We start from the raw sequence: 72,089 nt of genomic DNA, 5'->3' as shown, positions 1-72,089 counted from the left end.
CATTCTATTATCTTTGGGCCTTGGCACCTGAGCTATTGGGAACTGTCGTGAAGAGCAGAATGTTCTGACATAAATAAAGCAGACTATTCCAGATGAGACAGCTTAGTAAGGCACAGTGAGCAACACAGAAAATGTTGACATAGGATTTTCTTAAAAATTAACCCAAATAGTAACATAAGTCACTCCCGGAAGGTGACTGCATGGTTTTCATTGGCTTCCATTGCACTCCCAGGGTACCATGGGTCTGTTTCATTACAATGGAACTATAATGGCAAAACCCAAACACATTTCCTTCTAAACAAAGCCTCCATTTTACTGTGTATGAGAACTTCCTAGGAGAATCACAATGTCATTTCCTTTAAGTTCTACATTTTTACAACCTGTATAATATGAATTGAGTCACATTCTGCTGTCATATATAACAAATTAGAATATTTTTTTAAAAGCATCATTGTAGCTACTGCCTCATTTTAGGTTGAAGAAGTTGAATTTACCTGTCTAGGAAGTGCAAAAGCTAGAATTAGCAATCCATCTTCCACCTGTTGCAGTCCACCTGATTATTTAGTATACTTGCAGATGCTGGTAGAATATTGCAGTAGACCAGGCTGGTAGAACATCCAGGTGGAGATATCTAGGACTTGAATTTGGAAAGGAGGTAGAGTTTACAGGTTCCCAATTTAGAATTATTCATATTGACACAAGAATGGAATTCATGTTGGTAGATTAAATGGCCAAAGATGGAGAGAAAAGAGTTATGAGCAACAGAAGTCTGATTACAATTCCAAGCAAACACCTCACAACAAATTATAATCAAGTCACCAAAAAAAATTACTTCAGAAAAGATTAACTGAGGTAAAGCAGAATAGAATTACAGGACAAGAAAATATTTCCATCAGTTTTGTATTTATTGAATTTATTCAATCACCATTTATCTAGAGTCTACCAGCACAAAGTTATGCCCTTGGAATATGAAGATGATTAAAAACTTTTGACATCAAGATAATCACCACCCACTGAGAAAACAAATGCACAATAAATTCTTAGGTCACAATAGCACTATGTTTAAAGTGTTACAGAAGCACAAAAGATAATACTCAACTCTGCCTGGGGTAAAGTTCCCATTAGGATAGATTTTGAAAATGAAACTCAGTCACAGTTTTTTAGTGTGTAACGCAGCAGTAATTTGGCAAGCACTTAGTCCAATCTTTTACAGCAGGTCCCTAGGTAGACTAGAAAAATTCTCTAAATAGCACAGGAGTAGCACTGTTTCCTTCCCTTTTTTGTTCTTCACGTTGTTTTATTCTGTCTCTGCACAGAAGCAAATTTCTAGATGGAAACATCTCATCTAGAGCTGTCAAAATGGAAAATGGGATCGATCACTCTTATATGACACCTAAATGACAGTCTCTTCAAGAGAGAAAAAAAGTTAAATTGATTCCTAATCCACGGAATAAATGGAGCCATAGCAATGAAAAGAGAAAGGTATTTGTTTGAAATTGCATTCAATATCTATTTAGTCAAATCAGTTTTTCGAATAATGTCTGGCTATGACCTTTCCTTTTAGCTACACCAAATTTTGTGCTAGTATTTCTTCCTGGCTCTGCACCCAGAAATAAAGACTAGAAACAACAGGGATCAGTGGGAGCAGAGTATAAACAAGGAACCCCCAGGATGGTACTGACAGCAGACCAAACCCTGTCTCCACTCCACCTGTGCATGTCTACCAGCTTCCCACCCTCAGTATGCCAGCTAGCCCCATACAATCCAGGGCAGCAGGTGAGTACTATTAAATTCACTGGTACATATAAAAATTAATCTAATTCAGGATTACAAAACAAATTAGTAATTACCCAGGCATAAAACTCAGAGATTTTTTTCATACTAGTTCAGAAATCTTTCCTCCATGTTGGCAACTATCTGGCTAGAGGGGGGCAGGTGATAAATATTTTAGGTTTTGTGCCTATAGTTTATTCCTAGAGTTGCTAGATTTATCAAAGAAAAACAGAGAAGACAGTTTAATATCAACTTTAAATAAATAATGGATGATTTTTTTAAGAATAAGTATGCACCATGCACATTTGTTGTTTACCTGAAACTTAGATTTAACTGGGATCCTATATTTCATCTGCCAGCCCTATCTCCATTACAACCACTCAACCCTGCCTTTGTGTGCAAGGCACCCACCGGCAACATGTAAATGAACAATGTTTCTGTGTGCCAATAACGCAGGGCTGATTTGGTCAGGGAGGCCATGGTTGGCCAACATCTATTCCACATCATTGGCTTTGTCTTCACTAAGAAATTTATTTCCCTGGATAAAGGGGGAAATAAGCTGATATCATTGTTTTACTTGATTAATAGATCACTTAAGAAGACTAAATGTCATATCTTTCACTGACAGAACAAATTACTCAATTTATCAAACTTACAATAAAAAAAATACTTTAGAGTTCCTTGAGTCCCTCCTTTTACACATTCTTGAACAGACATTCAGAGTCATGGATGACTTACTCAAAGTCACACTCTAAACAGCAGCAAAAACAAGTCTGTTGTTTGGAGATAGACAATCATTTAAATGTTATTTGAAGATTGCTATTATTATTGTTATTTGATTGTTAAAATACTGAAATCTGCATGGCCATAATAGCCTAGGCTTGATAGAACCAACATTCCCCTCCCCAATAAGTTTGGGGCATAAAAAAAAATAAGAGGCATGTAGGAAAAATTAGGAAGTAGTTTTTTCAGTCAAAATTGCAACTATCCAGGGGTGACAAAATCAACAGGACCTCTACAAAATTACAAACCTGGTTTCTGATTGAATAAATACACAGGAACACACCTTCACTTGAATGTGCTTGATATTGCAAATAGAATGTTACTATAAAATGCTCAATATATATCATGGATTGGAAGTGTCATTTTGCATTTGCATTTTAATTTCCCTTCTTCCTGTGCAATAGATACTTTCAATTTGTCTGTCAGCATCTAAGTACTTTTCAAATTTGGAAAGAATTTCAAGATGGATGGGAAGCATCTCCCCCTGTAAAAGCAAAGGGGGGAATATTACCTGCTGCCTAACTTCTAAAGAATTGATCTCTGGCCATCCAACCAGATCCTGTCAGGATATTTCATGTTAAGGATGAGATGCAAAAGTTCCGGGGACCAATGACTTAAGTATTCCAGTGGTTTGCACAGAACTGAGAAGCCCATAGTGTTGGTGAGAGCCCAGCCACAGTGCTATCCAAAGTAGCTAACAAAGCCCCTAACAAACAGGGTATTACCACAGTCCTTGGGTTGGTTTTTACCTTCTGTGGTTCAGGTCTGATACAGATTTATAAAACTCCTCATTAATTCTTTGAGTCATCCTAAATTTTTCAATTAATACCTTATTCTACTTAACCAAATTGGGTTCCAATTTTCATAATCCAAAATCTCAACTGACACAGCTTAGATCAAATAATACTAATGATCATACTAGCTTCAAGAAATGAATGTACATATACACACTTATGGCAATATATATATATATATATATATATATAGTAATTGGACACACTGTCTTTATCTATTTTTTTATTTTTGTGTGGTGCTGAGGATCAAACCCAGCACCTTGCATGTGCTAGACGAGCACTCTACCATAGAGCCACAACCCCAGCCCTGAGACTTCTTTTCTTGGCATTATTCCCTAAACAATACAGCACCATTACTACTTACACAGCATAAGCATTGAATTAGAAAGTGTAAGTAATATAAGTATATGAAACGATGTGCATAGGTCATATGCATATACCATACCATTTTATATACAGGATTTGAGCATCCACAGATTTTGGTCCCTGTTGGCAGAATGGTGGGTATGAACTGAGATTAAAGGGAGCAGTTAACACCTAATTTCAAAGTCAGAATTAATATCAGAAATTACTATACCTTCTAAAGATAAGCCTTCTTCCTATATTTGCCATTTGTGTTTAAACCTATAACCCACCTCACAATTAATAAGAATTGTTATTAACACTAAGCAAGAAATTTTGTGTGAGATATATATGATGTCAAAACAACTTGTAGGTGCAACCAATATGAAAAGCAGTATGGAGATTCCTTGGAAAACTTGGAATGGAAACACCATTTGACCCAGCTATCCCACTCCTCAATCTATACCCAAAGGACTTAAAAACAGTGTACTACAGGGACACAGCCACATCAATGTTTATAGGAGCACAATTCACAATGGCTAAATTGTGGAACCAACCTAGATGTCCTTCAGTAGATGAATGGATAAAGAGAATGTGGCATATATACATACAATGAAATACGATTCAGCATTAAAAGAGAATAAAATCATAGCATTTTCAGGTAAATGGATGGAGCTGAAGAATACTGTGCTATGTGAAGTAAGCCAATCCCAAAAAAACAAATGCCGAATCTTTCCTCTGATATGTGGATGCTGATCCATAATGGAGATGGGGGCGAGCATGGAAGGAATGGAGGAACCTTAGATAGGGCAAAGGAGAGGGAGGAGAAGGGAGGGGACATGCGGATAGGAAACATGGTGGAATAAGATGGACATCATAAGACCCTAAGTACATATATGAAGACACAAATGATGTGACTCTACTTTGTGTACAACCAGAGACATTAAAAATTGTGCTTTATATGTGTACCATGAATTGAAATGCATTCTGCTGCCATGCATAACAAATTAGAATAAATAAATAAATTTTAAAATAATTTTTAAAAGGTAGCCTGATGTTAAAAAAAATAAAACTTGTAATACAAATGAGAAAACAAACAAAAAAAACCACAAGACAAAACAAAAAAACAAATCAAGTAGAGATGAAGTTTTTAAAAAAAAAAAAAAAAAGATGGACTATGATTATGTTCTAAATAATGGGATAAAGAATATAGAATTCAAAGAAGAGTCATTTGAGAAGCTTTCATGAAGGAAGTGAGTCTAAACTAGAGTATAATAAGTCTAAATTTTAGGAAGATAGAGGAAAAAATGAAGATTAAGTCTAAGGTGAGGTTGGAAGGGAGGCACTGTCTTTTCCCTTCTGATTGGGAAGGCTGGCACTTCACCTCTGCTCTGGCTCCTGCCAATTAGAGACAACCACCTGAAACACCAGAGAGCAGGTGGCCTGCCTCCTGGCCCTTTCATCTCTTATACCACTCTCTGCCCTACTCAAGTCTTCAGTCTGTCCTCTTCTAAGTCTTCCTTTAGGGGAGTGCACACCATCGGTTCTTTTCCGGTTGCTTATTGTACACACATCTGTATGCATACATTCTTAGTCAGCTGTCACACTGAGCCTTGGAGATCTGATTTCTGCCTTTAATTGTAAACTTGTGAGAAGTCTGTGATAGACAAAAATCCTCACTAACTTTATCTGTAGAGCAGGTTCTTATCTGGACCACCTATTTCTGCTAGGACCCCTACCTTTATATAAGGATCTTTTACAACTTTGCACTTTCTGTGGGTCCAATCTTTGCTTCTTAAGTCCTCTGTAGCTTATTAAGACCCAAACTCTTCACTGTGTAGCCTATTGATGCCCAAGAGGAAAAGCCTATGTTCAGTTTTGCCAATTCTCTCTGTTCAGCTCATTCAGTTTTTACAGTACCCAAGGATTTACTCTACTTCCCAGTCATCTCAATAGTATATTTTGAACTATTTTTAATTTGTGGTCGTAGTGCTCTGTACTGGAATAATTTCTCTGTACATTTACTAGTCACTTGGGAAGAAGACAAAAAGCATACTCAAAAATACTCCCTTTTTTCTTTTTAATGCATTTTCACTTTAAAATATTTCAAACACAGATAAATGTGAACAAAAAATATAATACCCAAGTTTAGTGGATATTATATCTCATCATATTTAGGTCAGATTGTTTATATACAGACAAACATACTCTACTCTCTCTTTCCTTCAATCCAGAGATAAATATTATGATTGGTGTGGGTGATTCCCACTCTTTGGTTGTTGTTTTTTTTTTTTTTTTGGTGTCTTACCAAATACATATGTATACATAAGCAATATATGGTATTATTTGAGATAGATTTACAACTTAATAAATAACATATCCTGAGCATGCAAATGATATTTTTTCAACCAATATTATACTTTCAAGATATATAAAATCCAACACATGTAGATCTAGTGCATAACTTAAAGGCTCTATTTCATTATATTATATGAATTAATTATAATTTATTCATCTACTTCTTTAACCTCCTTATTCACATCCACTTTTACAGGTGATGATGCTACAGTGAATATTCTTCAAGTCTTCTCAAGTACATGCATGAGATAAGTTCAGTGGTATCTACTTAAAAGTAGAATTGCCAGAAGTGATAGGGAATGCATATCTTGATCTTTATGGACAATGGGCAAAGGGCAATACAGAGTGTTTTAAATAATCATGCTTCAGTCCATATGTGTTTTTGAAGTTTCTGTTTGCCATACATCTCCACCAACATTTGGAGTTGTCAAATATTTTCATTTTTTCCAACATGGTAAGACTATAATAGAAACTTGTAACTTTAATTTGCATTTATCTGTTTATTAGTGAGAGTGAGTGTCTCTTCAAATATTATTTGGCTATTTCAATTAATGCCTGTATGAGCTGCCTGGTTTTTGTTTTTGTTTTTGTTGTTGTTGTTGTTTGGTTTGGTTTGGTTTGGGGTTTGTTTTTTGTTTGTTTGTTTGTTTGTTTGTTTGTTTTGCATTTGTTCATTTTACACTTAAGTTGACTGTCTTTTCCACAATGACTTTAAAGGTCCTTTGTATATCCTAAAATCCAATTTTTAACTAATTCTATGCTTTCCAATGAATTCTTCCATCTATACCTTGCAAGTGAACTTCGTGGTGTCCACTGTTTACTCTGCGATGTCTACTGTGGCACAGAAGCTTATAACTTGAATCTAGTTTACCAACATTTTCTTTTATAATTTAGTTTCTGTGACTTCTTTAAAAAATGTTTTCCTGCCCAAGGATCATCCAGAGGCTCTCTTATGTTTCTTTTCAAGTTTCACAGTTTGGCCTGTCATAAGTAGTCTTTAAACGACCTGGAATTTATTTTTCCATGTGGTAAGAGATAGGAAACTAATTGTAAATTTCTCCATATCCAGAAAACTGTTCCAGCACTCTGAGTGTATAGTCTTTCTCTTCCCGCTCTGAAATGCAATGCCTTCTATCATATACTCTTTCCATACATCTGTGGGGCAGGGGGGGGGGGGTTTCTATGTGTCTATGTTTCTGTGTGTCCTGCTCTGTTTTTAATTGATTAGCTTGTTTGATCATTTGTTCATCTCTTCATTTCTTTCTGTGTCAATGCTACACAAGTTTATTTATTTAGTTCATTTGGTTATTTAGCTCCACTAGTAGTCTATGCATCCTATACTACAAGGCCCCACTTATAAAACATAATAGTTTTAATTTGTCACTGTTACTCTCAGACTTTGCCTATTCATTTCTTATTCCCATGCCCTTGCTTATATTGTTCTTCTGCTTAGAATCTCTTTCCCATAATTCTCCTTATTTCCAAATTGCCTCATTCTCTCAGGTCAAATGCCAGCCTCTCCAATATTGTCTCTCTGGTTGTCCCATGTTGAAGCTCTCTCCCTTCTCTGACTCCCCTCCCACTTAATCCCACTTTACTTTCACTTTTCACCTAATAACTGCAGCATAAGTTCCTTGGCAATGCCTTTTATACAGAAATTATAATTATTGATTTATGTTTACTACTCAACAGTGTTTTGTCATTAAATTTTTATTATGTATTAATGCAATAATTTCAACAGAGTTACTTGAACATATATGAATCATTTTCTATCTGCATGCAGTGGATAATCTTTCCTAGATGTTTTCCCAGCTTCAAAGAAGAAATCCCAACTATTCTAGAACAACCAGTGTATGGCTTTCTTTAATAGTCCGATAGTCCAGAAGTGGGAGGAAGAACAAGTTGGCTCAATTAGACAGAAGAGAAAGGTTATGATTCAATCCTGGCGGATGGATTCCCTTACATTCACATGTGCACACACACATATACACACATGTGCATAAATGATACATATAAACATTGAAACATATAGTAATAATTAACTATTGTTGCATAACAAATTAAGTCAAAATTTCGTGATCTAAAACAACAATTATCTATCATCAATAGAGTTTCTGTGGATTGGAAATTCAATATAGCATAGTAGGGATGGTTTTTTTCTTCTTTACTATGCTGGGGCCTCAAAGGCTCATTTGTTCTAGTTGCTGATGCTAGCTGTCAACTACTGCTTAACTGAGGTTGTGGGTTAGAACACCTACATGTGGCCTCTCCGTGCAGCCTGGGTTTCCTCATACCCGTAAGGTAGTTTTTCCCATTCATATGGTGAGGGGATTCCAAAGGCAAGAATATCAAAAGATAGCAATCTCACTTCAATAATAAGAGACAGAGTAGACTCTGAGAAAAGCAAGACAAAAAGATATTGATAACTTGGTCTCAATCACACAGGTAACCTGTGACTCAACCAACCATAATGCCTCTCCTTCCACTGAGCTTTCCACGTAGAATAACACATTTACATCAGGTTGACTTGTGCTTTCTGTTATCTATATTCCAAACTACCTGAATTAATGCACTGCACTTCAACTATCAATAATAGGCTAGCCGAAGCAATTGTTAGGAATGGGGACTGCAAGTGATGCTACATTTGATATTATATAAAACCTGGTGCTGCATGCTGCATTCTGAGGGCCCTCAATTCTGTATATACCTACACATCTTGTTACTTTTTATCTTATTTTTCAGTGAAACACACCTACCTGGTGTATATATAAACACCTATATGGTATAATTAAATTTCCACTGCAACAAGCCATGTGCTATCTGAAAGCTTTTATGATGTTATCACTGAGCTTCCTTCCCATCCTGAAACAATTTAGAGCTATTGTGCCCTGAAGCCTGGTTACTTTGTTATTTTATTGATGATATCCCATCTGCTCAATATTCTATTAAACTGATTGGAGAGAAAATACTAATTTTATGGTATATGCTACTCTTCGAATTTTCAGTCCAGGTCATTACAAAGTAGCTATAAAAACATTATAATTCTGAGGATTTGAAATCATTATTTTCAGTGTCCATATATTTTCCAGGATGCAGAATTTGTCCAAAAAGAATCTGGATCTGTCCTCAAATTTTATACGCTTAACTTTAGAACCAAGTAAATAATCTGGAGGAAAATGGAAGGTTGTCTATAAACCAAAACGAGCACAGAGCTAAAATATTAATATTTTTATGCTACTTAATGCTTATATAAATTTGAAATGGCATTTCCATTTAAAAGTTAATTTTCTAGATGATTGGGAAATTATATTCGTAGATGCTGTCTCTTAGTACATTTTTTTTTAGTTTTTAAAATTTTTTATTGCAGACTTGTGGGTCAGCACACACAGTACGCAAATAATTCAAATTCAGAAGCCAATTCTCTAGGGTTTAAAGAATCCAATGACTTAAATCAAGTTGAAATTTATTAAAAATTACTCAGAAAATGTCAACATGAAAATCTTTTGCCTTTCCTCCTCTTTTTTATTGTATTATAATGATTCTTAGTAACATAATGTATTTTACTTTTTTAAAACGGAGAAAAACACACAATGTCCAACAGATGATCAGATTTATTACCAAAGAGTGAAAAAACATGGAAAACAAAAGAGGCCAGATCCACCCTCTGGGAGGAAGACAAAGCAGAAAAATTAGCAAGAAACACATTAAATTTCTCAAAACCAAATAAAGGTGATTTGGAGATTCAATGTCCTTGAAGTTCTATGATTAAACCTGCAAAATTGATTACAGAACTAATTTCATCTAGGAAAAACAAAAGAAACGTAATGGTCTCAGTCACCTGGATATTGTGTTCATGATTCAAAAAATAAATAAATAAATAAATGAGTAGACACTAAACAGCCTTGAAGAAAAAAGGTATGAAGCTTAAAAAGGCAAAGTTTAAAAAAAAATGGTTTGGGGCAGCACGTTCTTCACAAAACTATTTCAAAATAAAGTGTCAATGATATGTTAAGTTTTGTTTTTTGAGAAGTAACCTTTCTATCTCTCCAGTACAGGTCTTCTGCCCAGTACTTGGACAACTGTCACTCTAGAAGATGCTATTTTATAGCACAATAAGCAGTTATGTAATATATCTATTTTTCCATTTCAGGGCATCTTGTCCCCTTTCTTCTTAAAAACGTCTTTCAGTCATTTCTGGCCCCATTCTCTCTCTTGTCCAGAAAGAGGAAAATAAATAAATAAATGTTTCAAATAAAGTGTTTTTCCTAGCCTCCTAGGAATAAGATAGAACAAAAAATGAGTGACTGAAAAGTTTGAAAATCTCTCCAAGGAAATGAAGGTCTATTGCACAGTGCTATGAGAGAAAACAAGAAAACGGAAGCCTTTGTGCTGATTGTTAAGGAAAAAAAAAAACCCAAAGTAATAACTAAAGTTTTCAGAATGTCACTTGTTTTTCCTTTTTTGATTGACATGTTCACAAGCAATTTGTTTTGTAATTGTTTTCTCACACATCTTTTCATGATGAACAATTTATAGCAAAAGAAAGAAGGCAAGTAAAAGTCCTATCATTTAAAAAACGGTATTTTTTGCTGCAGAATTACTCTGAATTAGACTTAATTGTAAATCCTTAGGCTGATAACTTGTGCCCACCTTAGGTATCCACCTCACCACTCCTCCTTCCCAGCCTGTCCCAGACCAGGATTGTCTGCTTTGACAGGTATACTCTATTCCTTTCTTCTTGCTTGCAAGTCTTAAATTATCTTTCACCCCAATCCAGAAAGCTACTCTTCAAACCTCTAGGGAGCTCTACCCTATGGTTTCTTCAAAACTCAAAACATCTCTGTCTCACACAGCTTTCTTTTGCTAATTCCACCTCATAATGAAAATTTCCCCTCCTCTAAATAATAATATATATATGACATGCTTGGTATAGTGCTTGGATTCAAATGTAGCTTTTAGTATTATAACTTTGAATTTCTTCAGATGTTACTTTGGCAACTTTACTGTCCAAGCTAATCATAAAGTTCACTTCCAAATGAAATACTTCAAGCATTCTGTTTTCTCCTTATCTTTATGGTTCCTGTCTTCCACTGCTAAGTGTAGAATGTTTGAGTCTTGATGAATTGAGCTATATATTATGACTTGCAAATTTGGTAGACCAATTCTATCAGTAACATATAAATGGTCAATTTATATTTCAGTTCCATATTAGTAAGATACATAACAATTACAAAAAAAAATGTATCCACTTGTGCTAAGACTAGGGAAAATGGTAGAGAAATAAAAGCAAATGCTCTAAAGATTAGTATCCACCTTACATCTCTGCACTGAATCAGTTAAATGTTTAGGGCAGCTGTCTTTCCATTGCAAATGATGTTCAACATTTAATTTTTTGCATAAACGAAAGATCATTTTTCCTTTCTAGTGACTGCGATTATTTGCCTAAAGATCTCATGATTTCTGACACAGTTAACATCCATTTTTTGATTTCTCTTTGAAATTTCAAAATTCTAATTAATTTTCTTAACTCCATCAGTTGATGTGGATTTTTGGAAACATCTGAAGAAACATATTCATAGACTATTGTTTCTTTAAAAAGATTATAAAAAAATAGGGCTGGGGATATGGCTTAGTGGTTGAGTGTCCCTAAGTTCAATTTCCGGTACAAAAAAAAAAAAGAATCTCCATTGTATAAAAAGGTTTTAAGATATATTTTCTCTTTCTCAAACTCTATTACCCTGAAGGAAGGAGAATAAGCTCTTGGCTGGTTCTCTGTTACCTTGATGTTGATGAAGAAACTACACCTTCTCAGGCATCACAAAACTAGTCTAAGAAATTTCTGGACTTATCAGCAAATGACAAGATGATCAATGGGATTAAAGTGGGCTGTGGAGCAGCTCTGTCTTGGGTGACTTGCTCAAAGTCTCAGTATGGTTCCAATATGGTTTGTTTATTTTAAAAAATTGATTACAAGAATTCTGAAATATCAATGTCACCTATTAGACCTTCACTCAGACTAAGGATTGTCTTCTTATATATTCATTCCCATCCACCTACTCTGTTCTCTCAGTCCCTATCTTGACAGATGGCCACAGCTTATATTGCAAACATCTCTTCTCCAGATGCCATCTAAGCTCCCACCTGAAGCTCAACATGTGTTTAGTTACATCCTTCTCCTGATCTACACAGATGGACTAATGCTTACTTTTCTCTTTCTCCCCACCCAACTTTTTTTCTCCATACATACATTGGTTTATTCAAATAACTTCATACTTACCTATAATTTCTATATCAAATATCTTTACTAATAAATTCAGAGTCCACAGAACTCTGAACTCTAAATAGTTAATGGATAATAAGGGACAGCTCCAGTGAATAAAAGCTAGTCCCCCAAATTCCTCTCTATCATAGTCCCAAGAAACAGACACCCCTAAAATGGAGCATAAATTTTATCTTACAAAAATAACCTTATATCATATTTCAACCTTCTACCATTTACAACCCATGCTGGAGAATGTGGAGTTCACAGAATCACTGAATCCTAGCATTTGTGAGGAACCCTGAGTCTACTACACCTTCATTATCTCAGAAAAAGACTGGAATTTGGGTAAAGTGACTTCTCAAGATCAAATAGCTAGTTTGTCACAGGCCTAAAACTCAAACAGTCTTTTTATTCTAGGCTGATGCTCTTTCACTATTTTATTAAGTCAGCAATGTTCCCATTAAAGAAGTTAAATAAAATAAATTTGTTTCTGCTGAGTTCTTCCATAATACAGCATCAGTCCTTAGAAAAAGAAAGAAATGCACAGATATAAATAAACTCAAGTCACAAATGCCAAAAAAATGCCAATAATGCAATACATTGCCAAGGCTATTCATCCATTTTGAAAGTGTGCATGTGTGGGCACACACACACACACACCATGGAAATCCCCCCTCCCCCCAAAAAAATCCCCACAAGTATCCCCTCTTTGGAAGGAGAAGTATGAGATAATTTCTGAGAAAATGCCAAAGACTCTGGAGTAGCTTAAGGTCAAATATGACCTTAAAAAGTAGGGTCATTAGTGATAGCATCATAGATATCTTAAAGAGGGGAAATGATTGATCATACTTTGAAAAGGCAAAGAAGACACATCAAGGATGACATGTGGCCTGTAAAAACTAAATCCCCTAATGCCTTACTCTTAAAATTAAGTGAGGATCATGCCTGCCCTGTCTTCTGCTCCCCTGCCCAGATCCCAGCATAAAAGAAATCTGTTCTCCATTGCCCAGTGGGGAAGAAATCCTTTTCCATTCCTCCTTCAGAAAGAGCCAAAGCGTCCTCTTCCTCTTCACACCACATTCAGGGTCTTCCTGTAAAAACTGAGACTCCTTATTTCTCTCATGAAATAATTAGTTGACCAATGCTATGGAAGAACAGATTTATATAATTTTACCCACATATATGACATCACTGAAGTGGTATCAAATAGACTCCTAGAGCTTCTATCCTCGTGTGCTCTGGGGAGATATGAAATCTCTGCAAGGTACTTTGAAGAAAAAGTAGGTAGAATCAGTTGATCTGAGAGACCTAGGGTCAATCTTTCTTCTCTGTCTTCCTCCCTTGCCCTCTCTTTCACCCTCCTCCTGTCCTCTCCCCTCCCTCTTTCCTTTCCCCACTTGCTACTACCTTCCTTTTTCTCTTCCCTTTCTTATTTTTATTTTTCATCCCTTTTGGATTATAGGAAGTTCTGTCTATAAATTGTGGATGAGCTATTTTACAATTGTTCCCTTCAGAGAACAACATAGTGAGCAAAGAGTGATTAATTTGTGAACCAGAATTGTCAGGTGCAGAAAGGGAAAATAAATGAGATTTCACAAAAACATAACTAGAGAGGACATTTTTCTGCAGGACTATGTTAGATTAAATAATGCCCCTTCTATACCTCCTCTACCCTCCTCTAAATGAGGGCCCATTAGTAAAAGAATGATCCTGCCTTTGCAGATCAAACATTTCTTAAACACAGTTGTTAACTGATCCATCTCTGTAATTCCTTCTAACTGCAGAAACAGGATATTTGCCTGGGACACATTTTAAGACCAGTGCATCTTCTCTTAAAAACTCACATTTCAACAGTGGAGAAAAGATGCACAAATATCCATCTTGCTGATTGTGTGGTGAGCTCTGTATGAGAGGGCTATGCAAGAACAAAGAAAGGACAGAGGTTTTTTGTCTAAGACAGTTTGTGGGACATTGTAGAAAACAAAACAAAAAAATCAAATTCAATGGGCTGAAGTTTCTAATGAAGGCTTCTATTCAGCTTGAGGGGTGACTTGATGGGGACTTAATTTTTAAGGTGTGTGGTACGTTAACTTTCCTTGCTCATCCAGAAGCCTACCCTGAAATTCACACCCAGACCAGAAAGCATGTAGGATGCATGGCATGTCTCAGAGACACAAGTTTTAGCTTCAGATAGACCAGCTGGAATGCCCTCTTCTCCTATCACTCTTGCATATGGGAAATTGACAAGCTGCTTGACATTTTGGTCCTTAGATTCCTAATTTGAAAAATGGGAAAAGTACCAACTCATCTATTTTTTTGTGTGGTATCAAAGATGTGGAACATAGCACACAAATTTAATAAGTTACAGAAGCATTCAATAGAATAGAGAAGCATTCACAGTTACTAATGTTACTATGGTGATGGCCTACGAAAATTTGTTTACACGAAACTGAGGCATATCTGAAATACGACAATGAAGAAACGAAACTCATATATGGCCAGTAGAAATCGGTGTCAGTATTTTAGTACATCAATAAAATATCCAGGCCTCCAATGCCTTCTCTTGCTCCCCTGACACACACACCAAATCTTTCATGTTGAATCAGGTTTCCAGTCCTCCCTCTATGCAAACCTGCAGCAGGCAGCAGCATTATCAAACTGCAAAACGAGTGTGTCTGAGAAGCATGGCAGCCACCCTATCTAGCCTGTGCCACCACTAGAACATAGTGCTCCTCAAACTGATTGCTAAATCAAACTGATTTGCTAAAATCAAGTTCCTAGTGATCATAAATTCAAAAAAAATATCTGTTGCCCTCTTCCCCTCCTGCCTCATTTAAAAGTCTCCTTCTGTGAATCCTAATCCCATAGCATTGCAAATTGAGAGGAGAAAAATAGAGGTTAGTAGGAAGACCCAAATAGATGAAAGCTATTAAGCTTCCAACTAGCACTTTCATGTTACACAATATAAATGATATTTGTTTAGTTGGTTGGGGTTTTTTTCCCCTGACATTTCATTTTGTGGAGTAAACATCATCTGAAGGTCTTTGCATATAGGAAAGGCTCTTTTTCATTTTCTAGGAAATAAAGTGAAAGTTTTTAACCTACACACTTTATTTCAGTACAAGAATTAAGGTGGGAAAGGAAAAGTCTTGCAATGAAAACAAGAATTCCTCCATGGTTCATAACTATGTGATCTAGAGCCACAACTAGATTTAGGAGGCCCGCCACCCATAGTCTTTCTCTTGAGGAAAATTGCCTACCCACAGCCCCAATGGCATGACTAACCACATCCATACCATGTGACTCAATCCTCAACTTGGGTCACAACTCATCAAGCCAATTGGATCAGCAGTGTTCTTCTAAAGACCTAGCAATACGTCTACGGACTGGCCTAGTGAGAAAAGATGCCCTCAGCCAATCAAATCCTACTCTCCAGAATTGAGAACTAAAAAAGATATGGAGGTAGTTAGTAATAGGGACAAGCTGAAAGGGCCATCAAGCCTTTTCAACTGTGTGGCACAGAGGAGCTGGTGACCACAGGCAGATAAGTTGATGTTCTCAGGGAACAGAAACTAGGAGGAAGAGAGAATACGAAACATTGAGAGAGGGAGACTGAGAATCACTCCATCTGTATCCCACTTGTTTCTTCCTCTGTCCACCAGTTAAGGCTCCTAGTGAATGCCACCTGCCCACTTCACTTCCCACGCTAATATTTTTCCAAACAGACCCAACTTTGGCATTACTTTGGATCCCTATCAATTGCCAGCCACACTGCAGCCATGTCCCAGGCCCTGTGGGCCACTTGCCTTTCCAGAAGAAGATTGAAGGATCAGATGGAAACGTAAGATTTGATTTAGAATGATAGAAAACATACAAAGCAAGAGAAAGAACACCTGAGAAAGGAGCCAATGCAAACTTTTTTGGCATTGCCTTGATTTGCAGAGTTGAAGTAGTTTTCATATGTAAGACACAATCAAAGGCATCCAGACTGAATCACGCTCTCTGCTCTAATTTGCCCTCTTAAATCTGTTTCCAATTCCAATTATGGTCATTCTCCAAGTACAATTTCAGACCTTGGAACCTGACTGTGGTCAGCTGAATTTTGTGTTTCATGCTTTTCTCTTCCACAATAAACTGAGAGAATGGATAGAGAAGTCTGAGGTCTCTAATGGCTATAATATCATGACAGATACTACAACTTAAAATAACATATCATTAATGTGATCATTGGAAAGGAAAAATATAAAAAAAAACATTTTTGTTTATTTTTTATATTTTAGTATATGTGTTCTAAATGAGAGTTTAGGTAGAAGCTTCTTATTGAAAAAAAAAAGAGTTAAGAAGAATACTCAATATTTCTTTAAGGGAATAGATATTTGTTAGTTTTTTTTTATTACAGACTTTACTTTTTAGATCATTTTTAGGCTTGCAGAAATATTAGAAGAAGGTACAGAGATTTCCCATGTACACTCTGCACCTACACATGGATAGCCCCCTACTGTAAGCACCCCCATCAGAATGGTACATTTGTTAGAACTGATGAGCCTACTTAACAAACCATAACAACCTAAAGTTCACAGATGTCATCATGGTTTGCTCTTGGTGTTACATATTGTATGTGTTTGAGCAAATACAAAATGACATGTATCCACCATCGTAGTATCTTACAGAATATTTTCTTTGTTTTAAAATCTCGGTGCTCTGCCAATTCATCCCTCCTGGTTGTATAGCTCATATCTTTTTATTGCTGAATATATTCCATTGCCTGAATTTACCAGAGTATAATTGTTCAATCACCTACTAAAGGATATCTTGGTAACTTCCAAGTTTGGAATAAGGCTGTTGTAACATCCATATAGAAGTTTCTTTGTGAATGTGAGTTTTCCATTCCTTTGGGTAATGGAAACCGAGGAGCACAATTGCTGGATTATATTGGAAGAGTATATTGCATTTTTTTAAAAACTGCCAAACTATCTGTCAAAGTGATTGTAGCATTTTATACTCTCATTAGCAGTGAATCAGATTTCTTATTGTTCCACATACTCATCAGCATCTGATATTGTCATTGTTTTGAATTTTTGCTATTCTAGTTGCTGAGAAATAGTATCTCATTGTTGTTTCAATTTTCACTTCTTGGATGACATTTGATATAAAGTATCTGTTCATACCAGTACTCGCCACGGATATATATCTTCCTTGGTAAAGTGTCTGTGAAAGCCTTTTATCCCTTTTCTAACTGGCTTGCCTTCCTATTGTTGAGTCTTTAGCGTTCTTAACTGTTCTTTATCAGATCTGACTTTCGGAAATATTTTTCCCAGTCTATGGCTTGTCTTATCATTCTCTTGATGTTGTCTTTCACAGAGTACTTTTAATTTTAATTAAATTTGGCTTACCAATTGTTAATTTCATGCTTCATGCTTTTGATCTCGCATCTAAAAATCTACCACCATTCCCAAGGTCCTCTAGGTTTTCTCCTATGTTATCTTCTAGGAGTTTTATAGTTTTGTATTTTATGTTTAGGTCTAAGATCCATTTTTGAGTTAGTTCTGGGGAAAGGTGTAAGAGCTTGATCTAAATTAATTTACTAGTTCTAATAGATTTTTATTTTTTCCCTCATTATATGTATATTTACATAATATATATTTATACATGTCATATGCCATATAATTATATATCAAAGCATAGAGTTGTTTAAATATTTATACATTATGTTATATAATATATAATACTATTTTTTATATTTCAATATTTATATATACTCACATATAAATATTTATTTTATATATATGTATGCATGTATCAGTTCATGTCATCTGCAAACAGTAGCAAGTTGATTTTTTTCTTTACCAGTTTAGATGGGCTTTATTTCTTTCTCTTGCATGTTTGCTTGGTTTGGACTTCCAGTACCATAATGAATGAAAATGGTGAAAGTGGGCCTCTTCATCCTTTTTCAGATATTAGAAAGCTTTCAGTGTTTCCTTGTTCATCATGGTGTTAGCTATTGGTTTGTCACATGTGGCCTTTATTATGTTGAGGTATATTCCATCTATATTTAATTTTTTGGAGTTTTTTTATTAAAGGTATTAATTTTAATCAAATGTGTCTTCTACATATATTGAGATGACCATGTGGAGTTTGTCCTTCCTTCTGTCAATGGAATGCATCACGTTAATTGATTTACATTATGTTGAACCCTCCTTGTGTATTGGTCATGGTGAGTATTTCATTGTTGAATTCAACTTGCTGATGTTTTGTTGAGGATTTTTGGACTTATGTGGAGGTGACATCTTGGTCTACAGTTTTCTCCTAATGTCTTTGTCTGGTTTTGGTGTTAGGGCAATGTTGGATTCAACATTCTGTCTTCTGAAAGAGATTGTAGATAATTGGCATAACTCTTCTTAAAACAATTTGTAGAATTCATCAGTGAAATCATATGGGCCTGGTGCTTTTGTTTTGGAAGGTTAGTAATTATTAATTCAGTGTCTTTAATAGATACATCACTACTCAGATCATCTACCTCTTGTGTGAGTCTTGGTGTATTTTTTTTTAATCTCTCAAAGAATTAGTCCTTTTCATCTAGATTACCAAACTGTGGGTATAGGGTTGTTCATAATATTTGTTTATTATCCCTACAACTATAGTGATGCCCTCTCTTTGATCATCAATATTAGTAATTTCTGTCCTCTCTCCTTTTTCTTAGCCTGGCTAGATATTTATAAATTGTATTGATTGGTATATTTATTTTTCCTTTTGATTTCCTATTTTGTATTTTACTGAGTTCTGATTTAATTTTTATTATTTCTTCTTGGGAGCTTAATTTGGATTCAAATTGCTTTTCCTTTTCTAATTTCCCAAGGTGGCCCCTTGAATACTTGGTATAATATATGCATTCAGTGCTATAAATTTTCCTCTAAGTACTCTTTTGCTGCATCTCACATATGATAAATCATATTTTCATTTTCATTTAGTTAAAAATATTTATAAGTTTCTTTTTTGATTTCATGTTATTTAGAAATATGTTGTTTAATTTCCATAATTTCTGGTCTTTTCTAGCTATCTCTCTGTTATTGATTTCTATTTGAATTCCATTATGATCAGAGAGCAGACATTGTATGATTTGTAGTCTTTTAAATTTGTTAAGGTGTGTTTTACAACCCGGAATGTGGGTTTTTTTTTTGGTGAAGATTCCATGTGGGCTTGAGGAAAAGTGCATCCTGCATTAGCGTGCACATGTGCATCACATACAGGTGATCTATGGTAGTGTTGAGTTCAACTATGTCCTTATTGATTTTTTTGCCTGTTAGATCTATCCATTTCTGAGAGATGATGAAGTCTTCAACTTTACTAGTGAATGCATATATTTCTTTTTGTACTTTTATCACTTTTTGCCTCATATAGTTTAATGTTCTATTGTTAGGCAAATACAAGTTAAGAAATATTATTTCCTCTCAAAGAATGACCCCTGTATCATTATGTAATGTCCCTCCTTATCCCTGATAACTTTTAATTTTAATTTTTTTTAATTATATACATATATTTTGACATATCATACATACTTACATGGAGTATATCTTCCCATTTTTGTGGTTGTATATGATATGGAGTTACAATGGTAGTGTATTCATATATGAACATAGGAAAGTCATGTACAATTCATTCTACTGTCTCTCTCATTCCCATTTTAACCTCCTTTCCCCTGACTCCCCTCTGTCCAATCCGGTGAACTTCCACTCATCCCCCCACTCCCCCACTCTCATCCCCACCCTGCCTATTGTGAGTCAGCACCCACATATCAGAACACTCAGTGTATGGTTTTTTATGATTGGCTTATTTCACTTAGCATGATAACCTCCAGTTCCATCCATTCACTGGCAAATGCCATAATTTCATTTTTCTTCATGGCTGAGAAATATTCCATTGTGTATATATACCAGGTTCTTCATCCATTCATCTGTTGAAGGGCACCTAAGTTAGTTCCATAGCTTAGCTATTGTAAGTTGAGCTGCTATAAACACCGATGTGGCTGCCATCATTATAGTATGCTAATTTTATGTCCTCTGGTTATATGCTGAGGAGTGGGATAACTGGATCAAATGGTGGTTTCACTCCAAATTTTCTGAGGAATCTCTATATTGCTTTCCAGAGTGGTTGCACCAATTTGCAGTCTCACCAGCAATGTATGAGTGTGCCTTTTTCGCCACATCCTCACCATCACTTATTGCTACTTGAATTCTTAATAATTGCCATTCTGACTGGATTGAGATGGAATCTCAATGTAGTTTTAATTTGCATTCCTCTAATTGCTAGTGATATTGAACATTTTTTCATATATTTGTTGGCCAATCATATTTTTTCTGTGAGATGTCTGTTCTGTTCCTTTGCCCACTTATTGATTGGGTTATTTGTTATTGTTTTGTTGTTGTTGTTGTTGTTGTTTGTTTTAGTGTTAAGTTTTTTGAGTTCTTTATATATCCTGGAGATTAATGCTGTATTTGAGGTACATATGATTTTCTCCCATTCTGTAGGCTCTTTCTTCATGTTCTTGATTTTTTCCTTTGCTGTAAAGAAGCTTTTTAGTTTGATAAAATCCCATTAGTTTGATACATTTATTGATTCTTGATTTTACTTCTTTTACTTTAGAAGTCTGTTGAGGAATCTGGTTCCTAAGCTGACATGATGAAAAGTTGGGCTTACATTTTCTTCTAATAGATGCAGGGTTTCTAGTCTAATTAATGCCTAGGTCCTTGATCAACTTTAAGTTTTGTGCAGGATGAGAGACAGGTGTCCAATGTCATTTTGTTACATTTGAATTTCAAGTTTTCTCAGCACCATTTCATTATTCAACAGGCTAGCTGATAACTTTTCTTGGCATCAAGTCAACTCCATCTAAAATTAATACAGCTGTTCTTGCTTTCTTTTTATTAGTGTTAGCGGGGTATATTTTTCTCCATCACTTACTTTTAGTTTTTATATGTCCATATTTAAAGTGGATTTCTCTAGACACATATCATTCAGGTTTTACCATCCATTCTGACAATATCTGTCTTTTAATTGATGCATGTAATCCATTGTTGCTTAAACTGGGATCAAATTCTGTTTCCTTATAGGCAAGATGTTTATTTCCACTGACTTCATTCAGGATTATGTTTTCTTGCTCTATCTTTGATTTCCCGAAGTTTGAATATGCTGATTAGTGTAGTATGTGGTGTGTTTTTGTTTTTGCTTTTTGTTCTTGTTTATTTTTGTTGTTTTTCTTTTTCTTTTCCTTTTTTTTTTTTTTGACGTTTATCTTGCTTTATGATTTCTAAGTTTTCTGGACATGTGATTTTATATGAGTTTTTTGGTGTATTTTAATTTAGGATTTATAGTTTTGGAAAATAATCAGTTATTTTTTAAATATTTCTTTCTTTTTTTTCTCTTGGTATTCCCATTATGCATTATTCAGAATCTGTAGCTTTTCTACTTATTGCACAGCTCTAGGGTAATCTCTTGTTTTCAGTTTTTGTTTCTCTTTAATTTTTAGTTTGAAAAGTTCTTTTTTGAGATAACCTCAAGCTCAGAAAAAAAAAATATATACATTTTTTTCTCAGCTATGTCCGGTCTACCAATAAGCCCATCAAAGACATGTTTCATTTCTCTTACTTTTTTTAAATCTTTGGCATTTCTTTTTGCTTCTTTCTTATGGTATCAATATTTCTATTTTATTGTCCATCTGTTTCTGCATACTGTTTACTTTTTTTATTAGAACACATATTAATCACTATTGGTTTAAATCCCTGGTCTGATAATTCTAACATCCCTGACATGACTGATTCCAATGCCTGCTCTATCTTTTCAAATTGTGCATTTTGCCTTTTAGTAAGCCTTTTCATATTTTTGTTGGTAGCTGAATATGATGTACTGGGTAGATGATACCACTCTCAATATACCTATAGAAACATAGTGGTAGGTATGGGAGGGGAGAAGCATTCTATAGTTCAATAATTAAGTCTCTGTTTTAATGAGCCTATGACTCTGGACTGTTAAATTCCTAAATGCTTCTTAGTTTTCCCACTTTAGGTGGGACAGATTGTGTTTCATTGCTGTGACCAAAATATCTGACAAGAACAACTTAGAGGTAAAAAAGTTTATTTTGGCCCACATTTTCAGAGGTCTCAGTGCATGGTCTGCTGGCTCCATTGCTTTGGACCTGAGGTCAGGGAGAACATCATGGCCAAACGACATGACAGAGGAAAGCTTCCTGGGTCATGGCAGCAGAGAGAAGGAAGAGGCTGAAAAGAAGATAAACAATTCCAGGGCACACTCCAGTAACCAATTTCTCCAACTAGGTTCCACCTCCCAGAAGGTCATTCAGCCACCAATGGATTAATCTAATTATGAAATCAGAGCCCTTCGTGATCCAATCACCTCCCCAAATCCCCACTTCTGAGCACATGAGACTTTGATGGATATTCCACAGCCAAATCATAACAAGATAGCTAAAGCCAGCTGAACTGGGATGTTTACCTTCCCTCCACTCTGCTCTGATAGCTCTGCTCTGATAAAGGTCATCAGGTTAACTTCTGGTTAAATACTTTCTCTTGAGGGAAGACCTTATTAAGAAAAACAGTTTTTGGGCATATTTCAAAATTGTTTTTCCCACCCCTACCCCTGCTGCCACTGGAAGAAAGAGGGAATTTTTCTCTGGCCTCCTATGACTAGGTTTCCCTGGAATCTTTGACTCTCAGAGTTGACCACACTGAGCCTCCAGCAATTTGCCAATTACAATTCAGGTTTTTCTACCAGAGCACTGGTTTCCAAAGCAATTTCCACTTGTGAGCCTCTGCTCAGGTAAGCTGTGAGCGCCTGTATTTGCCAGTCTGTCTTTCTAGTCTTGTAGCAGTGATTTTTCCCAAGTCCTGACCTCTCACAGATCAAAGGAGAGTTAATGTTTTAATTCATTTCACTTTTTACTTGTCAGGACCAAGTGGCAACTTCTAAGCTCCTTATGTATAGGAACAAGAAACTGAAGTCCAATACTAAGGATTTTTAATTACTTCCATATTAAGTAAGTACAGGTAAAGTTGTATCCATCCAGAAAAATATTTTGAAAAGGAGGCCTTGACAATGGGGTTCAAGAGTCCTAAGATATGGTATTACTAACCCTAATATATAAATACAATCTCCACAATTCACTAATAAACCTATTATGGATTAGATATGAAATATCCCCCAAAACCTTGTGTGAGAGAGAATACAAAAATATTCAGATGTGAAATGATGAGGTTATGAGAATTATAACCTACTCAGTGGAATAATCCATTAATATGGATAAGTATATGGTAGTAAGTATAGGCAGATGGAGTGTGGCTAGAAGAAGTAGGTCACTGGGAACCTGACTCTGGGGTTTATATTTTGTTGATGGTGAGTGCAGCTTTCTTTCTCTGCTTCCTACCTCTCATGTCTCGGCTGCTTTCTTCTATCATGTCCTTTCACCATGGTGTTCTACCTTACCTTGAACCCAAAGCTATGGAGTTCGCTGACTGTGGACTGAACCTCTGAAACTGTGAGCCAAAATAAACTTTTCTTCCTCTAAGTTTTCTTGTCAGGTCTTTTGAGTCATGGCAATGAAAAAGTTGACCAAAACACACTTTTCTTATATAAATCAACACTCAACAATTCTGGTTGAGCTCAAAGATGAAGAGGATCAGTACCTAGTGCTTTGGATTTTAGATCAGGAAACTCAACTTAAGTAGGTAATTAAAGGGAATAATTAATTGTGCAAAGATGTTAACCTCTTTGAATCAATCTAGTGAATCAACAAAACTGATTAAACTCAAAGAACATGTAGCCATGTTCAAATATTTCTTGTCACAGGATAAAAATGAGCAAATGCAATAAAAAGAACCACAAATATTTATAAGAACTTTTAAAATCTGATGTAAACTTCCAAGTTTAGGTGTCTACTCCAATGTTGAGGAGATTAGAGTGAGAATAAGCCTTCATTAGTACATTGTGCTGCTATAGAAAAATACCAAAACCTGAACAGTTCATAAAGAACATAAATGTATTGCTTACAGTTTCATGGACTGAGAAGTCTAGGATCAAGTCATCAGAAGGTTGGTTGCCTGGAGAGGGCTTCTGTCTTTCCAGGTTTGCACTTTGTTGCTGCATGCTCCAGTGGAGAAGCACACTGCATCCTCACATGGCAGAAGGCAGAAGGGGAAGAGAGCTGAATACTGCATAAAGCCTCCTTCATGAGGAACTTAATTTCATCCACAAGGAAAGGGCCCTCGTGGTCTAATCACTCTAAAAGGCCCACCGCATATTGGTCATTAAGTTTTAATACCTGAATTTGGGAGAAAACAAATTCAAATCATATCGGAGCCTTCATAGAATGACAGATGTTTCCTAACTCAGCTGGCTCACACAGATGGAAAGAAAGTATATGTAGGCTGAAGTAAACATTCAGACAGCTGTGGAATGGGGCATGAGTACCCTAGTGAAGCAGTACAGAGTCCTTGGTTGTGGGTCAGTCCCCAAAAAAGATTTTAAAAAAATCACATAGAAGACAGACATGTAACATCCAGAAGTAGGGACAACGTCCTGATGCTCCAAAGCATCAGAGCATACAGAGTATACAGAGTAGCTCAGATTTACACAATTTTCAAGTTATAAGGGATTTTCACTTTTTTTACTTTAAGGAAAGATAAGTCTTAACAGCATCTCCACACTCCAGAAAAGGTCAGAGCATCTCTGTGTGCAAATAGAATTGTCAACAGGAAGGAGACATATTTCAGAAACTTTTCAGTATATAAATGTTAAAGTAAATTAGGCTCGTACTCTCCCCTCCATTGAACCATAATTCAGTGAGAGTTTTATGATTCAAATTCACTGGGAAGCACAGGTCTCTATAGCTCTGCCAAATGCTCTGGGACCCAAATGGCAGTCATGTTACTCTAAGAGGAAAACACTGTACCTTGAGTACAGGAATTAGGGCTGATACAAAATTCTAATGCCTTCATCTTGCTTAATACAGTGATAACATCATAGAATGCACAATAAATAATATTCAGAAGCAATAGTGTTCTGTGCCAAGGTAACCAGAATGAGAATGTGTTCTGAGTTAGCTATAAAATATTAGTATCCCAAATAAGTCTCTGGCTCAAAAGTTTGCTTATGCTTATTTTTGTTACTGTTAAGCAAAGGGCATACCATATGTTTGCTTCTTTTTATAAATATTACCATATGTATAATCTTTCAGGATTAACCACCATTTTTATTATAAGTAGATAAATGTTTTCTTCACATTTATCATAATATCTCAATTAATGGGACAAGGTGAGTTATGTAAGATATAATTATTCACACACAAACACAAATGACTTACAGGATTAATGCTTAAGCACACTCATACAATCAATAAATTAGTTTAGTAATTTCCCAGAAGCTTAGAGACACTTTGGAAAACTTAAAACCTCTAACTACCTATAAAGTGAACTCATTAACTTTAAGGAATTGCAATAAAGCCCAGTAATGTTCTTTAAACATAGCATTTACTCCAATCTTCACTTCTGGTAAATGCAATTCAAGTAATGCCTTCCTGACAAAAGAGCTAAAAAATAAACCCTCATTTCTAGCAAATGTTAAGAGTTCTTTTGGACTGCATAATTTCAAATCTAAAACACTTTATTTTCCTGTTAGACTAATACTGATTTAAGCAAACTTAAGTTTAGTTCAGTTGATATAACTCCTCCTTCCAAGCTATAAAGAAAAGCCAAGTCCAAATTTCTGCTGCCAGTCTCTTGTGACAACCCTGATCTAAATGAAACAACAGTCAAGGATGCTGTGAGCCCTATACCATGAGCTATTCTTGGAGCATCACAGAATCAGACATCTCTGAGGAATGGAGACTCAGTCATCATTCAGTATCACCATGCACCTTGCTGCATGGAGCCCTCTCCAATAACCCCCAGTAAAGAACCATCCAGACCATGCTGAAGAATCCCATTGATGACACAGCCATGGGTCATTCATACCATTACTGGGCTTTGGAGGGTTTTCTATATGACCTTGCTCTCTTAGATCCAGCAAAAAAGTATCAGCCTATGGTGCCCTGCATTTACTCTCTCCAAGAAGTCAGTCAGTCTCTCTCTCTCTCTCTCTCTCTCTCTCTCTCTCTCTCTCTCTCTCCTTAGTGGTCATGCTTGACCCTTTCCCCTCAGATCCTGGCATAAAACTCCCAGTCAGATGTGCCAATTTCACATTCTCTGTGTATTTTTTGAATATTCTCTCTAACTCTGCCACTACTGCCTTGAAGCTTTTACCTTCCAGGGTTCCCTGAACCTAAGTTCAGGATAAGTGCTCCTCGTACCAACTCATGTCCAGCTTTCTTTAATAGCTACTTACACCACTTCTTCCATTTACCCACCCCCATGTACTTATCCTTGGTAAGGGACCATGCTTTTGCCTTCCATGGTTCTCTGAGTCCAGGCTCAGCACCCGATCTCTTTGGACCAACTTCACATCTAGCTTTCTTAAATGGCTACTTAGACAACTTCTGCTATATACCCTTAGCACACTCACAGGAACGTAATTTTTTATTTGCTCTTTGGCTCCATATAGCAATGAAACAATAGGCAAATGCTCCTCCCACCTCATGCCAACTTCTTCCTCATCCTGCCCTGGCCAGTTCTCCCTCCAAGAAGTCCAAATCAGATCATGGACAGATGAAACTGAAACTTCCCCAAATCTTCTATTCACATATCCCTGCTCTGTAATCTGAGGGCAAACAGAACAAGAGACAATTTATAAAAAGCAGATCCACGTTTACCAAAAAGACAGGACTTGGGGTCTCCTATGGGCAAAAAGACGAGAGTCTACCATTATTTCAAAATCAGGGGACCAGGCAGAAGGGAGGACAGTAGAACCCCAAAGACAGCACTTTCTGTCCTGTTTGAGGCAAACAGTTTACCTGGGTCCTGAACCATCTCAACCTGCTTTGGAATTGCCCTCACAGGAATGATATCTCTATGATTCTCTCTCTCTCTCTCTCTCTCTCTCTCTCTCTCTCTCTCTCTCTCTCTCCATGCTTGATGCTTGACCCTTTCCCCTCAGATCCTAGCATAAAACTCCCAGTCAGATGTCAGATGTGCCAATTTCACATTCTCTGTGTATTTTTTAATATTCTCTCCAACTCTGCCACTATTGCCTTGAACCAGCCCCACATCATTTCACACTTACCTTCTGGATTCCAACTTGTTAGCCTCAAAATCATGTGGCCAGAGAGAGTTTCTAAAATGCAAAGTTGATCATGTCCTCCCTATTCCGTTTTTTTTTTTTTTCTTGCAGTGCTGTGGCCATAATTTTAGAGTCCAAGTTCTTCCACAAGACAGACACATACTCCCTGATCTGGTCTTGATGGATCTCACCTGCCTCTCATCTCCTTTCCGCTCCAACAGGGAAAAGTTGTTTCCTGCATGCTCTCAGCTCAGTGCTAGGCCTCAGCTTTTACCTTCCAGGGTTCCCTGAACCTAGTTCAGGATGAGTGCTCCTTGTACCAACTTCATGTCCAGCTTTCTTTAATGGCTATTTACACCACTTCTTCCATTTACACTTAGCATGCTCACAGGAACACAATTTTTATTTTGTACCCTCTACCTAGAATGCCCTTTGCTCACTTTCTCACTTCTGACTTGAATATTTCATCTTCATTCTCCAAAACTCGACTTGGACATCATCTACCCCAAAGAGATTTTTTTTTCTTTTGTATTAAAAGCAAAAGAAGGTTGTGGGCTCTTAAGAGTCAGTGCCTCTCCCTAACAGTATCATATTTATCACGATTGCCTGCTCAGTGTCTGTGGGCCTCTTGAATGCAAGGTCTGTCTTATACCTCTCTGAATCCTGAGAACCTGGTGCAGAGCCTGGTACATAGCTGCAAAAGTAAAAAGTATTTGCTAAAAAAGGAGGAGGAGGAGGAAGAAGAGGAAGAGGAATAGGAGAAGAAAGCAAATAACCAAGTGCAATTGGTTTCACAGACAAGGGCAAAACTAAGTTTCTAGGTAAATGCTATAATGGCTGTATTGATGACATGGAATAATCCTTGTGGGAATGGTTTAGCAAAGCCTATAATCAGTAGTTCTGAGTTGACTAGAAAATAGGAACGTTTTGTTTGTTTGTTTTTGATGGAAGGCGTATAGCATTTAGGTCAGAGAACATAAGGGAAGCCATTGATCTGGAAATGGAGAGGGATCTAAGGACCTTGTATCCTCCACTACCTGGGATTTTAGATTTTGACTCTGCCTACATAATAGTGGTTTGTGTACTAATAAGCTAATAAGAGTACTATGACATTTCTCTCAACTTTTTTTTTTTTTTTTTTTTTTTTGGTGCTTGGGATCAAACCCAGGCCCTTGTGCATGTAAGGCAAGCACTCTACCAACTGAGCTATATCCCTAGCTCTCTCTCAACTCTTGAAAATGTTAAATCAAAGAAAAAGGCAAGTGGGAACAGAGGTGAAAAGGGCTATCTTGAAGGGTTTTATGTCAATTCAGACATAGAAAGAAGAAGCAAAAACACAGAATTCCATTTCTAGTCTATTTCCTTCTCCTCCCCTTCTTCCTCTTCTCTTTTTCCTCTTTCTCCTTCTTTTTCTCCTTCTACTTTTTAATTTTATTTTGTTGTTGTTGTTGATGTTGTTAATATCTTTGTTTTGTTTATTTATATTTATGTGGTGCTGAGGATCGAACCTAGTGCCTCACATGTTTCAGGTAGATGCTTTGCCACTGAGCCACAACCCCAGCCCTCCTTCTACTTTTTATATTCCTCCTAGTGGCTATGCATACTTTACAACACAGCAACAGGATCCAGAACATAGATCACGAACAATCTTAGATTTAAGTACTCCATTTAAATTCCAGAATATTCCACTCCTTCTCGGAACCAATCCAAAATAATTCATTTAGGCATCCACCAAGGGATGATATTCTCAGTTAACAACTGCCACCACCCAGCTACATCCTAAGTCTTTTAACCAAGAGTGGAGTTCTGTTGGGCTGCAGAAATCAAAATTCAATTATGTTAATGTAATTTATACTTATATTATGAAGGAAATTGAAGTTTCTGATATTTTCATATATCCTCCAATGCTCTCCCCATAAAATCATGTGTTCATGATTCATGGTGTGCCTGCTAAATTTCAGTTGAAAGCTAGATCTTTAGATGCTATACCTCAAAACCTGTATAGGCTCTGAATGAAGTTATCTTCTTCCAGAGAATATAGACCCTTTTCTTCTCTGGGCAGATGAATAGAGACTAGCCACCATGATCCTGTCATCAAGGTTGCTTACTTGAGGATCTGTCCCCCTCTGCAGTACTTCTGCATCAAGAACACAGCACCCCAGAGTTCCACACAAAAGCCTGCTGTGTTCTCCAGGGGCTCTCCTCTGGTTCATCAAGAACTCTCCTGACTCCTCAGTTCAAAGGGCTGAGAACACTGCCCTCTATACTCTTTTTAGAGATTTTCTTAGGAACCTGCCCACTTAGCATTAATGTTTAACAAGTGCCTCAAGGGGGACATCAGCAGTGTGTTCTTCTATCCCTCCCTTCACAAAAACAAACAAACAAAAAAAAAAAATCTGACCCCTTAAGGATCTAATGATTATTTGCCTTTAAAGACCCACTAGGTTGATGTTTTCTCTCTCTTAGTAAAAACTCTCTGAAAGATATTTTTTCCATATTTTCAACCTCTTGCCCCACACCTAAAATTGCAAAATGGCCCAAATAAAAAAAAACTGCCACAGAATAATAACTAACCTCCTCATGTTCTGGGATTTTGTCCCTTAAGTATTAATTGCCCGAAGTTCTCCAATACCTTTAAATATATACATAAATTTTTTTTAATCTTTCTTTTCTAAATCTTTAACTATTGGGGGTTGAACACTGGTCCACTACAGGCACCATACCTGAAAGCAGAAGTTCATGGTACATAGATAATTCACCTAAGGGGAAACCTACTGGCTGAATGAACAAAAGGACACATGTAGAATCTCACAAATAATCAGAAAATTGAAAATGAATATGAATATGACTAAATGACACACTGCACCCAATTTGGAGAAGTATTTAATGTCTAGTCATAGGAAAGATGGGTAAAATCAGGAATTCTCATGCACTGTTGGTAGGAGTATGAACCACCACAGCCCTACTGGAAAGCAACCTGGCATCCTCACAGGAGGATGGTGCATGTTCTCGGACCTGGTGATCCCACTCCCTGTTCAAATGTACTTGCCATGGTATTGTTGATGGTGAGGAGTTGGGGCAACATAGCGATCATCACTAGGCCAGCGGCCAATAAAGGTAAAATGTGTCCTGTTTGGTGAGGCAGATATAGCATGAAGCAGGTGGAAGCAATGAATAGATGCAAATATAGGCAACAATCTATATCTCAAAAATATACTGTTGAAAAAGCAAGAAACAGATAAAAATGTGTGGACTGAGACCAAGTCAAACACAGAGATACATCTTATTAGAAAAATATTACATACTTAAGAACATGAACATATTTAAAAACAGAGGCCAACCAGTAGGAAGAGGGAAATCAAAAGAATGAGAAAATTTTTCAGAGCTCTTACTAGGTACCTGACTTGGCTCTAAGCACTTTATATTAAATTACCTAATTTTCTCAGTGCTAAGAGGCAAATGCTATTACCAACCCTATTTTACAGTTGAGGAAACTGAAATACAGAATGATTAAGTAACTTGCTCAAGGTCATGCAGCTAGAAAGTGGTAGAGCCAGGACTGAATCCTAGGAAATCTGGAATGAGAGTCTGGGTTCTGTGGCCTCCCTGGGAGGCACCATGTCAATACCGTACGAGGCTCAGGTGTAACAAATTCAAAGCTCTGCCCCTGTAGTCCCAAAACTAAACAACCAATTGCTTTATATATTATCAACTGCAGATATCTTAGCAAGGCTGACTGTATCTAAGGTCTCAGTTCTTCCAATAGAAGCTCATCTTTTATGAAAAATTTTTCATTTCCCCTCAGCATGGACCCTTTAAGTGCATAGATAATGAAGCCTGAGCAATGATTAGAATTCCAGAAGAAACCTGCTGTCCTATACTTGTGTGCCTCTTTTATGTGAGAATCAAGGTCGTGATCTTTTACTATTTATAGCCTTACATAAGAGCCCCCCAAAAGTCCCCTAGAGATGGGGCCTCACAAGAATAAGCAAGACATCTTAGAATATCCAGGGAAATGACAGGTGTCAAAGGTAAGAGCAATCCAGATAACTGAATTTAAGGAGGGTTCAATATCACATATTGATTTGGGTCCTAAGAACAGTGCTAAATATGATAAAATTGTAAAATAAGAGATGCCATTAAAATAATTCTGAAGTCCATGGTCTTAGCAATTACTGCAATCAACAAAGGGAATGGTAGACGAGCTGAGCAGGAAGAATGGAGACAGTCACCTAAAACTGTCACTTGTTAGAATGTGCCTGTTGATTGATAAAAGCTGTGCTTGGAGAAATGAATGTAAGAAAAGGATGAAAGAGTGGTGGGTGGAGGACAAAGAAAGGAAATGAAGAGGAAAGGGTGCAATGGGGCAGTGAGAAAGGGGAGGCAGAGGGGAACAATAGGGGAGGAAGAGAAAAAGAGAAGGGAAAAGGAGGAAGCAGAGGCAGAGGGAGAAAGGGCAGGAGGAATTGAGATGAACCATCAGAGGGAACAATTACCCATAGGATTCCATTAAGAGAAAACACGTGCCCTTTTCATAATGGCTGAAAGTCTTTTCATATCTATTCCTTGGAGAAATGCTATCACAGAGAAAATCAGTTGATTCTACTCCCATCCCCCTCAACACACATGCATGTCCTTTTTTCCCCCCTTCACTATACTGAATGCCAGTGCCTATGGATGGGCTCAAAGAAAAAGGGTACCAGATGTCACATTCATTTGCACTGGCTCACCACATGAGATGTACGGGCCATTTGCCTATTCCTCTTCCATTCACTGTTTGTCATTTCCATTTTAGGCGTTGTTTCATAGGGGCCCACCAACTATAGCCTTCTTATTTGGTTGCTTTAGCCAATAAATAATAGGCTCTGGTAGGAGATGTGTATTGGAGAAGAGGAGAAGCCAGAGTATTTTCCCCCTCCCTCTCTTCATAGGAGGCAGCATCTCCACTGTGGCTGGACCTGTTCCATGAGCACATCTCCTCCAAGGCAATGCCTCCTCCATTCTTTCACCCTGGAGACCCTGGCCCCTGGGCGCAGGTAACACCATCTTTTGCAGTACTTTCTGAGTGACCTCACTTTCCTTTGTTTCAAGCTTCGGTATCCTCTATGTAACTAGGTTTCCTTATTCAGTTCCCCCTACTGAACAACCTGGTACCACCCAGCTTGGCTTCCTGGACCCTGTCTGATAGATATATTTACCAAGGATGCTTTATATTATATAGTACAGCCCAGAGCCCACCCCTCCTTTTCACAATTCTCTTGTGTTTAAGCAGAATAATGTCCTTTCCAACCCCAAGACAGCCACATCTTACTCCCAGGAATCTGTGAACATATTATCTTACATGGTGGAAAGAACTTTACAATGCGATTAAATTAAGGCTCTTGAGATGGGGAGATTGTCTTGTGTTAGCCAAGTGGTCTAGTGTAATCACAAGGCCCCTTATAAGTGAAAGAGGGAGGCAGGAAAGATAGGTTCAAAGAAGGAGTTGTGATGGTGGAAACAAAGCTTAAAGTGATGTGGTTGCTAGAAGTCTGGGAGCTAAGGAATGCAAGTGGCTTCTAGAACCTGGAAAAGGTTAGGGAACGATTTATTCCTAGAGCCTCCAAAGCCCTCCTGAAACCTTGATTTTAGCCCAGTGAAACCCATTGGAACTTCCAACCTCCAGAATTATAAGATAATAAATTTGTACTGTATTAAGCCTCTAAATTTGGACTAATTTGTTATAGCAGCAATAAGGAGCTAATACATCCAGCAAAGGTAATCTAGGAAGAGGACACTGTAAGAAATTGTACAGGCTCATGAAAAAATAAAAAACATCATGTGCTCATCAGGGAGTAGAAGGGATAGAAAAAGTGACCTGTTTATTCAGGACCAACCAGTCTCTATATCAGGTTTCAATGAGCACAGATGTGGGGGTCCAAATATAATCCTGGAATGATAAGAATTCCTACACAAGCTAGACAGCAAGTAAAGCAACAAATTTATCAGTAATGGGGCATAAGAATGTTATCAAAGTTGCCTTTTACACCTCTCATAGTCTCTGTGAACACACTAGAGGAATTTTTTAGTTGACTATCAGGAATAATTGTGTTCCACCTGTTTGACTTGATTGATTTTCCTTAATGGATTCTTTAAGCTTGCTCAGGTCATGCTTCCCCTTTCCATTTGCTTGGTAAAAGATTTGAGGCCCAAATTGTGTCCCATCTCTGACCACAGTATAAAACTTTATGGAAGTTTGTGGTCTAAACTCACTTCTGTGAGTATATTGTGTTTTTCCCCTTCCTTGAATGTCTTACTTTAATTTTACTTATTCTTTATCATACATACTTATAAAAAATAAGGTCCTTTTGAAACAAGATAGGGTATAAATAAGTGAATGGAAATATCAATTATCAATACAGACGCTACTGGCAAATGAAAGAAGAGAATATTATGAAAGGTAAATACCCCAAGATCAAACGAACACAGAAGTAAATTTGACAGCCCTGAGATGAACCTCTTTGCAGTTAGGTCAGGTTGTATTTTGCAGTGCATCAGCAGACAAAGGAGGAAATAGTGCTCCTTTGTATTGTATGAAGGAGATGTACAAAGGTCTCCATCAGATCTCTGGGTAGTACTACAGACAGATAGTAAAGGAGAAATGCTAGTGAAATATGACTAAAACTTGGAAAACCCCAGGTTGAAGAAAAAGGTAACCTCAGATAGACAAACATACTCAAATATGATTTCTAGCATTGACCGTATTTGCAGCCTAAGTTTTTCATTCCTTCCTTTAAAAAGAACTAGGGCTGGGGTTGTGGCTCAATAGTAGAGCACTTGCCTAGCATGTATGAGGCACTGGGCTTGATTCTCAGCACCACATAAAATTAAATAAATTAAATAAAGGTTAATCAACAACTAAAAACAGGATATGTTTAAAAAGAAGAAGAACCAATACATATTTCAGGTCATGTTCAACATTGCACATGAGAATGTTCTCCTCCATATTACTTCCCATCTTAAAAATGAGATTTTTGCAGGATGGTTTTTAGATCTGAGCAAAAACAGCCAAGACTCAAACTGCTGCTATTCATAATGATTATTTGAAGATTTATAATATGCAAGATATAATCACTACGCAAATTAACACTCTAGACTACAATATCAGGTAACTGATCGGCAGACCAAAAATATCCTGACAGCAGGGAATATAATTGCTTATTTATACAAATGGTCTGGGCACTCAGGCATTCTTTGTAAATAGATCATTATAGCCATTTCCAAGACATTATAATCCATTAGGTAAATTAGACATGCTTTACAAGTCCTAATGATACAACCCCAGGACCAAATATCTCCAGAAACATTTATCCGATTTATCTCCCAGACAGGCCTGGATTTACATGAGGGCATTCAGCTGAAAAAGCTACCAAGGGCTTCTATTTTGAGAAGAGGCAAGCACAGGATCTCAGGGTTGAGAGAGTCAGTGCCTTCTTAGTGTCGATGAGCAATACAGAATCAAAACCTACATTTAAAGTCACTAAATTATGATATTTGTAATAGCCACCAAATCAGATTGTTCTTTGTAATTCATTACCTTCAACCAATGACTTTCTTTTGAATGCCCAAAGTAGGTCTCATTTTTCCTTCTTGCTACCATCAGCAATGATTGCTGAAGAACAGTAATACCCAGGCCTTCTCCCGCCCTTCACTGTCTTGCCTTTTTCTGGTAGTCTCCAGTTGGTCTTCTTGGCTCTGGTCTCTCTCGCCCACTCATTCAACACTTGGCAGCAGATGACTTTTCCTTCAGCAGAACTGGTTAGTATACTTGGTTTTGCCACATGTAATATGTATTTTTTTCATATCATTATTGGAGTAATCAAAAAAAAGACTAATTCCCCCAATCAAAACTGTTCCGTGTGTCTTCATTTTTACATAGAAGGTCACCTTGAGTTTTAGTTTGTTCCAAATTTCATCCATTATTATAGAACAATTCTTAAAACACCCCCTTTCTCAAGTGTCCCAAGTTTGGACAATCATTTTATTTTCAAATATAAAGTAAAGCTAAAACTTGTTACTCTCAAGTCCATTTCTGTGCTGAACAGTAGCTTCTCCAACCACAATTCTGTGTTAACAAACCCAGGACTTCAGAGCCAAAAAACCACCCTGTCATACTTTACCCTAAACGCCTATAGGACAGGAGATCCTTCCCTTTAAAATCATGGAGCCTGTAGCTAAGTGAGACCTCCCCATTCAAGCACCTCCACCATTTTTCTGATGAGTAAACTGAGGCTAAACTGAGACATGTCTAGCTGATAATGGAGCCCAGACACAGGTACTGATGTCTCCTTACTCTTGGCCCAGGGTATTTTTTATGACTCAAAGACTCTGCATAATCAGGAGGCTATGAATATGGGAAAGACTTTTTTCCATATTAAGAATAAATTTTGGATAGAGCTGTTTCCTCCATACTCAGCAGATGTGGCAGTTTTTAAGAGGACTCTACAGGGTTCGGGGTGCAATCTGTTCTTGTGAAGCACTAAAGCTAAATGACTCAGAGAGAAATCACACTCACAACCTTGATTTCACTACTACCACCTGTGCTTTAAAGATTGACCCCATAAGTATGTTTTAAATAAAAAGAAACTAGGGCCTCAACTCAACTGCCCAAACAAGATTATAAATGGATCTCGTGCTTCTTTCACGCAATTATTTCTTCTCCAGTCCACAGAATATGAGAGGAGCTTGACTCTTTGTCCTTCATTTCCTTGTATGTCTTTCCTTCTCTCCCTGCATCTTTCCACCACAAATTAGAAAGACAGGCCTGAGTTTCCCTGACACTCCTGAGTCACTGAGGCTGGAAGGGTAACAACATTAAGTCACCTTTTCTAAGTTGCCTCAATGTATGGCCTCTTTCTGCTTGGAGTGGTTGCTGTCTAGCAGCTGCAAGTGACTCTTAGGAAAGGAATAAAAGCACAAAGTGGGTGTGATGGTCACTTATGTATCAACCTGGCTGAGCCCAAGGCCTGATTGTTCAATCCAACACATCCAGGTGTAGCTGTAAAGGTATCTAGTAAACGTGATGAAAGTCCATGATCAATGGCCTTTAAGTTAGGAAGGTTACCCTAGATAATATGGGTCACCTGATTCAGGGTGAGAGGGCTTGAAGAGTACAGCTGAGCTCCCTGTGGGAGAAATTCTGCCTGTACCTGACCTTCCTGATGACCATCCCTGTGGAATTCAGGCTTCCTTTGGATTTTAAACTTGCCATCTTATAAATCAATTCTTCACAATAAAACTGTTACTACATAACTCCCACTAGTCTATTTCTTTGGGTAATCCCTAGGACAGTGAGAACAGAAGATCCTTGGATTTTCTTCCCATTTGTTATATAATTATATAATAGGAAAGAATGAGATGGTTTTCTAGTTGACATATATTTCAGGCCTGACCTGCAGGTAAGTAGATGTCAATGGAAATAGGGCCTTCATTGGAGTTCATCCTGCTCTTTCCACCCATACCCCCAATCTTTTGTATTTGCCCATCATAGCTGTATATTCTTAAGACTTTACAATGGATATCCCTCTCCTGACCCGTGATTCTCAGCCCTGGCTTCACTTGAGAATCCTCTAATCCCTAAGCTTTAACAGTGCTAAGACCAGAACCCACACCACATCATACGGACCGAACTTTGGGAATCCCAGGTGTGATTGTTGATGAACTTCCAGGTGACTCTAAATGAGAGCCAATGAACTTAACTGGACAATTATAATTGTAACTTCAACCTCAGCTGAAATCACCCTGACCTAGATAGTCTAGATAAGATTATTCAAACCCCATTCGTCATTTGTGGAAAATTCAATACCCTCACCAAAACTTTTCCAAATGTTCAAGGTCCCTATGGTAGGATTGCCAGATTTAGCAAATAAAAAATAAGAAAATCTAGTTAAATCTGAAAAATAGTGTAACCGAGGAGTTTTGCAATTCAGGACAGTTAGGGCATCCTGACAAAGTCACCCCGTGCTTCAAAACAAAATCGTGAAACAGAAAGGCATGCTCTGTGTATACAGAATGCCTGTCAACCCTGTGACCCATGGGCACCCTCAATCCAAACTCTTTCTCTTTCACTGTATCTTCTTACAACCCCACATGTTCTGCATACATGAAATTAGATGCACATTTCTCCCATCCTATGTCCACAAAACCAGTGCAAAGCCCTCGTGGGTGAAACCCACCGTGCTGAAGGTCTGAGGAAGGTGGGGGTGTTAATATTGCAGCAGCCCAAACAGTTGAAGATTGAAGGTGAAGCGCCTTGGTCGGTGTGGTGGTTATCGCCTCACCTCATTGTTTAATCATTTTATCTTCCTCTTCTCTCCTTTTCTTCTTTGCTCATCCCCAAATTCAAATTCCCAACCTGTTCCAAAGCAGAGTGGCTTGTTAACCTCCAGAGCTTCCTTATTACCTTCTCCCTGAAGCTCTTTACCCAGACGTGGTTCTAAACAAAGGTGGATCCTTCTTTATGAGGGATTCTATAGCTACCTGGAAATACACTTACTTTTCACCCATTCCATGATTATGTTAGTATTTTCTATGTCAACAATAATCTGGGTGTCCTCCGAGTTTCAGAAACTCCCATGTATTTCCAGTTTTCAACAAAAAGTAGCTACTTCTGTTTTACAATCAACACAGGCCTTCTTGGGTAGACAAATTTGAGCTAGAAAAGCTCAATTTTTCCAAAACTGCACAATCCATTAGCCTGGCTTGGGAGCTGGAAAGTACAATGCTAATAATTATCCTTTGTATTTAAAGCAGTTTTCCAACATATGCCAATCATTATAATTGTCTGGGCCTGTTAAAGTAGTTTCCTATTCTCGTCCCAGACATAGAAAATCAGAACCATGGGAGATGATATGAATGATTATTCAATTTAAAAAAAAAAATCTGAAGATCCTGTTAAATTTAAATAAAGGAATTTAGAGCATAGAAGAATTGATGTAAACTGATTCCACTGAGGACTTCTGGAGAAGGGCTCCCATGTTGCAGTTCATCTTAAACTTCCAAGTCTAATTCTTCCTGTTGGGTGACGAGGCTAGAATGATGTCCCATGACTCTGCACTGCACCACTATGATCCACTGGAGTCTTAATATAAGGCAACTACACTCCTGGGAACTAATGCATAGGAGGGAAAAAAGACAGGGAAAGAGAATTTTTAAGAGGTTGACAAGTGAGAAGCAAAATAAAGCATTGTTGGAAAGGATACTATAAGCTAGAAGATCCTGAGCCCAGTGGAAACAGTGAGGGAGAGAGCAGTGACTAATAGGACAGATGAAGGTCTTCAGTGACATGTGATCACTCTGCTTTGCTACAGTATTGCCCAGAACCACCCCTTCTATCTCTTCATATAAAAATGAATGGTAAGATGTTTTCAATATTCCTGTGGGAAATGCAAATCAAAACTACATTGAGATTTCATCTCACTCCAATCAAAATGGCAATTATCAAGAATACAAGAGCTGGAATTGTGGCTCAGTGGCAGAGCACTTGCCTAGCATGTGTGAGGCACCGGTTCAATTCTTGGCACTACATATAAATAAATAGATAGATAGATAGATAAATGTCCATTGATAACTAGTAACTAAATAAAGAACCAAATAACAATAACTTGTTGGTGGAACTGCAAATTAGTGCAACTACTCTAGAAAGCAGTATGGAGATTTCTCAAAAAAATTAGAAATGGAACCACCATACAACCTAGCTATCACACTCCCTGGTAAATTATCTGAAAGATTTAGAATAAGCATACTACATTGATGCATCCACATCAGTGTTCATGGAAATTCAATTTACAATAGCCAAGATATGAAACTAACTTTAGTGCCTTTCAACAGATGAATGAATAAAGAGAATGTGGTATACACACATGGAGTATCTCTTAGCCATAAAGAAGAATTAAATTATGGCATTGGCTGGTAAATGGATGGAACTGAAGGCTATCATGCTAGGTGAAATAAGCCAGTCCCAAAAGATCTAAGGTCAAATGTTTTCTCTGATATGCAAAGGTTAATCCAAGGGTGGGTGTGTAGCACAGATATTAAAAAGTGGAAGGGGTGGATGAACTCACTGAAGTACTAGTGAAGCAACGTGTTTCATTACACAGAATACTGCAACTTTCTGCTCAGTGCACATTGTAATTGGAAAGGCAGTTGAATCTGCTTTAGACATTTAGAAAATGGTAGCAATAATAAAACATGATATTAAACTAATTAAAGAAAAAATAATAACTAATGCAAATGGCAGTTAAAAAGGTTCCTCAGGCCTTCTGTGGAATTTTATTTATTTATTTAATTTGGTAATAACAATGGTGATCATAGAATACTGGTCATTAGAAAATGACCTGAAGGTACATTTTTGGATGCACTATGGACAGGAGTATGACAGATTCAAGATTAAGGATCCATAAAGGACACCACAAAAGGGCAATTTAGTTAGCACTTAAAAAACAGCTGTACATCACCCTTACTAAAGGTTTCCCCTGGTTATTCCATTACATAAAAATGATTTGATGTCTGAACACATTTTGAGTCCAGATATAAAAGCTCCAAATTGCTCACGTAAAATAAAAGATAAGTGGCATAATGCTCACTTAAACCCATTTTAAAATAAAACAAAAGAAGAAATCAGAATGGCAGTTATCAAGAGTACAAGCAACAGTAAATGATGGAGAGAATGTGGGGAAAAAGGTACACTCATACACTGCTGGTGGGAATGCAAATTGGTGCAACCATTGTGGAAAGCAGTATAGAGATTCCTTAGAAAAATTGGAAATGGAAACAGTATTTGACCCAGCTATCCCACTCCTCAGTCTATACCCAAAGGACATAAAATTGGCATACTATAGTGACACAGCACATCAATGTTTATAACAGTTCAACTCACATTAGCTAAACCATGGAACCAACCCTAGTAGTCCTTCAACAGATGAATGGATAAAGAAAATGTGGTATATATATATATATATATATATATATATATATATATATATATACACACAATGGAATATTACTCAGCCTTAAAGAAGAATGAAATGATGGCACTTGCCAGTAAATGGATGGAACCAGGGAATATCATGCTAAGCAAAATAAGCCAATTCCCCAAAACCAAAGACCGAATGTCTTCTCTGATATGCAGATGCTAATTCACAATATGGGAGTTGGGGGTTAGGGAAGAATAGTTACTTTGGATTAGGTAGAAGGGAGTGAAGGGAGGGGAGGGGATGTGGGGGTAGGAAGGATAGTGAAATGAAATTACCATTATTACCCTATATATATATATATATGTATGATTTCATGACTGGGGTCATTCTATATCATGTATAGCCAGAGGAATGAGAAGTTGTGCAATGTGTCAATGTGTACAATGTGTCAAAATGCATCCTACTGTCATGTATAACTAATTAGAAAAAAATTTAAAAAATAAAAGAATAACCATTGTAAAAAAAATCCATGAATCAAGAGGAGGCCCTGTAAGAGCAGTCATAAAATATTCAATGCCGCAGTCTGGCTGGGCACAATCAGGAGCCACTTGTCAAAAGAAACTAACTTTATTTTTAGAACCACACACGCCAAACAAAACAGCCTCTCAGGAAAAACCCTCAGAGCCTCAACTGCCACCACCGGCTTTCCACAAGCCTCTCTCTCCCACACAAGCTTCTCTCCACCTCCCACAATCCTCCTGCTCTTGAGGCCGATTGGCTGGGTCACGTGGGCGGAGCCAAAAAAGTCCCCCAATGAGCAGCTCCGTGGTCTGAAAGGGCAGGGAAACAGCCCAATGAGCATCACCGCAGAGGAGCCAATCAGCTAGATGTCGCTGGGGCCGCTGTGAGCCAATCATCAGCCGGCAGCTGGAAGTTTGCTGGCAGCTGGAAGTTTGCTGGGGCCCCTTCGGCTGTGGCTCTCAACATCTCCCCCTCTCTGTTTAAACAACAAGCATGTGGCTTAGGGACCGTGCCTGCCTTAGGTTGTCCAATAGTACATATGGTCCTTAGGTTGGTACCATTGCAATTGGATCTTACCCGTCACTGACTACCGGTCCAGTATACAGCCACACCTGTGGAGAGGTCTTTGTACCAGCGGGGGGGGGGGTGAGGTTCTTTGCCTCACCTCTGTTGGCCCCCAAATTTTAGCTGGACGATCATGACAAGCAGAAGGGAGGAAGATACACCAAGCCAATTGACGGCTCCTTTTGGAAAACTTGTACCACCAATGACATCATCAGCAAAAATACCCCAACACTACCACAAGTCGCTGCACCAACAGATAGTTCACAATGCATACAGGTGAGCTCACAATGTGTCCAGGCAAGTTCTGCAAGCAGTTCAGTGATGGCTATTGTAGAAGCTGTAGATTGGTTTTATCTTTGACTTCACCAGCACTGGGATAAAGATAGGAATTCTGGCAATAATGGCTAAAGAAAAAATTATGTAGCATTACAGAAGGCACTAAAAGAAAACAATTTTCTTAACAATTTACATTGTCTTCACTGGCACTGGGATGAAGATAGGAATTCTGGAAATAATGGCTAAAGAAAAAATTATGTAACATTACAGAAGGCACTAAAAGAAAACAATTTTCTTAACAATTTACATTATCTTTAAGAGAATTATTAAATATAATGAAAAGGAAAGGTGAAAGTAAACAAACAGATCTGTTAACCTTCTTTTTTGTTTACATATTAAAACAATCCTCAACAGTTGTTTACCCAATTTAAATTAAACCATATAAATCACGTGAAAAAACAAAATATTTGGATCCATTTTATCATGAGCGCTCATCATATATGATATATGGACATACATACATTCAAACATATAACACAAAACACAAGTGTGCACACATAATATAATACATACAACACATAACATTATAGTAAAGGCCTTATAACTTTTTACAGGTGAAATCTCCATTGCAATGTTTAAAAACTCTATAGTCAAAAAATAGAACTGATCAGCAAAACATTAACCTAGGTCTGTATGAGCTCAAAAAACAAAATAGAACTTCATGATATGGCACAGGGCAATAATAAAATAGATATTGAAAAAAGCATCCTGGTTCTGTTGCAGATGTAAGAATAGCCAAACTGGAGTTTTGGATATCAGTTGTTATGGATTTGAGCCAAATCATCTTCTTTTTGGTCTGTAGAAATCGCTTTAGTTAATCTTTCTGGAATCCAAATCGGCTGCTGTTCTCCCTGTGGAAACACACAAACAGACCCCCGACTCCAGACAATTACTGGGTCAGGACCTTTCCATTGTCCTGTTAGAATATCCTTCCAAAGTACCTTGGGCTTATGTACATTTTTTGGACACATATGCCTTTCCGCAGCACTAAGTCCTGATGAATCCAAATTTAAAAAGTTTAGAGTAAAAAGGGTTATTTTAAGTTTATCTTTGGGGAATATATACCCCTTCCCAATTCCTTCTTTTTGCTTTAATAAGTACATTTTAATAGTTTGATGAGCTCTTTCAACTATGCCTTGTCCCTGTGGATTGTATGGGATTCCTGTTATATGAGTAATGCCAAATGTTGAGCAAAATTGTTTAAAAGAGGTAGAAGTATAACCAGGGGCATTATCTGTTTTTAACTGTTTTGGAACACCCACAGTGGCAAAATTTTGTAAGCAATGAGCTATAACATCTTTAGTTTTTTCTCCGGCATGAAGGGAGCCCATCAAAAATCCAGAAGAAGTATCAACTGTAACATGCAAATATTTTAATTTTCCAAATTCTGGCAAGTGTGTGACGTCCATCTGCCAAATATGGTTAGGTATCAATCCTCTAGGATTGACTCCAAGATTAACTTGTGGTAAAAAGGTCACACAATTTTGACATTGTTTTATTATTTGTCTAGCTTGTTCCTTAGTTATTTTAAAACGCTTTTGTAAAGTATTAGCATTGACATGGAACTTTTTATGAAAATTTATAGCTTCTTCTAGTGTAGAGAAAATATGTATGTCATGTGTAGTTTTATCTGCTAAATCATTGCCCAAACTAAGGGCTCCAGGCAATCCTGTATGTGCCCTGATATGTCCTATAAAGAATGGATCTTTTCTGTCCCAGATTAGACTTTGTATAGTGGAAAGCAAAGAGAAAACAGTAGAAGAAGGGGAAATCCTACCAGCATCTTCAAGAGATACTATAGCATTAACTACATACTGACTATCAGAAAATAAATTAAATACAGAATCTTTAAACATCACAAAAGCTTGTAAAACTGCATTAAGCTCTACCTTTTGAGCTGATTGTTTGGGTACTAAAAATGTAAAAGTTTGATCAGGGGTAACTACTGCTGCTGTACCATTATTTGACCCATCAGTGAATATATTTGGAGCATTCATGATAGGTGTTTTTCTTGTCATTTTTGGAAAAATTACAGGATGCAATGACCAAAAAGACAATAAAGGATTAGATGGTAAGTGGTTATCAAATGAAACATTAGATTTGCACATGATTATTGCCCAAGTATTTAACTCATTAGCTAACTCATCAATTTGATTCATAGTATATGGAGTAATAATTTTATTGGGAGAAATTCCAAACACTCCCTTTGCTGCTTTTATTCCTTTGAGTATTAATTGTCCTACAGCCTCAGGATACCTAGTAAGAATAGTGTTAGGAGAATAAGATAAATGTATCCATAATAATGGACCTTCTTGCCAAAATACTCCTGTAGGAATATTTTTTGTTGGTAGTACAATAAATAATAAAGGCAAACTTATATCAATTCTATCCAAATGCATATTTTCCATATATGTTTCAATGATTTTTAATGCCTTTCTTGCTTCAGGCGTTAACATTCGGGGTGAATTTGGATCTGATGGACCTTTTAGGATATCAAATAAAGGTCCCAACTCTCCTGTTGGTATACCTAAATAAGGCCTTATCCAATTTATGTCTCCTAATAACTTTTGAAAGTCGTTAAGTGATTTGAGTTGATCTACTCGTATTTGAATTTTTGGTGGACGGACCATGGTTGAGGATAATAGAACTCCTAAATAATTAATTGAAAAATTTAATTGTACTTTATCTATTGCTATCTCTAGATCATAATTTTTTAATAAGTTTGTAAGTGTGGCATAACATTCTAGCAATGTGTTTTTATCTTTGTGTGCTAATAATACATCATCCATATAGTGAAATATTTGTAGTTCAGGATTTTGATTTCTAAGTGGCTGGATTACTTTGTTAACATAAATTTGACACATAGTTGGGCTGTTAGCTATCCCTTGAGGGAGTACTTTCCATTCATATCTCTGATCAGGACCTTCATGATTCAGTGCAGGGATAGTAAATGCAAAACGTGGACTATCCTCAGGATGAATTGGAATTGAAAAAAAAAAAATTCAAAGCAAAGTAAGGAAAGAACCAGGAGTCAGAAAGTCAGCCTCTACTTTTATGATGGTGAGCAGATCTTGGTGGCTGGACCTGTTTCCTTACTTGTGGACTGAGTGTGTAACACCAAGTTCACAGCAGGCACAAAGGACGAGAAATCCTGCATGGAACATTCATGGCTTCCAGGGAGTGCCTAATTCAGAGTAGCTGCTGCTATGACCTGAAATCCTCATCGTGTTTTATTATTGCTACCATTTTCTACAGACCTTCTGATGAATGTACACTATAAATGGTCAGAGGTTACTGATCTAGGAACAATTATATGTTTCTGCTACTATGTTATCAGGCCTGATATGCCAATCAAAACCAACCTACAGATGTCAGAATTGTGAAGTCTGAGAAATAAGACTGACAAATTTTGATGATAGGAAAATGAAGAGGAAGAATAAAAACATACAGCATGGGCATGGGAACATGGCCCAGAAAACAGGAAGTCAATATTAGGGCCCTAAATCTTTAAAAGGAAGGACCTCCAAAATTTAGGTGATGAGGTATTGAATAAAAAATTTGACTCTTACAAATATCCTTCTGAAGAATGACTAGTACTTTGCTTATAGTTAACTGACTCTGACGCCCAGCTATTGGGATTTGAACCACAGCCCTATCACTTGCTAAATGTGTGACCTTATCAAATCACTTAACCGTCCTGTGTTTTGCCTCAGAGTGCAATGGACAGAACACTAGAAAGTGTCTCAGGAGATGACTGTGGGTCCTTGATGCCTAGCACCAAAGGAACTCTATATAAAGAACCAGTATTCTGTGATCACCATTGTTATTACCAAATTAAATAAATGAACAAAATTCCACAGAAGGCCTGAGGAAGCCTTTTTAACTGCCATTTGCATTAGTTATTATTTTATCTTTAATTAGTTTAATATTCTCATTGAGTCTCTCAGAATCATGGTTAGTAAGTCTAAATTTTTTTTTAGTACAGATAGCTCATTTCTTCAACTGGTCTCAAGGACTCATACGTAATAAAGTAAATTTTAGTAAGTGTTGCTTGAAAAATATATAGTAGTTTAAGTTTTATAGTTGTTTTTCTGAATTTGACCAATACAAAGTTTCAAGAAAAGCATTCCAAAAATCATTCCAAATCCAAGTATCTAAAATAACACTCACCAATATCATATTGCCATATATCCGGGCATTCTCAAAGTAGGTAAAGAAACACATACTTTTAGAAAAGAAGTTTACATACAGGAAAGTATTGCAGGGAGTTGGAGTGGAGAAGAAAGGAGAAAAGAATAAGTAATGACTCAGTCTTTAGGGATTTAATGAAATCTTTTCCAGAATTCTACCCCATTTTGTTTGTAGATTGCGGCAGCAAAGAAGGAATCCAAATCAGTCCAGTGGTCAAGTTGCAGCACTATACCACATTCTATCATAACCACATGTGCTAAAAATCCTCTCTTAAAAGTTAGAATTGATACAGTGCAGAATGTTCTTCCATCCCCATTAGCCACAAGGACCGATCCTGACTTCAAAAGGCATCAGCCATAGAACTATAACCTCAGTAGTGACCATCTTGCCAGATACAGCCAACAAATTTTAAATCACTTGAAGTTCACTTCAAAAATAAATATGTTTCTAATCAAAGTGTGTTTTCATATATCTTCACTGATGTTGACATTCTTGGCTTAGAGAAAGCACTCGGGCTTTTGTCTCTGAGGAAGGTAGGCCCATGCATGAAGTCAGGGAGGAGGATGGCCTTTGAATTATATGAGCCAAGCTGCCACGGAAATTTAATTATTTTTCACATTCAAATATAAAAGAGAAACAAGAGAACAATATTAGAATGTTTAGCATTAACTATACACACACAGACAGAATCTTTTCTACCATTTTTGGTCCAAAAGAGACAAACTGTGTTCCTTTTATTTCATTGGTCTGTATTGTTCATTAACCCACAGTCAAAATGCATAAACATTATCATAGTAATGAGACATCCCAAACAATTTATTTAAAATTAGAGTCCTTTCAGAGCTAGAGATTTTTGTATTCCCCTAAGCAGCTTATATTTTAGGAACTTCCAATGAAGCTATAAAACTTTTTATAAACACTGGCAAATACATCTGCCACAGGATGGTTTAACACATTTTACAAAATGTATTAAGAATTTACTCTTTTGAATTACCAATGTTGGAAAGAATGTACCTCAGAAAAATTCTATACTAAGAGGATTATTTTAAATAATCTCTCAAAGAGAGTTTAGAGATTTTTAAAAATAAGATAAGTAAAACGTACAAAGGCCCACTTAAATTATATTTTGCCAATATTGCTCAAAATAAAACTTAAAAAATAATGATTCTTGACCATGGTTAATTCTGACCAATTTTCTAATGGTTAGGTTCAGTAAAGGAGAGAAGAAATCCCATAACACAGAATCCTAAAACAGCATGGTAAACACTCTCCATAGGTGAGGAAGCCCAAGGTGCTTCGGAGTACACAGAGGAAGTGCTGAACATGTGCTTGGATCAGAAAGGGCTTGGCAGAGTAAGGAGGTCTAAACTGAGACATAGATGGTGAGTCTGAGCAATGTTTCTCAAAGTATGATCCAACGATAGCTGGGAGACTGAGACCCTCTGAAGAAGGGGCCTAAGAAGCCCTGTCATTTCCACAGGTACAGGTTGAATTGCATCTCCCGAAAGAGACATGGTTAAGTCCTCATCCTTAGTATCTCAAAAGGTGACCTTATTTGGAGACAGATTGTTCACAGAGGTAATCAATTAAAAATGAGATTATTAGGCTAGACCACAATTAAATATGATTGGTATCCTCTTGAAAAGGGAGAATTTTTACATTGAGAAACACCCACAACCAAAACATCATGTAAAGACTGAAATTATACTACCACCAGCCAAGGAACTACCAGAATCTTGGAGAGAAGACAGATTCTTACCTCCCACCTTCAGGGGAGGCAAGGACTACAGGCTCCTTGCTTTCAGACGTCTAGTCTACGGAACTGTAAGGCTTCCGTTGTTTAAGCCACTCAGTTTGTAGCACTGTGTAACAGCAGACTTAACAAATGAATATTCTAACTACATATCTGTCTGAGGCCACCACCAAACACCATATTGCAGAGATTAAATTCAGAAGTATATATGAGACTCTGGTATCTCCTATTGAGCCAAACATTAAAGATATTTATAAAAATATAAAACAATGCTATTCTTCTCACTACATTGTTTTGTCTTGTCAAATACAGTCATTTTCATAGCATGTTATTTATGTATTGTCACTACACTTATTTTAAAATCAATTAATGATATCAGTGATAACTATTTTTTATTTTTTACTTTCAACTTCTAATATGGCAACTCTTGATAGTATAGCCTCCACCAACAGGTCTTTGGGTCCCCAATAATTTTTACAGTTTAAAAAATTTACAAGGGAGAATAGGGTTGTAGCTCAGTGGTAGAGCGCTTGCCTAGCATGTGTGAGGCACTCGGTTTGATTCTCAATCCCACATATAAATAAGTATAATAAAGGTCCTTTTACAACAAAAATTATTTTTAAAAAAGTTATAAGGTGCTGGACATGGTGGCACATGCCTGTAATCCCAGCACTTGGGAGGCTGAGTCAGGAGGATCATGAGTTCAAAGCCAGCCCCAGCAAAAACAAGGCATTAAGCAACTCAGTGAGACCCTGTCTCTAAATAAAATACAAAATAGGGCTGGGGATGTGGCTCAATGGTCAAGCGCCTCTGAGTTCACACCTTGGTACCCGCCCCCCCCCCCAAAAAAGTTATCAGGCTAAAAGTTGAAAACTACTAGTATAGAGTTAGCCAGAGGAAGAAAGTGGGGGAAAGACTGTCCAGGGTAGAGGAACAGCATCTGCAAAGACCCAGAAGACCCACGGGAACTTCAAGGTCAATATAAAGAAAACAGAGAGGATACAGGGTGAGAAAGGGGAAAGGAAAGTTAAAGCCAGATAACAAGGACTTGTAAAGGAGTTAAGCAAAGAAACAAATTGACTAGCAATTTTAGAGAAAATGTAAGAAGAACTGATAGAAGGAAGCGTAAGGGCAAAGAACTAGTCAGAGGTTAAGTAACCAAGAAAAGAAAAAAAATGGTACCACTGGAAATGAGGGGAATATATGCATCAATAAAGAGATATTATTAATTTGAATCAAAATGACTTGCAGATTATTACAGGTGGAAGATGTCTGAATGTTGTGTGGTGGGGGAGGGGTTACCTTAGAATAAGAGTTTCAGGCTTAGTTAGTTGAATAATTGATGGTATTATTTAATGAAACAGAAAACAAGGCACAGGGTCCAGTTTAGAGGAGAAAAAGTAATGAATTCAGGTTTGCAAATAGTTAGTTTGAGATGCCTGAAGAATATCCAAAATGAGTATAGTCTTATCAGCAATTTATCATGTAGACCTAGAGCTCAGGATATAGGTTTATGTTGGAAACACATGTTTGGAAAATATTCATATGCAAATTATGGTTAAGACAAGTGTAAAATACCCTGTAAACAGCTTCTATATTGATTCCATACTGAAATAATAATACAGTCATAAGACTGACATCATGACCAACCATCAGTCATTTTTGTCTCTATGTTTTTTGAATGCATGCCATCTGAGTCTTTGTAATACTAGGTTTCCTTGTTGTTTTGCTTATTTGCAACGGTTGTGTATTTGTCACCAGTAGTATCTGGAGTTACGTGCTTCTTTATTCTCATCCATAGATAGAAAAAGAGGGACATTCCACAACTTTCTTAGAAGAAACACAATTGGTCAACAACTCTATGAAACAATGTTCAACATCTCTAGCAGTTAGAGAAATGCAAATTAAAACTACACTGAGATTTAATCTCACTCTAGTCAGAATGGCAATTATCAAGAATACAAGTAAGGCTAGGGATATAGCTCAGTTGGTAGAGTGCATGCCTCGCATGCACAAGACCATGGGTTCAATCCCCAGCACCACAGAAAAGGATGTAGGGGGAGGGGAGGTATACTTGTACATTATTGGTAGGATTGCAAACTGGTGCAACCACTCTGGAAAGCAGTGTGGAGATTCCTCAGAAAACTTGCATTGGAACCACCATTTGACCCAATTATCCCACTCCTTGGTATACACCCAAAGGACTTAAAATCAGCATACTATAGTAATGCGGCCACATCAATGTTTATAGCAGCTCAAATCACAATAGCTAAGCTATGGAAGCAACCTAGGTGTCCTTCAACAGGTGAACAGATAAAGAAAATGTGGTATATATACACAATGGAATATCACTCAGCCATAAAGAAAAATGAAATTATGGCATTGCCAATAAATGGATAGAACTTAAGAATATCATGCTAAGTGAAATAAGCCAATACCAAAAAAAAAAAAGCCAAATATTCTCTCTGATATGTGGATATTAATTCACAATGGGGGATTGGTAGGGAAGGATAGAAGGATTTTGGATTAGACAAAGGGGAATGAAGGGAGAGAAGGGGAAATATGAATAGGAAAAACAGTAGAATGAATCAGACATCGCTTTCCTCTATGTTTATATAGGAATACACGACCACTGTGATTCCACAGCATGTACAACCAGAAGAAAGGGAAGTTAGACTCCATATATGTACAATATGTCAAAATACATTCTACTGTCATGTATAACGAAAAAGAACAAATTTTTTTAAAAAGCAAATAACTTTTTCATGGTTACCTGCAAACTCCTTATGCCTCATCAGTCAGTTTGAGGCCACATGTTCATTCTGGAGCCAATCACTGATCAGGGTGTTGGGATTAAACTTGGACAAATCAGGCTTCCCTCTTCCAGACCTGAGAGTAGATAACTGAAAGAATTTGCATTCTGTTAGGAAGGAAGAGGGCAGAGAATTCTGGATAAGCAACTAACAGTATCCATAACTCTGTTTAAATACAAATAGGAAGAGGCCAGTCAGGGGAAGCTTTAAAACACACACCAAAAAAAAGAGAATTTTATTTCTAGCCAATTATTCTATTCTGGCCCGACATCCCTCAGCTTCTCATTAGCTCCCCATCCTTGGCTTGGGCTAAGGGGAAACCACCTCATTTTAAGTGGCCAAAGCAATAGGTCACTGTGAAATTTAAAGCTTTATTAAAACAAAGATTTTATTTCAAAGCTGAATGTTAATGATTTTCAAAATATCTGCCATTGAGTGCTATCAGTATCGCCACTGCTTCTGCTTCTTTGCAATGGCAAAGAATCCAATAATCCAATAGTCCTCACCCAGCTGCCCACTCCACTTTTAGCAGACATACTTAGCCCATCTCTTTGCCTAAACCACCCCACACTATTCGGACCACATTAGTGCAAGGGTGTTTGGCGCCTATTGCTCAAGCCCTGTTTGCTACAGATGGGTCATGATCTAAGAAGCAAGAGAAAGATTGCAGGCTCAGGGTTTGGTTTGTGACTGAGCAGCAGACAAAAGATGTCCTTCAGTTACTGTTGTGATTATCACAAAAACAGCTTGGGTTTTGAAGCCCTCAGCGTTGAATATTCTAATTCCCCCACATGACTCCTTTTGTGGCAACCCAAAGGTCAAGATATACAGAAGGAACTGGAGCTCCACAAAGTTGTCTCTTCATTGAGCACTGTGAAACACAATGACAGCACAGAGGCAGGGCTACTAATTAAATGAAACAAATTATGCTGACATTGCTCCAATTGACCCTCAGCATTTTTGAGTTAGAAGAGATCTTCAGGACAATCTAGCCCTCTGTAATAGACAAAATAATGCCCCCCACCAAAAACGTCTATGTCCTAATATTCAGAACTTGTGAATACATTGTTTTACATTGCAAAAGAGAATTGCAGCTGGGAGATTACTCTGGATTATCTGGGTAGTCCAAATGTTATCACAAAGGTCCTTGTTAGGAAAAGAGAGTTAGAAATGGGGATGGATGGTTGGTGGAAGCAGAGATCAGTGTGTTGCAATTGCTAGCTGGAAGGGGGCTATTGGACCAAAGAACAGAAGCAATACAAGGGAGATAATAGTGAGCCCCCAGTTTTTCTCTGCAGGAATGCTACATACTCTCCAAACTACAGTGATGTCCTGAAAACAGACCTTGTGCCTCTGAACACAGGTGGACTGAACTAATCCTCCACTCAGACCACAAGGCATCATACCAGGGGCAGGTACCCAATCTCTGGCAGGCCACAGTCTTTACCCAAGGAGTTCACATACTTGTTGAGAGAGCCCAATACCTGCCCTTTTTGGTTGCCAGAAGTCATATTCCCTCTCCTTAACCTGCAAGTCAAAGCTGGGAGCAGGAGGAAAAGTCTCAGAGAGAAGCAGGGATGAATGGAAGATGCCTGACAGGCTCAAGCCCCAGGGGTTGCCCTGTTTGCAACCTTGGGTGTAGAGAACTATACCACCAACTCTCCCTGTACTTTAACCTGCCAACCAACAAAAAGTGATGCAACGCACATCTAGACCCCTGCTTCTTCTCCCTGCCATAGTTTCTAAATAAGAGCTCTTCCTCCTACATGCAACACTTCACTCCTGCCAGCCTCTGCCCTCCAGCCTTGTGGCTATGATGTGAAGTCTTGTCAAAGCCACATTTCTAGTGTCCCCAAGGTCACAGGACATAAAGGACAGAGGTGAGCTATCGGAGACAGGCAGAGGCCAGCAAGAATTTCTTCAGATATAAATACTTCCTTTACAGGACTCTAAGGACTATGCACGACCAATTTCTCAGTTTTACCAGTTTTTATTGCTGTTAATCCGGAATATCATATGCAGATAATACACACAGCCCAAACATTCATGAGGAGGTTCAAAGAGCGAGGGAGAGAAGGGAATTTCTTGAATAATGCTCTTTTATTTGCTCAGCCAATGAATCGCCTCTTTTGGCTAGAACAGAGTCATTAACAAAGTTCCTAGTTTCTGAGTGTCGCTTTCATTGCCTACAGCCTCCCCCACTGAAGTCCAAGAGTGTCGCCAGCCCTCAAATGAGCCCCCAGTCAACACCCCCAAGGGCCTGAGCTTCATCGTGTGCTGAACAAAGAAGCAAATTGGTCCACAAGCATGTTCCAAGGGCCCTTAACAAGGAAGGTGCTGCATCAAGCTCTGAGGGTTCACAGTGATGCATTAGTATAGTCCAAGCCCTCAGGGAATCCAATAATGAAACAATAATGACAACATCTACCAAGACCTTACCAAGTGCCGAGTCCTGTGTGTAGTATCTAATTTAAACACCAAAGAAAATCAGAAGACCACAGGAATAATCATTATAGTTATTTTTGTAACTAAAGAATTAAAGGAAAGATTGCCCTGCTGGGTGTCATGTAAAAAGTGACAGACTCAAATTTTCATATGAATTCCAAGTTTCTGCTTATAAGTCTTAGCTTAATAAAGGAAAACTTTGTTGAGAATGGGGCAACCTATAATATAGATACGTAGAGATAAGTATAGATAAGAGTACACACACACACACACACAAAGTGTCCATAAATGTGGTGAAACCTGAACATACATAAAGAAGCTGAATGATGGAATAAAAGAGTTCTTGCTCATATGAGACTAAAAAGACATAAAGAATAAGCAGTGTTCATTAAAATTCGCAGATCAAATTTCTGCAACCAATGCCTCTTGCAGTGTTTCAAAAGTAATTTGTACAGTTTATGCTCTAGGCCTTCCTTCATACTTGACATCCGTGGAAAGCAGAATGGTAAGTGTCACTGTATCACCTGCTCTAAATTTCAGCATTATAAATTTACTTTTGGAGGGGTTTGGGAAGAATGTTGTTTCCCATGTTTGTTTACTGAGAAATATACATTCCTTTGGAATGCTTCACAGACTGAGAACACTTACTTTCATAGCTCCAGTTCACAAGTATAGCATAAAAGAAAGGTTTATTTTCTCAGTAAGATATAACCATGTATCTATCCAGGCTCAATTTGGTCTTCAAAATGCCTATTTACTTCATTTTTACCAACAGCAAAAGTAAGGCCTTTCTAATGCTCACTTAAAATAGTTGTCCATTCATTAAAAGTATAGTACCTAACTACCATTCCTCACTGTGCAAATTAGTGAGCTTACTGCACTTCTTGGCACATCGTTTTCTTAATATGCAACACGTTGAAGAAGATCCCAATAAAATGCAATGACAAAATACATATGAAGCTCTCAGAACAGTTCATAGAACATAAAAAAACACTGTGTTAGGTATTCTATTGTAATCATCGTCATTGCTATTTCTAATTATAAGCCTTATTCTATATATACCTTCTATATGTAAAGTGAAATCACTTTATTTACATGTACTATGGTTCAGTCTTTCTCTAATTCTCACAGGTCTTTCTCCCCAAATTTACATGTGTTACTAAGATTTGACAATTATACTTACTTCCTGCACTCACTGTAAGACTTACAAAGCCAAATAAAGATTCACAATTCTTTCTGCACAGAGCAAAGAAAATATTTAACTCTATTTTATTCTTAATTAGAGACATTTGTTCTATTTCTAATTGAAGAATTGTAAGACCCCAGAGCTGGAGTGATTCAAAAATAGAGTTCATTTTACATCTTTTCAAATTCCCAGAGGACAAACTCATGTCAAAATTCTGGGCATAATGAGACAAACTTTAGGATAACTACCAGAGCTAATCATAGGTTATTATATTTGAAAAAAAAATGCTTGTTTTCTAAATATAAAATAAAATAAATATAAATATAAAAGGCATAGTTTTCAAGTCTTTGAATTTATTTCATGCAAAAGAGAGAAGTATATGGATGTCAATGATACAAAAGTCAACACAGCTTAAAAATCAGTATGCTTTCATTTGCTTTGCAATAGTGTTTTAGACTTACTAACATTAAGGGCAAGGAGTCAAAATCTCAGGCTGGCAGGGATTGGGGTGAAAGACAGAGGTGAGTAGGTGGCACCTGGACCGTTAGCAATTAATAGCTGTGCCAACCTGTCCCCAGACGCATAGCCTCCATCTCAAGTGGTGATTTGCTCCACAGGGGCCAAGGAAGATGAAAGAGCCTGGTAGCTGAGGCATGAAAGTCTCCAGCCCTGCTTTTGTCTCTTCTAACATGGGGAGAACTTGGGCCAGGTCCAGCATGAGACTAAATGGCAAAGCCATTTTTATGTCTTCTCAACCTCCATCATGGTTCGATTTACTCTTTCTTTGTCAGTCGCCCAGGCCATCTTTACTTTTAAAACTCCTCTTCCTAGCAAAATGAGAACAAATCTCACGTCATCATTTGTACTTTGAAGTTCATTCACATCTCCTCTCTATGTGGAATCTTAAGAAGTCAAACCCAGAGGAGCTCAGAGAAGAATGGAGGTTACCAAAGACTGCGGGAGTTCCGGGAGGATTTGAGAGATGTTGTTCAAAGGATATAAAATGTCAGTTAGATAGACAAATCAATTCAGGAAACTTATTGTACCACATGCTGACTATAGTTAGTAACAACGCATTATATACTTGAAAATTCCCCCCAGCACTGCAAAAAGAAAATTGGTTTTAAGAAAGTTGATTTTACGTGTCTTCAACACAAATAGCTGCATAGTAATTAGCTTGATATAGCCATTATTGAATATAGACATTTCACAACGTCACATTGTACATTACAAATATATATATGCTCCATTTTTATTTGTCAATAAAATTATTGTTTTTAAGTCAGCCCATTAAAAACTCCACATGAGCTTTACCCCATGCCCGTGTTCTTTTCTGTTCTTTCTTCCTGGTTTTTAGATTTCATAAATCCTTTTGCCAAATAGTTGCAGACCTTTGTAGTCTTTTCAGGTGATTGATCTTTATCTTTCATAGATGACAGCTTCACTCTACTTTCATATTTTTAAAAGAAGAAACTAAAGTATCATATATTTTTCTTCAATGACATTAGATTTCTGGGTCTTGCCCCATCTCTTGATTTTATTTTGTTAAGGGGATCACTGTTAAAACATAGTGGATCATTACTCAAAATAACGTACCATTAATTTTCTATAAACTTGAATTCATCTCTGTTTTATTAAGATTGAATAGTTAGAAAAGTGATTAGAAGGTTCCTCTAGTTAATAATGAAATATGGTGCAGATAATGCAGAGAACTATTTAAATAAAACATTTCCATGTCTTTAAGGATGAGACATTTCAAAAAATCTTGGCAAGCCAATTACTTACCCTGTCATCCACAGACAGAGGTTTAGTTCCAATGGGGAGGAGGGTTGGGAGGATCTTGTCAGCAGGAGGGATATGGAAATATACACACAGTATCCTATGGCATCTCACTTTAAGAAGGCATATTCTTTTTTTTAATTAGATTTAAATACTGATAATAAGGCACTAATATTCCTTATAAAATGATTTCCCAGTTTCTTTGAAGAGCAAGATACTCTATTTATTCCATATCAAATAATAGAAAAGTCCTGTATTAGTACAAAGGAATGAAAGAAAATTACCAAAATTAATACTTCGCAGTCTTTCTCAAAGGGCATATACAAGAAAATATTTATATATCTTCTGAATTATAAACAAACCACAAAATGCATATATCATCTGCATAACCTTAGCTAATATCAGTAAAACACACTTCTAGCTACAAAGCACTTTTATACTGACTTTTTATCCTTATCAATATATGAAGTAGAATCTATTATTATAATTCCCATTTTGTGGATGGGGAAACTGATGGACAGAGAATCAAAAGCAGAGAGATTGTCATCTTTCTGACTTTAGAATATGTGCTGTCCATGGCATAACCACTTCAGGAGGACTGGTCTTTTGGCCCTGAGCACTCAACTCATCAGGGGTACCCTCTAGTGCTGATGGGAAGAGCCTGGAAACACTTGGCCCCTGCCCGCCAGAACCTGGCCTCCTGCCTTCAGATAGCTCAGTGACTCTCCTGTTGCTGGACACTGCTTGTTGCACTGGGCTGGCAGCCAGGTGTGTTGACCACACTCCTCAGGAGGGCCATGTCCTGAAGCTGTCTTTTATCTTGTCATTAGCACTTTTGCTCTGACCACCCAGCCTCAGCAAAGCATGAGCCACATCCACCCAGGTGAGTCCTCTGTGTAACAGGTGCAGACCTCATCCCTCCCTTCTTTGAGTATCTCCTGATCAAACAAGTGACATGGAAGCCAAGAGACTTTGATAAGTGATGCCATGACTAAAATACTGCTAAGAGCATGGACACCAGGAGTTATCAGCATTTCATCTCTTGCAATTCCTAACTCCGCCAAATCCTACCCTCACATATACTCAGGAACACTCTCATCTTGCCTCAAGCGGAGAATTGGTAATACTCCATTCATTTATCCATTTTAAGTAGGCCATCTATAGCTCTGACTTTCAAAAGAATTGTTTTCTTAAACATTTTTCAAACACTTCTATAGCAACTTCTATATACCTGACACTGTTCCAAGCCCTTCTCAAATAACTCACTTAATCTATATAACAACCCATGTATTGCATTATCTCCATTGCACAGGTAGGAAAACTGATGCAGAGTGGTACCTTGCCCAAGATCACTTGCTAAGAAATGGGAGTCAGATTTTGAAGTCAGGGAATCTAATTTTATCATCCGTCTCTCACTACACTGTACACCCTTCTGGTTGGAGTATATAAGAAGGGATTTAATAGGGATGAATAAAGATGAATGATTGTAAGATGAACAGAAAGACAAGTGTCCTTGGGCTGAGAAGATAAGAGCAATCTCAACAGACTCCGAAGGAAACAGGGCAACAATTTTCCAACAAATTAAACATTACTTGGGTTCTTTAGGCTTTGCAATTTTCTCAATACCCTCTTTTTCCTCCCCACCCCTACACAGCTAAAATAACCAATGTGGAAACATCTCTCCAGCCATTTTCCTTCCAGCACACAAGGGAGTGCTTATTTATAATAGTGTCTAATTGTCAAGATGCAGAGGCTTTATGAATTCACAAATGGAAGCAATGCTTTGATAATTTATAAATAATTGTTTTTTGAGCTGCAGCACACCAACACTTCCCTTAAGCTGGCAAAGGGAAAAAAGCTCAGTTGTTTTATATCTCAAATGTCTATAACACCATTGTTTAGGTGGGATTTTTCTGAAGAGGTTGTTTTGTTTTTGCTTAATTTGGTATTCAGATCATGTGGTTGTGCATTATGATGAGCATGAGCCACACTCTTCTGTGAGTCTTTTGTGTGTGGTAGGTATCACATGCATCTCACTATTCTCCACAATTCTGGTTTATTTTATGATGACTTAGAGAAAGTGGTAATTTTGTAGCTGAGAAATTTATGTTAAAATATTGGTCCTTTTCTAGCCTTAAAAAGGCTAATTGTTCACCATCCGTGCTGCAGCAGCTCCCCCCCTCACGAAGTTATAGTTGAACTGTATTAAACTATCTGGGTGGGCTTCTGTAACATTCAATTGCCATCTCCATGAAACCCTGGGGACAGACATTGAGGACAGCAATAGCAGAGCCTGAGGTAACACTTCACGGTTATCTGGGGGATCATTTGAAGGCTCTTTGTGCTTGCTTTTTCTCCTGGCTATAAACATTGATGATAAAGCATCCTTTAGAAACTCAATAATTTATTGAGCTCTTGCTCACAGCAGGGTCCTATTGTTTTCTGACACTTTATTTTCACAATTAGGCAGTGACTTTGGAAACATATTAAGGACTTTCTAATAACACTGGTAATTCAAATGTCAATAAGTATTAGATTTTGGATACTTAGCCATAAATTCTCAGCTTTAGGGCAGGGAAAGAGGAGAAGAAAGAGAAAGGTTGGGGTGGAAGAGTGAGAAAGAGAATATTATGAGGTAGTTTGAATCACTGGGAAAAAAAAGTCCTGGTATTAAGAAGTAAATAATAATCATTCCCCTCCAAGTGACTAAAAGCCAAGAAAAATGAAAATATCTTTAGTCTATTGTCTCCTGTATCCAAAACTCAGAGACTGGATGCGTTACTTAGATCTAGATTGGGCTGAGTTATTTTTTAAAAGGAAAAAGCTGGGGATGTAGCTCAGCGGTAGGACACTTGCTTAGCATGAGCAAGGCCTTGGGTTGATCCCTAGCAACACACACACACACACACACACACACAAACACAATAACAGTGATGTAAACACATCATAGAAACTTGAGGCATCTGTGGCCCTTTTCCATTCCTAGTTGGCCAACTGGTGGTTCAAGATGGTTCCTTAAACTCCAGCTGTCACATCTACATTTTAAATAATAGGAAAAAGGAAGAAATAAAGAAGTAGTGTACTCCCTCCCTTGAAGGATCCTTAAAGGACCCTTGGCAAGTCCCAACAGACTTATTTCCAAATCACATTTTATAGTCCAAACAGTCACACAGCTGCATCTTGGACACAAGGAAGCAAGAGAAGGTAGCCCTGTGCCAGGTAGCAAAGCGCCCAGCCTAGGAGGAAGCAGAGAATGCATTTGGGGCAGCAAATGTCGATTCTTGCTATACACAATTACAGGTTTCCCTTCTGGTATGTTGAAACATGTCAGTGAGATACTACAAGAACACTCCAAGAGAGGCATTTAGATAACAGCACTGTAGTGAATGGCTTGCCCTCCTCAGCCCCTTCCCCTTCAACCTCTCTTCCCCATCCCGTATCACTGTTGATATTGCTGACCAACAATTAAAAAAATAGATTTTAAACACTGACCCCTAAATTGGCAGAGTCTTTCAGGTGTTCAGCTTCTGTTTCTACATCATCTGCATTATTTAGAGGTATAAAGTTAGCAGATGCTTCCTGGTGAAAAGATCCCCAAAACATGGAAATGTTATGATAAATATGATAAATACTAGAAGTAACTGGTAATACGGAATACAGCATTCACTTCGCAAAGTGCTGAAGTAAAGATCAGGGAAAGAATGAAGGATTGGAATCATGTTCCCAAGAGAGAGCCACAAGGATGAAGAAAGCTAATGCCTAAGGGTCACGTGAAACACACCAGGACTATGCTATCCCTTCCACAGTGCCACGTAGTTATCACAGGATTATAGGGTATACGTGCCTCTTAGTTCTGCTATGCTTTGTTCTATTGCTATAACTCATGTCCTAAACGTCCCCCAAAGGCTCATGTGCTAAGGGCTTGGCCCCCAGTGTGGCATTTTGTTTAAGGGCCCTAGTGTGTGCTTTTAGGCTATTTGGGAGTACACTCAAGGGACACTGTGAGATCATGTCTCTTCCTGTCTCTTCCATTCTCAGCAATGAGGGGAATGGCTTTGTACTCCACGTACTCCCTGCCATGATGTGCTGTCTTGCCACAAGCCCAAAGCAATTAGGGCCAACCAATCACAGGCTTATTGCAACTATGTCTAGTCACGGTATTATTTACATAGGGACAATGTCTCTTATTAGATATTCTTGCAGACATATATAAAAACTTGTAAGCCAGCACTCTGATCTTGCACGATGCTTTTTCCCAGATAATGCTATCAATGAGTTTTCACATGGCCATTGCACCATTCTAAACCACCAACTTTCCCTGGGTGGTGGGGTACATAGTAAGACCTGTGGATCTCGATGGCACAAACCTGTTTCATCCCTTGGCTCATTCCACTTCTATGGAGAGCCATTGCATTGGCTGACCCTAACTGTATCCAGAATCCTAGTACCACAGAAGTCTAAGAAATATAGCAGAGTATGTGGAAGAGAGTGAGAATAAATGCTCATTACACTGACCACATAAATTTGTGCAGCTTGCTCTGTTACACAATGTAGGACTCTTCTGTAAAAAGAACTTCCCTGGTTCTTTAAAATAACATCCCTCTTCGTTGATATTTATTTTCTATGATTTGTCTTATAGAGCAAACATGGTTAGCTAAAATGATGTCTAGCTACACGCATATTTGTTTATTGGCCATTCTCCCACTATTATGTAAGTTCCACAAGAGCAGAGTACTGGTCCTACAATTATGGAAAGAGAGGAAATACTATTTTGTTATTTGTTTATATATTTGTTGAGTGAATGGAAGAGCTGATGAAGATCAGAAAATTTAATATATCATCAACTCAAACTGGATCAGTGTCCTAGTTATAAGCTAAAACCATAAAACTCTTAGAAAAAGCAGAGGTAAATTATCATAAGTTCAGACTTGCCACTGGATTTTGTTCTTTCTTCTTTCTTGTACCAGGCATTAAACTAAGGGGTGCTTTAACACTGAGCAAAGTCCCCAGAACTTTTTTTTTCTTTTAAAGTTTGAGACAGGGTCTCACATAAGCATTTAAGGTCTTATTGAGTTGCTTAGGCTAGCTACCCTTGAACTGGCAATCCTCCTGTCTCAGCTTCCCAAGTTGCTGAAATTAAAGGCATGCATCACCACACCTAACTGGGAATATGAATTCTTAAATATGACACCAAAAGCGTATTAAAAAAAAATAGATAAAGTAGACTTCATCAAAATTTAAGATTTTTGTATTAGGAAACTATGGGGAAGACACCTATAAGATGGAAGAAAATGTTTGCAGGTAACATTCAGAATGTATAATAAACTCTTACAACTCAACAACAAAAGACAAACAACTGAATTTTAAAGTGGACAAAGGGTTGGAATAGACATTTCTCCAAATGGATTTACAAATGGACAACAAAGACATGAAAAGATGTTTACCATCATTTATCATTAAAGAAATGCAAATAAAAAATTAATAATAAATGCAAATAAAAAATAACACTAAAATATTACTTCAAACACACTAAGATGGCTATCATTTTTAAAATAGAAATAACCAGTGTTGTCAAAAATATGGAGAAACTGAAATGCTATACATTGCTGGTGGAACTATAAAATGGTTGAGCCCTACAGAAAGCTCAAAAAGTTAAACATAGAGATACCATATGACCCTTCTATTATACTCCTAGGTATATATCCAACAAAAGAATTGAAAACAGTTCCTCAAATACTCACAGATGAATGTTTCTAGCAGCATTATTTACAATAGCCATTTAATGGGTATAGGATTTCAGTTTTGATGAAAATGTTCTGGAGACTAGCCACATAACAATGTGAACATACTTAACATTATTGAACCCCATACTTAAAAATAATTAAGATGGTCAATTTTATGTTACATGAATTTTACAAAAAAAAATTTAAATTAAAGTCAACACATCGGTTTTAGTCTCCTATTTTTAAATAGCATCCTCACTTTAAGAGGTATCTTTATCAAGTATTTTAATTTAAACTAAAAACAAAGATTTGTTTCCACTTACTATGTATTTTTGCATATGCTATTTTATTTGAACCAAGAAATAATATTTTATTGTTACCACTAGCCTTTCTCTAAGTTCTGATTCAATATTGAGAATATCATAGCACATTTTACATATCAGAGATAAACAGGATGGGGAAATACAGACTCTGTTTTCATTGTATAAAAATGCAAAAGTTAGGGCTGGGGATGTGGCTCAAGCAGTAGCGCGCTCGCCTGGCATGCGTGCGGCCCGGGTTCGATCCTCAGCACCACATACAAACAAAGATGTTGTATCCGCCGAAAACTAGAAAATAAATATTAAAAAATTTAAAAAAAAAAAAATGCAAAAGTTAGAGGTTTTGGAAATATTTATTTTTGGATAAAATTAGATTCTTGCCCAAATCTCTTTCCATTGCCTGAACAGAAGACTAAGAAATAAATAGACCAGGAGCTGGGGTTGTGGCTCAGCGGTAGAGCACTTGCCTAGCATGTGTGAGGCCCTGGGTTCGATCATTGGCACCATATAAAAATAAATAAAATAAAGGTATCGTGTCCAACTACAACTAAAAATAAATATAAGAAAAGTTTTAAAAGAAATACATAGACCATAATTTATTTCTATAATACCCATATTACTTTCCCTTATGCACATCGTCACCTCCCCTACCACTGGTTCTTTATAGGGAACCAAGTGCTAAGGTCTACAATTTAGTTGTCATGGCAACATAGTTGATTCTCCAAGTGGCCAATTTATCCTCAGGCTGCTAAAAACAACAACAACAAAAACAATTTATTGTTAAACCCAGACTTGAATGGATCTTTTATTTAAGATATTTAAGACTTGAGTCCAGTTGGTATTTCAGAAAGAATAAGTGTCCTTGATTAGAAGCAGTCCCAAACATCAATTTTAGCCAATAAATATATATCTGAGGCAGAATGGTACCAATTTAGTTCCATATGACATAAGAACATTAAACTAGACCATAGGCCGCTTCTCAGTTGCTTACTTATTCACTTGGTGGTCAAGAAGGAGGACTTTATAGAGGCACCTGACCCTTGAAAAATTCAATAGAAAAGTGTTGTTTTCATATTTTACTTATTATTATTGTCAGACTTTTCCTCATCCAACTGACCTCTCAGCCAAGAACACAGATTCTCAAGTGCATTCTCTCTCTTGCCCTCTCAAAAGTTTAAAACCAAGGGTCCCTTATCCTCACCAAGAGTACATGGGAGATGTAACTAGCTTTTTTAAAAATATCATTCCCAACCGTGCTGCTTGCATACCTTGAAAGGGGCTTCTCAATGACCAAACTGCAGTTCTTACAGATTTTCATAATCTGAATTAGACCAAGAATAGGCTGCCATGATCATCCAGGATGTGGACTAACACCAGCATTGGGTCAGAGAGATGATCATGTGAAGGCCAAACTCTTTCATGATCTCAGCCCTGACTCTCCTGAAATTCTCATTCCCAGAGATCAAGACAGATTGTAAACGCATCCCTGACTCACACGGTTTCCTCTGGCAGGCTTCCCAGTGTATGAAACAGAGAGTGACCATGGAGACTCTTGCTGGAAAGCTGGCTGGGTGAGTGCTTGTCATGTTCCTGATATATGGAGACCTACACCCTTCAGAGAATTTGGACTTCTGCTTACAGCTGGTGAACAGACACAAAATGCTATACTGTAACGCAGTTTAGGCCACTGAAACTACAGAGCTGAAGATTGGAGAGACTATTACTGGGTAAACAAGAACACCCAGGGTATGACCTAGTTGTGTCTGAGTTTGTGTCGAGTTAATAGGGATAAGACTGCTTTGGAAAATATACTGCATTATAGCATCTTTGTCCCAAGGGCCTTGCCCTTGGGCAACCACACATGGGAGCATTGTTGTCACATATTAGGATCTTCTCTTGGTCTACATTGGTAGGGAGGAAAAGACAGTGCTTAGAAAACTCTCAAAATGGAAGAATAGAGGAGATGAGCAATTATATAGGCTGTTTGTTACTTGGGTTTTAGTTTTGTTTTCTCTGAAAAAGATGTCCAAGTTTTCCAGTTGCATAGAACTGGGTCTACACCTTCTCCAAAAACAACTCATCTCTGTGTGTGGCCTGCTTGGGTCCAGTAGGAGCTCCTGGGTGGGGCATGCTCACTCTAGCCTCCCAGCTTAAAGACCAGAAGGTTCCTGCTGGTTTGCTTCCCACAGAAACTGGGGGGAAAAAGAAAGAAAAAGAAACACCAGAGCCTCCCTCTTGACGATTACTCAGCTTCCATTACAGGGTTCTCCCCATCTAGGGATCTGACTTGTTAATGTCTAGAGGACCCTGAATTGAAGCAAAAACTATTCCTTTACTTGCCACCCTCTACTTCAATCTCAGCAATTGTCTGGTTCAAAATAATCCTATTAAATAGAAGTTTCCAGCAAGGTCTGCTAAGATAATGAATGTTTCTTTAAACCTTCGGTGTCATTCTTTTTATATATGAGCAAACTTGCTTAGCCTCCAAAAGCTGATCTAACTAATTTTTTGTAAGAATTACCTAGTGGAAATACTATGGTAGTATGTGCAAAGAGCATCTGGAGAGAATAGAAATGGCCTGTTGAGAGTTGGCAAGAGTCCTTTGTCACTTGCTCATTTCTCTCCATGTCTGTACCTTTCTTTCTGCAGTAGAATAATGGTTCCCCAAAATGTTCACTTTGCAATCAATGGGGCTTTGGGTATGTTACCTTACAAAGGGATTTTGCAGCTGGGATATAGATTCTTCAGATGGGGAGTTTCTCCTGGATTATCTGAGTGGGCTCATGTAATCACAAGAAGAAGGCAAGAAGGTCAAAGTCAAAAAATGGAGAAGAGACCAGGCAACCAGAGGTTAAAATGATTCATTTTCTAGATGGAGGAAGGGTCCTTGAGCCAAGAAATACAGGCAGCCTTAGAGACTGGAAAATGCAGGAAAGAGATAATCCCCAGAATCCTCCAGAAGGAAGACAACCCTGCCAGCACCTTTAGACTCCTGACCTCCAGAACTCCAAAGGAATCAATCTGAATGGTTTTAAACTGCTTTGTGTAATTTGTTATAGCAGTATACGGAAACTAACTAAACCTCCCCCTGCTCCTTGCTCAGCCTCAAAGACTAACACCAGCAAGCTGCTTCCCAGGCCTCCTTGCTGCTTGCTCCCAGTTCTGCTCAGTCACAAGAGGCACTAGAGGTTGGGAGGAAGAAACCAGGGTATGGCTTCTCTCCCAGCTCTGGACAATGTCTCCAGCAACTGTACCCTTCCACGGTCTATTCTTATCCTAGTAGCCAGGAACACAGGCTCTCAAAACACAGCTGCCTCACTTTGTCCCTCCAGTCTTACCTCTTAGTGGCCTCACCTTCCTCTGATGGCTCCTGTAGCTATTCAAATGCTTTTATCTATGAATTTAGCATGTGAAATTCCTTCCATTACAGTACCTGACTTGGGTTATGTTTTCTTGGCTGGGTTCTTTCAAGGATTGGCCACATTACTAGTATGAGCTTACATCTATTTTCTACCCTGGGGTTGCTTTCTGTCCTGGGGCTGTTTTCAGGGGCTGAGATTATGCTATATTTAAAATCCTCTCTCTCTCTCTCTCTCTCTCTCTCTCTCTCAGGAAGGGAAACAAGAGAGGGAGGATGGAAGGGAAAGGAGAGATACAAGAGAATGAAATTGATCAGGTTATATTATGTGCATGTATGAATATGTCACAATGGATCTCACTTTGATGTATAATTTTTAATGCACCAATAATATAAATAAAATAAAATAAAAACTTCTCCTTTTACTTTTTGACAGTCTTATCCCTTCCTTCATGCCCTTCTGTCAGCATATTGAATTGGATAACTCCTCCCAACTGTGGTTGAGTTGCAATTTCATTAACTTATGCAAATAGTATAATCCATGTGTGAATCAGAAAGACTCTTTCTCTAATCTAGTGACCTAGAAAAATGAGAGCAATATGATCAGTAAGAAGTTTCTCTCTCAGTCAGCCTAAATCTCATTGGCTAATCAGAACATACATTTTTTCAGTGTGTGAACTAAAAGATCATTCTCATTAACTGGACTCCTCTTTCTGTAGTTTAAGTAAATGGGCAAGATTCTATTTAAGACACTGCTAAATGAGAGCATCACTTAGAATGATTCAAGAGATTATTAGTCCTCGAGTTTTATTTATTTGTTAAGTTCTGAGGAGTGGTCTTTGGAGTCATAGCACTGGTCCCTATAAATAAAATCTCAAGATCTAACTTCTTCCTTGATACTTAATTTGCTATGGTTGCCACAATAAAGTACCATATCTAGATGGCTTATATTACAGAAATTTGTGCTCTCATCATTCTGAAAACTAGAAGCTCAGCATCAAGGTGTCTTCAGGGTTAGTGCCTTTTGAGTCTGGGAGGAAGATCCTGTTCTAGGCTTCTCCACCAACTTGTGATTTGCTGACAATCCTTATTGTTCCTTGACTTGCCTTAGAAGCATCACCCTAATCTCTGTCTGCCTTCATCTTCACATAGAGCTCTTCCTGTAAAACTATTTCTAAATCTCCCCCTTTTATAAGGAGGACAGGAATATTAGATTAAGGACCACCTTAATGACCTCATTTTAACCTGATAATCTTTGTAAAAACCCAATTCCCAAATGAGGTCACATTCTGAAGCACTGGGTTAGGACTCCAACATATGGATTGGGGCAGGGAGTGGAGCACAATTCAATCCATAATACCTATCCTCCAAGGAAAGCTGTTGATGGTCACATTTTTTAATGCTGGCAAACTGGGTTTACATGCCACAGGCTTTTACTTTAAGTGTATTTACAAATTCTTACGCACTAAATACAAAAACAAAACTCATTTGAACCAATGGACTATTTAATCTATTCTTAATGTTCCTTTCTATGGGAATAAAATTGATGTTTCCTTTTAATCCTGAGGATACTGAGACAGACTGAAGATGTTTCTCTACATTCCTTTTATTATTATTTAGAAATTAAGAATTACTGTGATCTGGTAATATCTAGTTGTGGGTTCCTATTCATCCAGTCTTGTGAAATTGGAATAAAAATATTTTCAGTCTATATACCTGAAATATCTTTATTTATAAGAGATAGTACATTTTAGGCAGAAGAAAATATGCACTATCACAAGATTAATGCATATTATGGTTTAGATATTAGGTGTTCTTCTAAAGCTCATGTGTGAGACAATACGAGAGGATTTAGAGGTGAAATAATTGGGTTAGAAGAACATTAACCTAATCAGTGCATTCATTCTAGTTTCATTCATTCTTCCTAAACTTTCTGAGGGAAAAATTAAATTTATAGCATTAAAAAATATAGTGAGGTCAGCAAGACCACACTTGAAATCATACAGTGGGGTCAATGAAAAGTACCAGCCCAGACACTGAGTTTGAGGCTTGGAGAGATGTCATGTGTTTTATATGATTACATGCAATATTAACACAAAAAGACTACTCAGCAAACATATGAAACACATGCCTTTTCTCACATAAAAATAAAGGGGCTGGGGTTGTAGCTCAGTGGTAGAGCACTCGCCTCTCACATATGAGGCACTGGATTCGAACCAAGCTGAAAATTATAAGTCAGCATCACATAAAAATAAATAAGATAAAGGTATTGTGTCCATCTACAATTTTAAAAAATTTTAAATAATATAAAATAAAAACACAAAGGCATTTAAAGAACACTTTGCTAGAGCCATCTAAACTTGTTGAGGGCCACAACCCAGTCAAGATGGCGCCTGGTAGTTTGCCAGGAGGAGTGGTTTGTGAGCTAATGCCACCGAGCCATTAAGATGATGGAGATTCCTTATTGGCTGATTGCTGTATCTAGATGATGTTAATTGAAACAAGCTGTGTATAATCAGTTAGGTATATATACCTCTGCTGTCCTGTAATAAAGGGGCTCCCACTGTTTCAACTTTCACAAGTTGCTTGTCACCTCCCAGTTATTTGCCCAACCAGACTGCGGCAGATGGTGGTCCATACGGGGAGCCCCGGGACACTCGGGGGTAAGTGATAAGGAAAGCTGCCTGTCCCTAGAAATAGATAGGACGGGAGCAAAGCTGCTTGTCCCTAGAAGCAGATAGGGCAAGAGGAAGGATGGCCATTTCAAGAAAATGGAGAAGATTGATAACAGTGTGTTTTTGTCTTGTTTTGTCTTGGTGTGTTGTATTGTCTTTGTTACGGAAATATGGGATCAGAAGTTGGGTGGAACCAAACCGAAAGGGTATTAAGTCAATTGCTGAAGGAAGGAGGCACCCCAGTAAAACCAAGAACAGTTAGGGCATACGTTGATAAAAGCCCAGGAACTCTAGTCAGAAAGAGGAAGAAAGTTCAGAGGAGGAAGGACTATCAGGGAAGGAGTTGCAACAAAAGGCTACTACTAAATACTTTTCATTACTGGAGGCTGCGTGAAGCGGCACAGCAGCTGCCGCGTGCGCGAGCCGGTCACAGCACAGCAGGGACTTTCCAAGCAGCGGCAGCAACTGGCCCTTCCCCACCCCCTGCCCAGGGAGCGGGACGCCACTGCCGCAAGCCCAAACCCAGACCTGACCTGGAGGCACAGTCTTGCAGGCTCTTGCTCCCTGTGCCCGGTGGCAGTTTGAGTCCAGGACACTCCCGGGGCCATCTGGGGCTGCCTGGGGACACTACAGCCGGTGGCAGAAGATGCACCCGGGGTCCCTGAAGTTTGGCCATTTCCAATGCCAATAACTAATGAGTCATCAGTTTTTCCCTATTTGCTGCAGGTGCTGCCACGGGACTCCTAGCTATTCCTGTGGATAAATGCAGGGTTAGCAATATCTTAAATCCATAACAGCTGATATCCAGAACTCCAATTTAGCTACAATAGTTCTCCCACACCTGGAGGCTAGTGAATAATGAGCACCATTGAGGCCTATTTCAAATGTAAAAAACTTGAGATAATGTACTAAATTGTTCAGAAGGTTGTTTTCTTAATGCCTGCTGGAATGCTACACGATTTTCTTTAGCCATCATTGCCAGAGTTCCTGCCTTCGTCCCAGTGCCGGTGAGGAGGAGGGTAGAGGGATTTCCAGTGTTACTGGAATTACAGCTACCATCATCACAGCTGTTGCTGTTTCTGCTGCTGCTGCAACAGCTTCTGCGATAGCTATCACAAAAACTGTACAAACTGATGCATCAATGAATGGTGTAGCTCAACAAGTGATGCTCAATCAAAGAGTCAACTTACTTTAAGAGGAAATGGACATATTAATGGATTCCTCTGCTTTAAACTGCTTGCAGAACTTGCCTGGACTATGTGTCACTTATATGCATTATGAACTAATCTATGGATAATTGTAATAGTACCAGGGTATCTTTGCTGACGGTGACATCAGTGGTACAATTTTTCCAAGGACTTCTTACTTGGAGCCGTCAATTGGCTTGGTATCATGGCATTTTGTATCCTCCCCTTTCTGCTTGTAGCAGGTTATTTATGGTGTTTGTGTAAAAACCACTATGGTCGTTATCCACAAGTATGGCTAAGTGTGTTGGGCCAGTAGTCAAAGATGGGTAAGATCCAATTACAATAGTACCAACCTAAGACAGGAGGCTGACGATTTGAGGTCAGACCATCCAATGACGGGTAAGGACCATATGTAGTATTGGACAACATAAAACAGGCACAGTCCCTAAGCCACATGCTTGTTGTTTAATTAAACAAAAGGGGGGGAGATGTTGAGGGCCACAACCAAGTCAAGATGGCACCTGGCACTTTGCCAGGAGGAGTGGTTTGTGAACCAACGCCAGCGAGCCATTAAGATGATGAGGATTCCTTAATGACTGACTGCTGTATCTAGATGATGTTAATTAAGTTAAGCTGTGTGTAATTAGTTGGGTATATATACCTCTGCTGTCCTGTAATAAAGCGGCTCCCGCTGTTTCAATCTTCAAGTTGCTTGTGACCCCCTAGTTATTTGCCTAGCCAGACTGTGGCATAAACTGAAAGTTATGCCTCTTCTGTTTAGAAGCCAAAAAAAGAAGAAAACAACCTGCAACTTATTGCCTACATTCCTTAAAGAAATTACTTTCTGTGTCAGGTATTTCGGTCACAGCAACAATAAAAAAGTCAACTAACAAAATAAAAAAAAAGAAAAAAGAAATTACTTATCTTCTTCTTTAACCTTCACAATTCAAGTTCCTCTGAAAATGTATGGACAGTTTTATATCAAGTTAACATAATGAGGGGACTGTGTGATACTTGGAAAACTGAGTTGTAATTAAGATATTTTATAAGAAGCATTCCCAAGGAGAAAAAACTACAGGACAATCAACAGAGGCTCAGGATATTATTCCTCCATAGGTACATTTTTAGCCAGCCACTTGAAAAGCGAGTGGACAGCTGCATGACTCAGGCATGTGGACCTCCTAACCAGTTCTAGTAAGTGAGCAGCATGATCTGCCTCCACAGCATGCCTCTCAGACTCCTCCAACCTCTAGTCCCTGCAGTTGCCATCTACATCACTCCTTCCCATCAGGCTCCAGCAATCCTAAATGTCTTTGGGTTACACCTTGTTGTTCCTCCTATTGCCACATGGCACATTTATCATGTTAAAGCATAGACGGCATTTTTCATATAAAGCCCTTGTGTCAAGTTGAAGAACTTCACCATGATAAAAACTGTCAGCAAAAATCACAGAGAAACAAAGACCCCCTTTGAGAGGCTTCAATCTTTTGTGAACCACATGCACTAAAAATTAGTTGATTATAAATCCTCAAGTAGGAAAGTGTTCTATACCATTTCAGGGGAGGAAAGTTAGTGTATATTGGCCTCTTGATGGAAGGCTATTCTTTGTTGTGTCTTCATTGCATATTTAGTCACTCCAAAGGATCAAATGTATCAAAAAGTTTGGCAAGAAATCTTTCCTTCCTTTCCCAATTTCCCACAGATTTTATAAACTTTGGCTTTTGAGCACACAGAATTGTACAGACCTATTACTGTAAACCTACTCTGGCTGAAAATTAATACCCAGAAGCAACTTTCTATTCCAGTCATCGCCGAAAATTGTAGTTCTTGAGATTTGGAACCAAGCTAAAAATTATAAGTCAGAACATGGGCTATTTCAGTTCCACGTGCCTAGCAGAAAATCAGCGATAATACCTATGGTCTCCACTCCATGGAACAAAGGGGAGGTAAGAGCATGGGGCTTCAGTTGCTTCCTTTACACTCCCTTCCTCCAGTCTTTCAGATCCATCTTGTATTCATACTGTATGTAAGCACAGACTCATTTTCAGAATCCTACCACATATTAATTTTGAAATTCAACCATGTATTTAATCTGAGAGGTTTTATTTTTTTTAACCATTAAAAACCAACAGTTACTGGCATATGTGATAACCATAATGATGGAGCAACACTTCAGAAAAGATTCCAAACTACCCACTTTTTGATCCCAGCATCGCCACTGTTTACTCTTAAGCCGAGACCTGTGAAATTGCCTTTTTTTGTAAGTAGGTCAAAAAACAATTCAATGCATATCATTTTTGTGACTCAATTTAATGGAAGTCTCACTTCTCCAAAAAAACAGAACTAATAATAGTTGCTTTGAGTAATTTATGACATAAGCTAATGAGGTTTTGATGGTATAATTAACTATAATCAAAACAGTAAGTGATAAGGATGGTTAAGACAGTGCATCTCTCATTTTGATGTGCATAGGAATTGCCAGGGGATCTTATTAAAATGCAGGTGCCAATTCAGTGGTTCTGCAAGGGGCCCAAGACTCTGCATTTCTAACAAGCACCCAGAGGATGCTGACAGGTAGCTGGTTTGAGGAGCCGCACTTGGAACAGCAAGGTTATAGAAAGTGTCTCTTCTCTGATCATAAGACTCACCTGAGACATTTGTTAAAAATGCTGCTTCCAGATCCCACCTTTGGAGACTTTCATTCAGTAGGTCTGGGATTGGGTCCAGATATTCTTTTTATTTTTAATTTTTTT

Source organism: Marmota monax, unplaced genomic scaffold (assembly GCF_021218885.2).
Source record: "Marmota monax isolate L192 unplaced genomic scaffold, Marmota_monax_Labrador192_F-V1.1 WCK01_AAM20220418_F8-fsc00037, whole genome shotgun sequence".
Taxonomy (NCBI): Eukaryota; Metazoa; Chordata; class Mammalia; order Rodentia; family Sciuridae; genus Marmota; species Marmota monax.
Note: the sequence above shows the minus strand (reverse complement) of the source record.